The sequence below is a fragment of the Coturnix japonica genome, chromosome 8, assembly GCF_001577835.2.
Source record: "Coturnix japonica isolate 7356 chromosome 8, Coturnix japonica 2.1, whole genome shotgun sequence".
Taxonomy (NCBI): domain Eukaryota; kingdom Metazoa; phylum Chordata; class Aves; order Galliformes; family Phasianidae; genus Coturnix; species Coturnix japonica.
The window spans coordinates 6,455,513-6,507,150 of NC_029523.1; the positions used below are offsets into that span (position 1 = coordinate 6,455,513).

The 51,638-nt window shown below is 51.9% G+C and overlaps 2 protein-coding genes across 4 annotated transcripts; both read right to left on the reverse strand.

Moving 5' to 3' along the window:
* Positions 1–592: 592 nt before the first annotated feature.
* LMX1A (LIM homeobox transcription factor 1 alpha) lies at positions 593–23,777 on the reverse strand. Its single transcript, XM_015869545.2, has 9 exons — positions 23,545–23,777; positions 23,281–23,395; positions 22,593–22,779; positions 4,839–5,071; positions 2,909–3,078; positions 2,729–2,806; positions 2,581–2,650; positions 2,302–2,469; positions 593–1,816 (listed from the first exon to the last, which is right to left on the reverse strand). The coding sequence occupies exons 2-9, from the start codon at positions 23,354–23,356 to the stop codon at positions 1,656–1,658; spliced, it is 1,143 nt and encodes a 380-aa protein (XP_015725031.1). The 5' UTR covers positions 23,357–23,395; positions 23,545–23,777; the 3' UTR covers positions 593–1,655.
* A 4,239-nt stretch (positions 23,778–28,016) lies between these two features.
* Positions 28,017–50,824, reverse strand: RXRG (retinoid X receptor gamma). Of its 3 annotated transcripts, XM_015869819.2 has the most exons (11): positions 50,603–50,685; positions 44,402–44,525; positions 34,935–35,194; positions 32,933–33,077; positions 32,233–32,412; positions 30,658–30,818; positions 30,355–30,484; positions 29,959–30,091; positions 29,163–29,254; positions 28,976–29,081; positions 28,017–28,411 (listed from the first exon to the last, which is right to left on the reverse strand). In XM_015869819.2, the coding sequence occupies exons 2-11, from the start codon at positions 44,409–44,411 to the stop codon at positions 28,264–28,266; spliced, it is 1,365 nt and encodes a 454-aa protein (XP_015725305.1). In that variant the 5' UTR covers positions 44,412–44,525; positions 50,603–50,685; the 3' UTR covers positions 28,017–28,263. The 3 variants fall into 3 exon arrangements, with proteins under 3 accessions (XP_015725305.1, XP_015725302.1, XP_015725304.1); XM_015869816.2 differs by lacking the exon at positions 44,402–44,525 and having other exon boundaries at positions 50,603–50,824; XM_015869818.2 differs by lacking the exons at positions 44,402–44,525; positions 50,603–50,685 and adding an exon at positions 41,494–41,876.
* Positions 50,825–51,638: the final 814 nt, after the last annotated feature.

The following is a 51,638-nucleotide window of genomic DNA, read 5'->3' on the forward strand; positions in this document are numbered from 1 at the left end:
GCATTCCTCCAAGACCACTAAGTCAAGTGGCAGAGGAATCCCAAGCAGTAATTTCCCATCCTGTTCATACCTGAAAACTCCAGCCATTTTCCTGTGCCAGGTTGATGGAGCAGTCCCCATCCCCATGGGTTGTGGTTACTGATGAAAGATGTGTCACTTCTAGAGCCACTCACCTCCATTCCTTAGCTGCAGAGACCCTCAAGGTTCAGCACAAACCCAGGACAGACAATATTTGATCATGGAACCACGGAATATCCCAAGTTGGAAGGGACCATAGGGATCATGGAGTCTAACTCCTGGCTCCACACAGGACCACCCAAAACTCAGACCATATGATTGAGAACGTCGTCCAAACACTCCTTGAACTCTGGCAGCTCTGTGTCTTGACCACTGCCCTGGAGAGCCTGTCTCCATAGCCCTCGGGTGAAGGACCTTTACTTGATATCCAAGCTGACCCTCCCCTGATATTTAATACCCAGTGAGAAGAAGTGATACCCAACTACTTGCTGACCCAGGAGATGATCCAGATCCTTCCCTCCTGAGTCAACAGGACACCCCACACAAAAAGAGACCAGGCATGGCTGTTGGGTTGTTTTTTTTCAGGATTTTGTTGTTTTTTAATTTCACTTTGCTACGTGATTCCCGACAGAATGTCCGCATCTCCTGCCGGGTCAGCCACCTCCAGACCCTGCTACATTCAGTGTCAAATCAAGCTGTGCCAATGAACCAGTGTTCTGAGCCTCACAGCCATTCATTGCATGTCTTTACATCGTTTGGGAACAGCAGCACAAAAGGACACAACGCATGAAAACAAGACGGGGATGAGGCGATGGTCGGCTGAAAGCTCGACCCGGGGAACTTGCAGAGATGGACCATGCGTAGAGTGGGAGATGCAGGGCTCCTTTCTTCTGGCGGCATGGGCCGGTGCCTCACGAAGCCAGGACATCATTCCATACCACCCCATCACCCACTTCTGGGTATGGGATGGGTCTGTGCTGGAGGAGAAAGGTGGGGATGTCTCCAGCTCCAGCACCAAGCACCAGCCAGGCTGAGTGGTGAGGACAGGATGCCGTCACCTTGCTGTCCCCATTGCCCTTCTGGTGAGGATCCTCCTGCAGAGTTCACCTCGAAACAAGTGGGGTAACCTGAGAGCACCGAAAAGAACCGACCCCAAAACCCAGACCTACCTCCTGAAACAAACAGGTGTTCCTTCCCTGCCACTGGGCTTTTGCAACCTAAACATAATGTTTATAAAAAGTAAATTATTTCATCTTATAACTTAAGTGCATTGAGTATTTCCTTAAATATGGTTCACACTGAAAATAAAGTTACTTTCGCTGTACAGTAAATTTCTGATAGACTTAGAAATAAACTTTGTGGATACAATCTGGCAGGACATCCCCATGCATAGCTGCATGGCTCTGCACACACGTGTGCCACACACATACACCCAGCCCCACACCCTGGGGAGAAGTCTCCAGGCTTCTACATCTGCACGGCAACCTGAATCCAACCCACCAGCTGCCCAACCTGCCCCTAACCCTAGGATCCTAAGAGAAACATGAAACTATGCAACGCAAAACTCGTTGGGTCCCTGGGCGTCCCGAGCTACAAAATGTCACAGGACAACATCCCGTTGCAGGGCCCTGCCATGCTCAGGAGGTGAAGTAGGAGCTCTGCATGGAGTACAGGTGGTCGATGGGGTTCCCCGCCCGTGTCTGCAGTGGCCCCGCGTCTGCCGTGGTGAGGAAGCAGTCACCCAGGTTGCTCAGTGAGGTATCATCGCTGTCCATGTCATGGAAGAGGGGCTCAGCACCTTGGGGAGAAAGGAAGGAGCAGTGCTGGAGGGATGCTGCGTGCTGCTGCAGCTCCCAACCCCTGCAGCCAGATCCTATTGGGACACAAGAGCCTGCTGAGATGCTCTGGGGGTGCTGTCCCATGCCAGGGTGCTAAACACATATGGGTTAGCATCATCATAGGGGTGCTGGCACTGTCAGAGGTGCTGGGATGGCATCAGCAGAGAGATGGTGGAACTGTTACAAAGGAGGCAGCACCACCAGGGAGGAGATGACACTCATAACCTTACTACCAGGGCCTCCTGCTCTCATCCAGCTGCTCAGTGGGGTGCCATGATGGTGCTGGCCACCTTGGAGCCTCCTGTTTTGCACTGTGGCAGTTTATGGCAGAAGAGATTGCTGTCTTCCCATAGTTTGCTTCACCCCTGTCATGCAGCTCACCCTCTGACACTGTGAGGACAAGCAAGAGTGCAAACCCGGCCCCCCACAGCCCCACCAGCCTTACCATAGGGGTGCATGTGGTCTCCAGGCATTTGTGGGGGGGTGAGCCCTTGCCGGAAGGGATCGGAGCTGTAGACTTGATCCATGCCCAGGAGTTGCTGTGGGGGTTGCAGAGCAGTGTAGGGGTTCATAAGCCCCTCCAGCCCCCCAGGGCCACTGCTGTTCGTCTGGGCTGCAAGACAAGAGAGAGCTGTTGGTGTGGTGGGGATGTGGTTTTTTGGTGGGGAGGCTTGGAAGGCCCTGAGAGGGCATTTTGGGGTGGGAAATGGGGAGGTCTGGGTACCTGAGCTCAAGCGCTGCGTGTTCTGCTGGTCCTGCTGCTGCTGCTGCTGCCTCCTTGCCAGCTTCTTCATCTGGGTAAAAAGAAGGGGAAAGAGCAGGGGGTCATGACACGGATGCAGGGGAGGGCAGGAGGGGGCCCCTGCACCCACCTTTGCTCTCTGGTTCTGGAACCAGACCTGCACCACACGCACGCTCAGCCCTGTCTCAGCTGCCAGTGTCTCCCGCACCTGGAGGAGGAACATCACAGTGGGAATCACACAAGGTTTGGGGGATTCAGGAGGGGGCAGAACTATTGCCCAGCCCCTGGTACACCCCCAGTGTCCCCATACCTTCCTGCAGGGCTTGGAGGAGACCTCAAAGGATGCCTTGAAGGCCCTGCGCTGTTGCGTGGTCAGAATGGTGCGTGGCCGCTTGGGCCGCTTGTGGTCCTTCCCCTCCTCAGCTCCCTTTGCTGAGGCTGGGCCCATTTTGCAGACACTGTCTTCATCATCACTTTTACCTGGAGGTGGGTACAAAGAACAAAGAGGGACCAAGATTCAGGTCCCTCTGTGAGGTTGTATGGCTGTGCTGTCGTCATCTTCACCCACTTTGGCATCACTGTCCCCATGTCCTTGGCATCAAGGTGCAACACAGTTTGGCCAACACATGTCCTTCCCCCTCGTGAGTTGTAAATCACTTGCAGCCTTTTCCAGCAAACTCGCACCGGAGCAGTGGTTCCCAGGAAGAGGGATGTTGTGCTCATGGCCACACCAATCAACCAACTCCCAGTAGGTATTTCAGTGTTTTTCTGGGAGCTGGATGTGAGCTTTCACCATTGAGCTTACTTTTGGCAGAGGGGAAGAGGTTTAACAAACACTAGGATTTGAGACCTGCACTGATGGAGACAATGAGATGCCTTTGCACCCAGCAAGGAGTGCCTGCCCCAGAGTCCCTAGTATAGGAGGGGATGAGCTCAGCATGCAATGCTCAGGCCCACGGTGCTGTGCTCTGGGAAGGGGAGAAACCCACTCCGATCCCTACCTCCCTTTCCATTCCCCCAGCACCTGCTCCCCAAATCCCTCCATGTGTCAAAGGAGAAGTGGAGCCGGATTTGGCTGGGTATTACTTTTAATTAACTCTCCCTTTCAAGCCTTTCCCCAACGAGGGGAGAAATTAATGACTGTCTGGGGCTGCCCCTGACGTCACCTGGGAAGGGGCCAGAGCGGGGGACATTGTGCATGCCCCCAGCCTGACTCGCCAGCACGGGGGGGCCAGTGTGGCCACAGCAGGGCTGGGACATTCCTCGCCTGGGAGGATTTAGGAAGAGGAGAACAGTTAGGACGCTTTTAATTGGAATCCAGGGTCCTCTTTCAGAGGGGCTTGTTTGCTTAGGCTCGGCCGGGGTGGGCTTGGAGGAGGCAGTAATTGAAGTGAGGTTTGGGGAGATTATGGGCAACATATGGCTCGCTTTTTATCTGCACTTTCTCATAAAGTGGCCTTTGCTGCACGGAAAATGGGGGGGGTGGGGGGGGCTGGAGGGGCTGGCAGCCCTGCGGGGACACCTGGTTGCATCCCTTGATGAGGGATCTGGGGGTGCTGGGGGCTCAGGATGGGCTTCCACCATCTGAGGGGTGCATGGCACTGGTGAGCCCCACACTGTCCCCCTGCATCCCTCCGCTGGGACTTTTCCACTGAAAGTAGTGTGTTTCTGGGGAATTTCTGCAATGCAAAGCCCTTGTCTTGGCCAGCAGCTGGGAGCGGGGCCTGCCATGGGCTGATGAGCCACGAGGGAGAAAAGCTCCCCAACCTTTCCCAAAGTGCCCTTTTCCCCCAGTCGGAACAAACCCAAACTGTTGTGGGATCAGTGGCTGATTCTGTTCTTTTCCTGCCTGACATTTCCTCCTCAGTTCCTATTTTAACCAAAGGCGTTTGCATCCCTCATAGAGAAGAACTCACTGTGCTGCAGCCATCAGGATATCCCCAGTGCACTTTCCCAGGGTTCCAGCACAGTGGTCCACCCTTGCTACCCTCCTTCATTTTTTGTTACCATCACTGCTATCTGGGTAGAGAGTTGTGGGTGTTTTTGGTTTTTTTGGGTGGGTGGGGGCGTCTAAATATTGATCTCAATATCCCCCAACTGGTGCAATCCCAAGGGTGCCACCCCCTGCCCTATTCCTGCAGCATCCCACCTCAGCTCTGCAATGGAACTCTTCCCCCAGTGAAGTGACCACAGGGCAGGAGCAGTGGGTCGGGGCAATGCTGTGCCAGGCGGCCCCTTACCGGAATCCGAAAGAGCCGGGCTCACCAAACTCAGCAGCTCGCGCTCCTTCTCGTAGTCGCCCTTACAGAGCAGCTGCCCTTCTTTCAGCACAAACTCGTCGCCCTTCTGCAGGCGCCGCTCGCAGACGCAGCAGCAGAAGCAGTGCAGGTGGTAGACGCTCTGCTGGGCACGCATCACCAGTTCACTGGGCGCGATGCTCTCCAGGCACCCGGCGCATTTCACTGCGAACAACCTGTGGGAGCAAGGTGAGACCCCATGGGGTGCACCCCAGGGAGCTGTGGTGGGGTTGGTGGGCATCAGTACAGCAGTAACCCATGGCTCAAGCTGGCAGCAGAGCACTGCAATGGCCCCATCTTGGCTACTGGGTGCATTCGGGATGCCCCAAAATTCTCCAAAGCAGTGAGGTTAGCAGCAGCAGTGAGCTGAAGACTCAGAATCATGGAATCATTATCACTGGAAAAGACCACAAAGACATCTAATCCAACCATCAACCCATCCCCACCATGCCCACTGACCATGCCCCTCAATACCTCATCTCCACCATTCATGATGGTCCTGATGACCAAATGATGATGTTGACCAAAGGGTAAAGAAGCTCAGATTGTCCCTTGACATTGATTGTGACAGTAGTTGCAGCACCCTTAAATGTACAGTCCCTAATAATAACAATGATAGCAATAACCTATAGCTTAAAGCAGAGCTTGTTGCCCTTCACATTCAATGCCCTGATCAAGAAGCTCAGCAGCACTATCACTCATTTACAGCTGGGGAAAATGAGCATGGAGCCAAACCTGGGCTGAGGGCTCAGTGCAAAATTTGGAGGTACCAAACCAGAACCTCCCCACTACCCAAGTCATCTGTGCTTTTGGCTTGGATACCATAAAAAAAAAAGCCCTCACTGCTTACTCAGACTCATCTTAAATATCTGTGGGAACAGGACATCAGTATTCTCTGTTTGACTTTGACCCAGAAAGAGGCAGAAGTCAGCACGCATCCTGAGGTTATCTAAGAGCATCCCCGGTGCCCTGAATGCATCCCCAGGCAGGACCTGCATGGGAACACCACTGCTTCTCCTCAGCTGTTCAGACCCCCAGCTCACTGCTGAATTACTAGTTTTTAACTTTAAAAGGCCACTGAGCTCTGATTAAACATTTCCAGCAGCGCTGGGTGCTGGTTCCTCTGCCCATCTCCCTCACCCCTGTGTGGTCCCTAGGAATGGAGCTGCCTGCCCAGAGCCACTAAGCACCGTGCTTTTAGCCCTTATTTTGTGGGGGCACTTACCAAAAAAACACCTCGGGAATGCAAAGTGCCGAGTCAGCCCTGTTGCTAACAGGAGAAGATTTTGATAAAACCATCAAAAAAATGGGGGAAAAAAAAGAAAAAGAAAAAGAAAAAAAAAAAGAAAAAAGAAAAAAGAAAGAAAGGCCTTCCTCTCCCCTTCTCATTTCCTCACTCGACAGTGTCTGTCTCTTGGCTGTACAAGCCTGAGGGGACAAGCGGGCAGCAGCCCCCCTTGGTGACCAGCAATGCCCCCTGGGACAAGCCCTGGGAAGGGACTGCCCCCCACTGCTAGCTGTGTGCGCAGCTGGAGGGAGGGCTCCCTTGCTGAGTGCTGAGGGCTCAAGGGATAGAGCACAGAGTCCCTAAAGGTACCTGTTGTGTTTTTCATCTGTACCAGCCCCGAGGAAGGCAGCCCAGTGTCAGCACTGTGCTCATTCCGTCTGTCATTACATCTCTCTTATGTCAAAGGGAGGCAATTTGTACCTGCAAGGTAATGCATCCTTGTCCTGTTTAAATGGAGTGTGAGCTGTATCTGTTGGGATTGCTGCATTCTCAGTGATAAACCACTGATAAGTTGCTAAGATGGTGCTAGCAGATCTTCATGAATGAATCACAGAATGGTTTGAGCTGGAAGTGACCGTTAAAGGCCATCTGGTCCAACCCCCCTGCACTGAACAGGGTCACCTACAGCTCCATCAGGTGCTCCGAGACCCACTGAAAGCCTCAGCAAAATCCTGGAAGAGGGCATTTATCAATACTGTGTTCCTCATCCTCGCAGCATCACTGAAATCTGCCAGCTTCTGCATGTGGCCAAAGCCCAAAGCTATCAATGAGGCAGCACATCCTGTGTCCTGCATCCCACATCATACATCCCACATCATACATCCTACATCCCACATCCCTGACCTACACTTTCCCATGGGGCCATCGCAGCACCCGCTGCCCTCTGTAGTCCTTTATGCGGAGGTGATGCTTTGAAAGGGGCTGTGATTGACAGGCGCTTTCCGGCTGCTGTCTGTCTCCAGCTGCCTGCATGCGCCGCATACAAACGGGAGCCCCTCCGGGTTGAGAACAGCAATATTCAATGCTGACGGACAAATCCCAAACACCACTAAGGTTGGTTTCGGTGCGGCTCTGCTGGGTGGGTTCACACCCCCCTGGGATGCTCCTTACAGTATCCACGCTCCCTTCCCTGGTCAGCCCCAGCCACAGGGGCCACCCTTAGGGCAGGGAAAGTCATAGGGCATGGCTTCTTCCAGTGGGTATGATGGTACATTCACCCCAAGAGGACATATTCATGGGAACAGCGAGGGGCACAGGGAGGGGGGCTCAGTGCCACCGAATTGAGATGTCCTGGCACTCAGCCACCTCCTCACTCATGGGACAGGGGACAGTGGCAGTGGAGCTGTGGAGAAACACTGATTGCTGTCAACCCCACACCCAGCACTGGGATTGGGATGCGGCTCATTCCAGGTCGCCTCGTCCCCATAAGTCCCCAAAGTGGGGAACCAGGGAGCAGCAGTGGTGCTTCCCCAGCCCATGCCCCGGGCTGTCCCCTGACCCCTCTGACTCCCCACTGCCCCCTCCTCCCCCCGAGGCAGACAAGTGTTCCCTTTACTGCCTGGCAACGGTGCCTGGGCTAAGCTTGCTAAAATATGAGTGATTTTTGGCCGCAGTACCAGAAGGCTGCAGTCCTACAGAGAGAAAAAAATTGAGCACTCCATGCCATGGCTCCAGAAAGGGGGAGAATTAGATTTCACACCGAGCAGGCTGGACCATGGCATTCTTTAGTTAATGCTTAACAAACGCCCAAACAAAAGCAGCCAACTTAGCTGCATGTTTGTAAAATGTATTCTCAGCAGATTCAGGTTTATTGGGGAATTCACTCTCTTTGCAGCAAGTGCTGTTTCCCTTTTTTTTGTTGTTGTTGTTGTTTAATTTCCCTTCTCCTCCCCCCGACCCGGCTCCGTCCCGCTGGCTGGATACATCCCAGAACCATGAAGGGATGAAGCAACCGCTCTTCTCAATAATCCCCCATTGCTGCTGGGCATGGGGGACCCCAAGAAGCACTTTGCCAAACCCACACCCAGTTCCTGCCCTGTAGCACAAACCCCATCTTGGCTCCACACCCAGCCAAAAGCATGGGCAGAAAGCAAGCTCTTGGGCAAAGACATAGAGCACCGGATTTTGGGGACCCCCATCCATAATATCCTGCACCACTGGGAAACGCAACGGCTCCACGCAGCACCAATGAGCACCTCCATTCAGGAAGGACACGGGGAGCAGAGTGCATCTCAGCCACCCCCCCTCCACCGCTGTGCCCCCAAGAAAAGAGGGATAATTGAAACCCCACAATATCACCGCTCCGATTTAATATCGAGAGGAGCGCACGGGAGCCAGAGGTCAGAATTAATTACACCCCACCATATTTCAGCGCTCGGCCGCCACTCAGCGTCCTTTCCTAGGGGAGCGGCGCTTCCACGGAGAGGTCGACAGCCATTATTAGAAAGGGCTGATTTCAACGGACCCCCAGGAGCTTTTCAGAGCCTTTGTTTGAGCCGAGATTAATGGGGAGGCAAACGATGGAACAGCAAAGCCACCACCAGCGGGAGGATGCGCCGCGGCCACCAGCAACCCAACGCGGCTCCAGGCAGTGCACTGGTAGAAAGAGAATGTTGTTGGTGCCATTCATTTTTCGGCAGATTAAAAAGTGATTCTTTTAAAATCTTTTTTTTCTTTTCTTTTCTTTCTTTCTTTCTTTTTTTTTTTTTTTCTTCTTTTTTCCCCCTTGCTTTCCAGAAAGCAGGAATGCTGGATGACCCCTCAGCAGGCTCATTTTCCTGCCCAATAGGGTGCTGGTGGCGCACTGGGTTGCTGGTGGGGGGGAAGAAGAGTGATTTCCATACCCTTCCTCGGGTTGAAGAATGAAAACAAACTAACAAATAAATAAATGAAAAGTGAATTTCCCTACAGAATTTCAAAAGGAAGATTAATAAAATAGAGAAGGAAAAGGGGGAAAAAATAAAAGGACTCAAAACCCTCAGGGACTGTAGGCACAGGCACAGTGTAGCCAATATCCTGCGGTGCTGCAGGGTGCTTCCTGGTGCTCCAGCGGCTGTAAAAACCACTGGGCTGGATGAAACCTAAACAGAGACAGAGCAGCCTGAAATAGAAGCCAGCTGCTCTGGACCGGCATGGCAAACTGCATCTCTTTGGGCTGCGTCCTGCATCTCCATGGGCTCAGCCTCGGGGCAGCTGCTGTTGGAACAGGGTTTTGCATGAGCTCTGAATGAATGGAAATATTCATCCGAAACAACATTGCATTTAAGCCGTCTTTCCCCCAGCTCGGGCTCATCTCACATTGCAGCCCTCTCCCATGTGTGCTCCCAAGGGTAACGAACCCTTGGCATCCCGCAGCACTGAGCATCCTCAGGAGCGCAGCCCCGCAGCTTCCAGTAACCAGAAAAATGTGGTGCTGAGCCTTCAATACTCACACTCTGGTTGATGCCTGCAAGTGCAAAGCAGCCTCAGGCTCTGACACAAGAGTCAGCACCCATAGCAAGGACAACACTCAGGGATCCTAAAAGTGCTCAGCACTGAGGCTCATTCAGCACTTCCCCATGAACTCAGCTCCCTTCTTTTACTTGCACATGATACACCATACAATATTTAATCACACATACAGATAATTATTATCTCTATAACGTATACTTGTATATATTTATATAATAGAATAAAATAATTACATTGGACTGGAAAAGCAAACACGCGTTCTCCAGGAGACAGGTTCCTACCTCCTGCTCGCATGGGTTTATCACAGCCCTTCCCCGCAGCCCCCGGCGAGGCAGGATATTACTTTGTTGCTTATTCATTTTATTGCTTCTCCTTTCTAAATATTTGCTTGGCAGGGGAAGGATTCCCTTTACACCGTATCTGTTTTTTACAGGTCAATTGGATTTCTGGCTCTTGCAATCCCTCTTCCCCTCCAATCGCGTTTGCAAAACAAATATTAGTTGTACCAATTAGCAGAGGCAGCTCAGCGCCACCGGCCCCACACCAGGAGGCTCTCCTGCCCCCAAAACAGTGTTGTGGAAGCTCATGAGGGGCTTTGAGGGCCCCCGGGGAGACATCAGCCAGAAGGACATCACACAGCACTGCAGAGAGGCAAAACCTTTGCAGGGCATCGAGTCTGCTGGGGTGCCTGCTGTTCATTCAGAAACCTAATGACTGCAACCAACAGATACCACCGACAACGCGAACTGACATGGCCAGGTAGATTGGATCCATCAACCCCCACAGGCACCTAACCATATCAGAGCATCAGAATCCACATTTCTTTCACTGAAAGACTGAACACAGAGCTTGGCTGAAGCGGGCATAGGGTAGGCCACTACAGATCCCATTACTCAGCGCGGGCAGAGGTGACAGGGTGGCTGCGTGCATTGGGAGCACACTGCTAAATATGTCCATCCCATGCCAAAAGTCACAGCCCCAGGCAAAGATTGTGGGGAGGGGCGGGGGGGGGAGAGAGGGCACATGCCTGGTACCCAGCACTGCATCCATGTAGGGCAGCAAGACCCACATCACCCCCCCTCACATCGAGCGCACCCCTTTCTCCCGGTGACATCCCTGCCATGTCACCCCTGTCCCTCAGCCTACTAAAGGTCAGCCCTAGCAGCATGCCCACCACATATGGTGATTGGTTCACCGTGGGTCCAGCCATCCCTTCGCTGCAGCTGGGCGAACAATTCACAGGGCATAAATTTATCCAGCAGATTTCAGCCCACGTGCTGTTTGCTAAGAGTCAGCACAGAGGCTGTATTTTATCCCTTTGGGTTTCTTTGGCATGTAGTCAAGCTCCCGACCCTGATCTACTCGCAATCGGTCAAGAGCCACGTTTACCCCCCTGCCTGCATCATATGGTCCCACATCATACCGCAGCCCCTGTGCCTCAGTTGTACCCCCCAGGCATGGGCTCCCCAAGTTTCACTGTCTCTTTGCCCCCCTATTTATAGCTGTGTGTGTGGGGAGGTGACTGAGCTGCTGAGCGCGTGATGGCAAATGCTACTCCTGGACGTCACCAAGTCCTCCTGCCCATGTTCTGCCCTTTGGGGTCAACCAGAAAACCCTCTCTAGGTGACACCAGCATTGCAGACCTGCCCCTGAAGGCTTTGTGAGCCACATCTGGGAGAGCCTTTACTGGAGGAGGAAAGAGGAGAGGATCCCTTTGTAAAGCAAGCACATAAAATGATGTCAGCAATGGGGAAAGAAGGCAGAGAAGAGCAATAGAGAAGGCAGAGAAAGAGCAAGGAGCAATATGAAGGATCAGGTCTAGCATCAGGCCTTTATCTGACATCTTCATTGGTGATCGCAACAAGGGACTTAATTAGCATGTTAATAACATTAGCAGGAGATAATAAGCTGGAGAAGATGGGAAGGAGGCCCTGGAGAGAGATCACGGAATAACAAAGGACAAGAAATGCCAAGAACGCTCCCATAAGCTGAGCACACAAGCTGGCTAAATACTACCTTGTCCCTAAAAATACACCTGTGCCAGCCTTGTCAATGTGTCCCCACCATGACACCAATGTCACAGCATCCCAGGCCTTCCCCTGGTCCTCTGGAGGGTCTAACAGTGCAACCAAGCCAAGGAGAAGTCAATTCCTCCCACCGGAGCTAGGACCAGTGCTAGAGCAGACATAAATTTGGGAGGCTCTTGGCCGTGCGGCAGCCCTGCATCAGGAAAGGGCAGGAGTTTTATCACCCAAATGGGGATTAGAAGTGGTTCCTGATGCACGAGTAGCTGGAAGCAGAAAGGGAGGAGGGAGATGCTCTGCAGTGATTTGTGGGTTGTTCCTGGGCTGTCCTCGCTGCCAGGTCTTGGGCAATGGGATGACTTTTGTTGCAAACTGGAAGAACGGGAGACATATGTGAAGGAGGAGACTCGCATTCCTCTCTCATAAGAAATCCCTTCTCACTTTCCCCCAAATCGCTCGTACACCCAGAGCTCAGCCTCTGCAGGCTGCCTTGGACACCGTCCCCCTCCCACGCCCAGATGACCTATTCATCCAGAAATGGCCGGGGCGGGATGCTCTCCTCCTCCCTGCCCGCAGCTAGCAAGCCGAGAGGACTGTGCATCCTCCTCTATGGAGTGGAGATATAGAAAACATTGGATACATCCAGCTTACGAGGTCCTGAGACACTGAAACTTGCCATTGGCTTCACTGGGGCTGTGGGTATTGAGGACTCCTCCTGCAGGGAGGTTGAGATGCTCCCCCCATTTCCCAGCCCAGCATCGTGCGGGGGAGATGCGGGTGCTCTCAATGCAAAGTAAAAGCCTTCCCAAGAGCTTGGCAAATAAATATCTGAGAGCAAACAGTCTGAATCAAAGCACTATGGAGCCCCTCAGGCTACGGAGCCAGCCACTGTCACCTCCTGGGCTAACCTGCTGCCTCCCACAGAGCATTAATTCTGAAACATACTGACTACTGAACAACCTGATGAACACCTTCCAAGATAACACCACCTGGGCTGGGTAAGGGAAAGGGACCCCCATGTCACTGCGTGAACTGATGCTGCACCCTCCCAGGGCACCCGGCCACCAGCTGGACTTGCTTTTTCAAGCCTCAGTTCCTCAGGCAAGCAGAAAGGCTGTTAATAGGGCTCGAGGCAGATCAGTGGCTTCCTTTTCCACCCATCAGCACCGCCCCATCAAACAACATGCAATTCCCAGTGCAGCACCTCTCACTGCATAGATATTGGATTTGGGAAATACTCTCTGCCACAGGTGGAGCACTTTTCCCCCTCCCCATGACGCCCCTTTCAAATGAGAGAGACTGGAGGCAGCATCCCAGTGTGCTTCAGATATAATAGGACCCCTCATCTCTCCCCTCCAGCCTTCCTTACAGTGTTGTGTGAATCCAGCCCAGCAGCCACACCACTAATCTCGTTTTCCAGGTTGTAAAACCCCTCCTTGGTTGCTGGGACAGAGCCTAACCTCGCCATGCTCCTAATAGCCTCGAGGTCCTCAACGGGGAATCGCGCCCAGTTTCTGCAAACTATTATCTCACCTAATTCCCTCCATCCCATCACTTAAGGATTTACAACACAACCTCCTCTGAAATGGTTTCTGGTAAATTCTTTGAAAGCCCTTCTGGTGCTTGCATCATCGTCAGGGTCAGCAGTGCATTAATGGCAGAGCATTTACGCGCCGGGTAACTCATCCCCTGGCAAGTGCGTTTGTTTGTGCTTTTTAAATTCAGGAAGCAATTAATAGTTGCCACAAAAGCAACATGCTTCTCTTGGGCGAGGGCCATAAAGCCCTGCCTCACTCTGGGGAGTTTGGATGCTGCTGTGATCCTCCAGCAGGAGGTCGTGGATGGGGCTTCTTCTTGGGCTTCTTACACACCTGTAACTCTGAGAGCTGGGACTCCTGAGCCAACTTGAGGGGAGCGTTTTGGGAAACAGCACAGATGACACTGACATGAGATCTGAGCATCTTCCAGACCAGCCTGGAGCCAGAAATGCTCCCATTGAGAGGCAGGGGAGGACTTTATTAAAGCTCCTTATTGTGGCACCTGGAGCTTTTAAAAACAATAGGACAACAAGGATAAGGCTGTTTTGAAGCCAAGCTCCCAGCAGCACCTGTAGATTCACTAGGCATCCTGCAGGAAGCTGAAATACCCCTCCCCTGGAGCTCAGCTTGGTTGGCTCACCATAAAATCCCCATCACTGGAGCCCAGCATCCTTTACTCACCCCCCAAGCCTAGCATCATCAGCTCTCCTCAAAAGTCCCCATCTCTGGAGCCCAGCATCCCCAATGTAGCCCCCAGATCCCTACCAATGGAGCCCAGTTTGATTGGCTCAGCCCCAAATCCCCACCCCTGGAGTCCAACAACCTGCCCACAACAAAAAAAAAATGTCAGGACAAGGAAAGCAGAGGCAGAAGAACATTTCTGATAGAGCTTTCTCCTTTCTGACCAACACAGCCTCCCTACCAAAACCACCCTCTGGGTGCTGAGCTCCCCAGCTTCCAGGAGATGCACTCCCTTCCCATGTCGGCCCCTCTCAGCCATCAGCAAGCAATGATTTCCAGCTATACCCTTTGCACAAGACTTCCAGCAGCTGCAGCCCGACCCGTGCACATCCTCTCCCTAATCCTTCCTGCTCCAGTCCCTGGCTTCTATTATTTTCTGGCAGGAGCGAGCATCGCATTAACCCTCCTGCACAGCTCAAGCATCTCTCAGCACATCCTAACCTGGATCCAAATTATAAATGAAACGTTCTTGTAAAAAGAGAACTTGTGAGGGCCAATTGTCCATTAATATTATAAACACCCGCTAATTCTTATTTAACAAGCCACCCAAAGAGCACCTCATAATGGCTTTATACAAGCTAAACCAGTTGTTACCAAGAGGGTCTACCTCTTCCCAGAGAAGGACCAGCAAATGCTGTCCAGCATGATTTCCCCAGCTTTTGGGGAAGTTCTGAAGTCAGGGAACATTTTCTGTGTGCCACATGTGATATACATATATGGGATCAGCACAGTGCAGGTACCCAACAGCATGAAACAGCCCTGGTCTTCAGGCTCCCAAAAAGGGGCCAGGAAGAGCCTCAGTAACCAAGCTCCCTGCTGACCTTGAAGCACAGGGCTGAGATGGTTGGCATCATATGACACGTCCCAATGCACAGCAGGCTCTGCTCAGAGAGGACATGCTGTCGGACGAATTTAACACCCGAGAGCATTCCCAATCCCACTGGAGGAATTCCTGGCAGGGGCTCAGGAATCACCCACCAGTGTAAGCAGCCGAATGTGATTGCACCGGTTGGACTCCAGATGACCAACTTGGCTCCTGCTGGATGGTGGGCTGGTAGCACATGTGACAAGAGGTTCTGTCACAATGCTGCTCTCATATGCCATTATTTGTTTGAGAAAGGTCTTTTAAATAAGCCTACAGCTAATGGGTTGCATGGGAGGAGGTCCATGTGGACACCCCATCTCTAGAGGTACCTAAGGCCAGGCTGGTGGGGCCCTGGGCAGCCTGATCTGGCAGGGGACATCCTTGACCATGGCGGGGGATGAAACTGGGGAGGTTTGAGGCCCCTTCCAACCCAACCATTCTGTGATTCTTGAGGAGCACAGCATGCCAGCAGATACTGTAAGAACAACAATCTCGAATGGAGACATCCCCCTAGGAACAACATGGAAAGAGCTGATCCTCGGAGGTCAACTCCGAGTTTTCCAAGCCATATGAGATGCTTGATGCTGGGAACATCCCTTCCCACTACACCCAAGGGCCTCCAGAGCCAGGCTGGCATTTTTGGAGAGGCCTGAAGAGCAGCTCTATCCCAGGGCTGGTCCCAGGACAGAGCAAGCCAGACCCTGCCCTTCCTCTTCTTCCTTTCATCCCTTCTGGCTGGCCCCAAGTTCTTGAGCACAAAGAATTAGATCTGCCCACACTACTGGAGGGCCATGAGCCAGCTCTGGCCATAACCTCGAGATGAAAACATCGCCTGAAACAGCAACAGGGAAAACAGACAAACCACATGTGCACAGCCAAGGACTCCCGTGATGGGCAGTGCTCCTACATCAGAATTGGGACAATGGGTGATCTGGGGCACCTGCTCTGAGCTATGGGTTTCAGGGGATGCAGCACTAATTTGGGCAAGCTCCTAGCAAGTGGAGTGAGCAGGGGATTACCTTCTAGCCCCACAAACCCAAGAGGAGCTGTTGGTGGGATTTGGCAGCACTGGTTCAACCACATCCCCCTGTGATGCTGGTGGAAGTCAGGTGGGGACACCTGGAGGGGACACAGCTGGGTCATGCCATGGGTGTCCCAGCACCTGAAGCAAAGAAAAGAGCAGGTGAGGAGTGCAGAGGTAATGGGGCCAGACCAGAGCAGACACGAGAAGCCAGAAAGTGTGGTCAGCTATTTTTATCTGCAGGGCCCAACACTTAATACTTTCCTATCTCCCACAAAATGTCACTCGAGAGCCAGACGAAAGTTTACACCACTCACAGACAAGGGCTGAAACCTGAGCATCTAATCCCTGCTCCAGTCAGGAGTTTTAGTGGGATTCACAGTGTCTAAGATGGGAAAAGATGAGGGAAAAAAAAGACAAAAAGCTTTTTCCAACCTGAGGAATTGTAGCTGGGGCAAGGAAAGCTGGGACAGGCAGCACAACGGGTCACCTGTCCCATCTGCAGGACACGAGCATTTCTGCCCCTCAAACTGAGAACACCTAATGACTCCAAATGCCACCCCCTCCCCCCCTCCACAGGCTCCCTTGCCTCCATAAAGGCACAGCAGAGCCTGGCCATTGTTATGGTCACATCCTGCACTCTCTGCACCACTTGTCTGCTGCTCAACGTGAGCAAACAATGGGGAAAAGCCACTCTGTTGGATCCAGAAATCATCTCCTGCAGAAAGGAGCGGGGTGAGAGCCCCCGGGAACCCACGGCCGAGGCAGAAACCCGCATTCCTAGGATGGCCGAGAAATGACCACATCTATCTCTCTCCATCTCCGGTTTCTGAAGCATCGCCGTCCAAGAAACTCTGGTGGATTGGCTGCAGTTAAACAGAGGCACGCAAAAACCATAGTGCTGCGACTCCAGTAACTCCACAAACATCTCACATTCTTTTAAGGACGTTTCCCCCCCTACCTCCCCCTTCCCCTTTTTGTGAATTTATTAAAAATAAAATAAAATAAATGCCTCGAGGGATAAAGTCATTTAGAACTACTTAAGGAACACAAAGCATTAAAAAAAAAAAAAAAAAAAAGTCTGTAATTATTTCTCTGCCAAGGGCTTGTCAGTTTGAAAATCCCCGCTCTTGAACCACTAATCCTCATGGAAAAGAAAAAGCCACGCAGCTCCGGCAGGATGTGCTGGCGGTTGCCTTTCGCTGCCTTTTTCCAGGAGGCTGCAGGGGAAGGCGTGGGCTCGGCTCTCGTTTCGTTAGCACCTTTCACCCACAGCACTTTCCCCGATGGATGGAGCTGGACGTGACGCGCGAGGCTCTGCCGGCGCCGGGATGGGGAGGGAAGGACCAGGGCTGGTGTTTTGGAGGCAGGAGTGCCTGAAACAGGCGAAATAAATCAGCTCGGGGTGGGGGCAGGTTGAGTCGAAAAGCCAAGGGTTGAGGGAGTTGCTGGGATTGCTATTGTGCCGTTGGAAATAGTAAAAAGAGACGTTATTGGCAGCAAAACTGTGCTTTCTCTGAAGGAAGGGGTGGGCCATCCCGGCAGAGCCGGGTGGATCTGGGCTCTCCATGTTCATACTAGGCTCACCGTGTGACTTCCTATGGGATGGGTGGCACCAATTCATCGTGCACCAGTGTGCCATGGGGTCCTTTGGTGGCCATGGAGAAGTAGCCTCATGAAAATAGCCAAATCCCCAGCTGCATCATACTCACAGTGCACATGTTTCCTTCCCCCTTGCTTAAAGGACCTAAAAATCACCTCAAAACTTATCCCTTACTCACACAGACCTACAGTGACACCACTAAGGGCCCTTCACCCATCTTGGATATCCTGTCCCATCACTTTCTCCCAACCCATCTCCTATCCACATAGGTTTGCGTATCCTCAAGGCATTGCATGCAGGAAACCTCTCTTCCCTTCAGTTTCACCTCACACCAAAACTGAAGCAAGCTCAGGCTCCAACCTGGAAGACTTTAAGCATCATTAAATTTTTAAGCCAGCCCACTGGGGCTTGCTCTTTTGTAATTATGGATGCAAAAGGAAGGAGCAACGTTCACCTGAGCAGGCATCAAGAAGATTCAAACACTTAATGGCTTTCCTAACCAAGCTCCTGTGCCCACAGTGCTGTTTAAGAGGATGATGCTCGATAGCACTCCAGTGCTCTGCCCGGCAGATATACATAATTAAGCACTGCACTTCTCCATTGCCAACCTGGTTGGCCATGAGTGAGTCAGAGTCATTCCATCACACCAGAGACCACCAGTGCCCAGCCATGAGGGCCTTCACCTATGTCTTTGGCCAAGAGACTATCAGTACTTCACACACTCTTTTGCAGAATTAAATACTTTTAACAGAGCTGACAGGCTGAGCAGAAACATCAACAATCAGAACACACCTATGTATTCAGGATAGGGGCATCTAGAGGGAAAAAAATGACAACCCTGCCTCTCTGTAATAAAAAACTGCTGTGGCTGAGTGCTGTTGTCAAGCTATTCATCTCCTCTTACAAAAATTTTCATCCCAAACACTTCCCTGAGCTTTCGATAGCAAAGACAACACTCCAGCATCCCTATTCCTGCTCATTCCTGCTCAGCTGCTCTGGGGTCAGGAGCTCTCAGTGTACACAGGGTCTGGCAGTCATGCCCAGGGGGGTTTGGGGCCAGGAGGCAGTGGTTCCCCACAGGGATTTTCCATGGTGGCGGCGGAGGCGGAGGCTGGGAAGAGGACAATGGGCAGAGGAGAGATGGCCGCGTGAAAAAGCATTTGTTCCGCTGTCAAGGACAGAAAGCTCTCCCCAGGAGTGGTGCTCGGAAATGGAGCCCACAAGAGAAGGAGAGGGGAAGGGAGTGGCAAGAGATGGTGCAGCAGAGGATGGATGCAGTGGGGCAGGAGCAGTGTTGGCTCTGTATGGCACAGAATACCTGCATGGATGGCAGTGCCCTTATAGGGGGTTTTCCCAGTCCCTGCCCATCCCCACGGTTCACTTACCTCAGAAGTTACAGTCTATACAACACCACCCTGGGTCAACTTTGTGTAAAGGTAGAAAACCCATCTGCATGCACAACACAAAAGCCAGGACAGCTCCAGAGAATGGCTGAAAAGCCATGCCCGAGGAAGGTACTCAAAGCACTTCAGCACTCATTGGACCTTTCTTAGTTAAATTCGCCTAAAAGTGCCTGTGAGACCTCTTTTATTTCCACATCCTTCCAGCCTCCTTTTCCTCAAGCACCCTCAGCACTAAGAGTGTCCAGAATGCATTCCCTTGGCACCCACCACAAGTGGAGAACACTCATTCCAGACACCTAATTCACAAAGATTGGAATTGATCCTGTCATCTATGGACACCCTATAGAGTTGCCACCGCTGCGTGCTGATGGTTTCTAGCACAATAGGAAGGCTGATGAGGAGCTTTGGCATGTGAGGTTGTTGCTCCTTTCGGGGATCATTAGACATGATGTTAATTATAAGCCACAAACCTAAGTATGGGCAAGGACAAGGTACCAAAGACATCCTTTTGGGGCCAAGGCTGAATTCAAAGTGGGGTTTGCTGCAAAAGAAAGGGTAAGTGGGAACGGAAAGTAGCAAGGAAGGGTCAGGAGAGAGAATGGAGAGCAGTGGGAGTGCAGGCAGGACTCCAGCTTAGGATCTCACCCCTTCAGGCACCTCCCGCAATTGAGGAAAAGTCCTCCCACAGGCTGTGCGCCCCAGCGCACCCTTCACAAACAAACCCATTGGGCATGATTTTTCCAACACAGATTTACAGGTTTAATTTGCAGGCATTTTCTTTTGCACACATGGCCAGGAGGGGATTTTCTTTACCAACACATTTCCATGCATGGAGGCACCCACAAGACCCCAGGAGCAGAGGACCTGGGACTCACACCTCTCCGCAGATGCTGGCAGCAGCACAGAGCCATCACGCGGTGCGCAGACGGCCCCGGCGTCACACAACTGCTTGCCCCGGCCGGGGAGTGCAGTGCTGCAGCGGCGGGGACCCGCATGCCAGCCTGCTCCGAGCCGTGCTGGCCATCTGCTCCCGCCCGCCGTGGCTGGGGATGTGCCAAGCCGGCACTCCGTCGCCGCGCTCCCCAGCTGCACCCCTCGGCATGGCCGCTGCTGCTCACAGGGGCTTCCAGAGCCCAACCTCACCTCCTGCATCACCCTGCAGTGGGGCTGTCCCCATGGCGTCACCCCCAGGGTGAAGTCTGAACCTTTTCATCCTCAGATAGATCAGATTTGGCCAAGCGCCGGCATTCGAGATGTTCTGTAACAAATGTCCTCTGTCCCAAATTTGCATTGTCCTAAGCACATAGGTCAAGAAAACTTCCCCATAACCACATTGCACAGATTGTATAGCATGGGGGGCACTGGCCCCCAGCTCCCCCCAAAGCCACTCCAGCTCTTTGAGGAATGCCCCAAGGAGACACTGAGACCCGGCCCAGCGTCCCCAGTCTTTAATCCATCTCTCTGCAGGTCCTCGACCCCTTCACGAAAGATAAAGAAATGCAAAACATCTGGTTTAATAAATGATTCATCAATTTTGAGCGTCCAGCAAATCAGCCTCTTGCTTAAAACTACTCTGCAACACTTTCCACGGGTGTATTTATAACTGAACGCATAGCTCGGCAGCCTCATGCTTGGCCATTAACCCTCCACAGCCTTAGAACGGATGGAATGAGGACACTTAGGAAAATATCACACCTATTATTTTGGTACAGTGCCCCAGTGTTGTGCAATACTGCATCTACTGCTACTCAGTAGAACATCCCAATGACAAAAAACACCGCATATGTGGCTCTTTGATAAAACATCCCAATGTCAAAACTACCGCACCTATTGCTCTTCAGCAAGGCATCCCAACAGCCAGCAACCCTGCTTTCAATTAAAAAAATAACAAACCACAGCACATCCCAAGGAGGATCCTTGCACCCATGGCTGAGGCTGCACTAATTCCCAGCTTGCATGGAGCATTGGGTGCTGCTGCTGTTCCCAATTCATCAGCCCCAGCAGCTCTTCCAACACCGTTGCCATCAATGCTCTGGCAATAGGGAGAGCCCAGCCAGAAGAGAACAGGCAGTTCAGGCAAAAAACATATTATATAGACATTATATATACACAAGGCCAGAGCACTCCATGGGGTTCTGCCCCATGTCCTTGATGTCCCCATCCTGCCCAGCAGGAGCAGCCGCAACACAGCCGTGAAACACCCCAAGAAAGCACAGCACTACCCGAGCACATAGTTTTGATTGTTCCCTTTTTCCACTCATTCTCATATAACCCTATGGTACCAGGTGCTCTGCTGGGTGAGGGGCACAGCAAAAGGGAATTTCTTGCATGGCCGAAGAGATACAGGAGGAGGTTTTTGGGTTGCAGCCCCCAGCACAGGGACACGCGGCAGCAAAACATGCGCGTGCTGTAAGCTGTAAGGGTTTTTTTTGCAGCAACATTTCACCCCTTTTCCCTCTACATGCTCCAAGCAGAGGTACAGTTAGAGAAGAAAAAATAGTAAATTGCATTGGAAACCCAGGAGAACCGATAGCTGAATTTCTACAGCCAAGCAAGCAGCACACCCAAGCTCTGCAAAATTTTTGCCTAAAACACAGCGCTCTCCTTTTCACCCCACGGCAGCTCCTTCTTCCGCTTCTCCATAAACACTTGAAAACAAGGCCGTGTGCACAAATTCTGCTTTCAATTTTCCTTGTATCCATAGCAATTAAATCTGCCCCACAATACAGGACTGAGGGAACGGGAGGCAGGCACCGAGCAGGGCCGGTCCCAGCGCTGAGCTGGAGAAGTTTTTCTCCTCCTGGAGTGAAATCACAGCACTCCAGTGTGTGCTGCCATAGTGAGGAGCCCAGCCTGTGTATGGCTGCCTCGGGAAACAACCAGTAACCAGCCTAGAGGCACATCCAACAGCCCCAGAGCTGGCCAGGAGAACCAAGAGGGTACAGATGGATGTGTGGCTCAGTGCTGAGTTCTGCTAGGCAAGCAGCCCCTAACCCCATGTCATGGATGTGGGCTCCGGTGGGGCTCCCAGCAGAATATTGTGGAGCAGCGGTGACAGCAGGAGCAGGATGTGGAATAGAAAGCAGCTACAGGAGAGGGAATCTCAGCAGCCTTCTCCCTGTCCCCACTGGCTTTTCTTAATAAATATAAATATATATATTTAATTAAAAAAATTAAGTACGTATATTAAACAAACTTCCCATCCTCATTCCTCACGCACACAAAGCCCCCTCCAGCCCCACACTTTCCAGAGGAGAAGCCTTACACTCCTACATCCAATTTCCTGCTCTAGTGCAGGGGATGGCTGCAGCGCACGGCAGCAAACACTGAGCCCAGCCCTGCGCCTCGGCGTCCCCATCCGAGCGGAGGGAGCCAGTGTGTCACCTCGCCTGGAGGGCGCTGGGGAAACAGCCTCACGAGAGTCGGGGGTTGGAAAGATTGAACATTCCTCCTCCGGACCCTCAGAGGAAAATAGCATGAAGAAAGAGGGGAATTTATTCAGAGCTTTTTGATCCACGGTTCGGGCTCACCAAAACCCGACAAAAGGTTCCTAAATTACCAAAGGCAACGAAACTAGGGGCAAACCCCCCCAAGCTGGTGGGTGCTGCTGTGCTTTGAGGGAGAACCAAAACCAACCGCATGTCACAGCAATGCCAACACCTTTGGGGCGCAGTGAGCAGGGATGGGAGCACGGGACAACTTTGCGCTTTCCAGGTGGGAACAGAATGGGGGCAAAGGGAAGGGGACAAGGGGACGACACTCACTTCTCGTAGTCCAGCTTGCAGTAGAGCTTCTTGTCTCGGTAGAAGCAGGTGGTGTGCAGGGGCTCCTTGCACGACGTGCACTGCACGCAGCGCTCGTGCCACAGGCTGTCGTTGAGCCGCAGGAGGAAGCGGTCGGCGATGACCCGCTGGCACCCCTCGCACACGGAGCGGGGCGTCGCGGCTCTGCCTGCGGGATGGGGTCGGTGGCAGCGCCGGGCGGACGGGAACGGACCGAAGGAGCCGCCGCCTCCGCGTCCCCGAGGGTCGGAGAGGGACTGGGGGTCCCAGGTGGGCCGCGGGGGGGAGAGGACGGTGCGAGGAGCTGCTCCCGGCTGCGGGGGTGGGCCCGTGCTTTAGGGGAGCTACGAGGGAGGGAATCGGCCCCGATTTCGTTCTGTTTGGAAAGGCGGCTGCGGAGCCGCGGATAGGAGAGATAGCGGTTGTTTGGCAGCGGGATGAAAACGAAGAAAAAAAATAAAGCAAAGGGATAAAGGGAAAGCTTTCGTTTCGATAGGAGAGGGGAGCACACGGTTTCGTGGAACCGCGAAACGAAGCGATCGCCGGGGGCTCTCCGCGGCCGAGGGCAGCGGCGCCGGGCCGGGGCGAACCAGGAGCGGAGCAGCTCCACGGACTCCCCTCTACCGGGGTCCTCCCACCGTGCTCCAGCTCCCAGGGCTCCCCGACTTACCCAGCAGCGAGGAGAAGGGGGCGGCGGGGTCCAGGGCGCTCTGCAAAGTCTCCTCCATCTTCAAGCCGTCCAGCATGGTGAGGAGCCGGGCCGGGCGAGGGGCCGCACCGCCCGCCTGCCGACACAGCCCGGACACGCGGCGCTCAGCTCCGGCAGCCCCAGGGCACCTCGTTTCCCCGAACCCTCCTCCCGCGTCCTCCCCGCCATCGCCGGGTTTTGGGGTTCGGAGGACGCGGAACCGCCGTCGGGGATTCAGCCGCTTACCTTGGGCGGCCCCGGTGGGGAGGCCTCGGGAACGGAGGAGAGGCAGCCTGTCGACTTCAACCACCGCCCCGGGGGGGCTCAGTCGCGGCCCCCGGCGACCCCGCGCTCACCGCGGGTTGGGGCTGCGGACGGGGGGGAGACGCCGAGCCCCGGGCGGCTGCCGAGAGAAATGCGGCGACCTGCGGGGAAGCTCCCGTCCGACTGCTGCCAAGACACATTTCCCGGAGCTGATACCTCCCTGCCCGACCCCCACCCCCTGCCCTCCCCTCTCCACCCCACTCGAAAGAAGTTTCCTCCCCGCTCTCCTGCCCGCCCGCCCGCAGCAGCGGCCCCGCCACGCCTCGAGGGGCCGGAGTGCTGCCCGGCTGCGGGGGGCACGAACGGGCTGCCCCGGCCCCTCCCCGGCTATGTGTGAGCTTTCGAAGAAAGCAGCCCACAAGGAAGAAAAGACACACACACACAAGGAAAAAAAAAAAAAAAAGAAAGAAAAGAAAAGCGATAATAATAATAGAGTGGAGGGCGGCGCGCCTCTGCCGGTAGTGAAAAAAGGCTGAAATCCTCTCCTCGTTGGCGGAGAATCTCGAGATGAGGGCTTGGGAAAGCGGCCGGGGCAGTGCTTAAGGCGAAAGAACGACAGAAGAGAGGGAGAAAGGAATCCCACGGGCGGAGGGATGCCCCGGCACCGCACCGACAGCGCTCTGAGTTCGGGGAGGGGAACCCCCCCTGGGGGTGGAGGTCCCACCAGGGACGGGAAACCGAAATTCGGAGCTTTCCCGCTGCTACGGCGCTGTCCCATCGCTGAGCCCGTCCCGGCCGCCTTCCCCCGGGGAAGCTACGGAGATGCCATGAGTTCGTGAAGGTTTTAGGGGACCCGCACCTCCCGTGGCCACCTATTAGCTTGGCAGTGGGACATCCTCGTCACTTCATGTGATGTGGGTAACAAAGTCACATCCTTGGGGAGCTGAAGACAAGGAGAGGCCACAGGTGAGCACGGGTGGCTCAGTGCCCTGGCAGAATCTTGGACAAACCCAGTGTGTCCCAGCATTACCACAGCACAAAGGCATTGGTCCCCACACACAAGTCAGCAGGAAGCAGCTGCTCAGAGCAGCAACAGAGCAGTGCTGGGCTCTGACACATCCATCTTTGTCTCTCCAGAAGGTCTCAGAGCATCTCCCACCAACTCTACAAGTAGCCATATGCCATCAGGCTCCGGGTGCCACTCTTCAGCCTGTGTAGCCACCCCACAGGGCTCAGCCCCCTGTCCTTCCACGCCAGAAAGTAAGGAAAGAAGCTGCCCTCCAAATACTGTCACGGTACAGATTTATCCTTCCTATCTCCAAGTGAAGAGAGCACTGGGTGCTGATGTGCTGTGCAGATCCTGTATACAGTTGCTGGCTCAGTCCATGCAAGAACAGGAATATACCCAGCAAGTATCACCAAGGGTCTACAGCAGGGTCTTACTATGGTTTGCACCATCAGCAGCCTGCTGACCCCCCCACCCCCTTTTCCAGGGCAAAAACCCAGCACAGAGGCAGAGACATGCATGGACACAGCAAAACCAACTTAGTTCCCCTACCCTCCCCCTTCAGAGAGCAGAACGCTGAAGTGTAAGCACCCCATGTTGCAGATGGGCACGAAGGACCCAAGCTGCCCTTATTCCAAGTGATGTGAAGGGAGTTGCTCTGGGGTCAGTGAAAGCAGCTCCCCCTACCATGCAAAGAGTGGTGAAGCAGTAAAAACATAAGATAAATATTCCACCTCCCTCCCACCCCCCCACTGTTAGCATTCAAAGCGTCACCTGGCAATTCTCCTCCCCCACACACCCTCACCTCCTGTGATGTCCCTATAGCAGATGGAGTTCTTCAGCCTTCTCTCTACATCCCATAAGGGTCAGGGGGGTGGTGGCTGAAGTCACCTGGGATCTACAGGATGAGACCTTGGCCCTCCGCATTCAGCACAAAACCCAGAGCTGAACTGAATGCACATCAGTTCAGCTCTTTATGGCTCGGGCTCTGTTTACCTTTATTCTCAAGGCAGAACTGCTGTTTCCCAGTTTTGCTGACTTTTGGCAGTAAGTGAAGAAGCTGCACCAGAACCCAAGCAGACAGGGCAGGGAAACCCCCTGGCTTCATTACTGGGTGAGAAACAAACCCAGCTTAGACAAAGCAATGGAGTTGAGGCATGGTTTGTTTTCCTTTCCGTGTGTCATCACTCTGAGCAGCTCAACCCACTATTTTTTTTTAACTCCTCCTCCATGGAGCTCTACAGAGTGAACAGATGAGAGTCAATCAGTGCTTAGAAATGTTTGGCACGTGCGCCAAAACAAAGCTCACCCATGGTGCGGGGGGATGCTGCTAACTCTGAAAGCTCACGAGATGTGTTGTGCGGTGGGAAGAGAATGCAATACTTGGCTTTGCACCTGCCATTACCAAAGCATGGCTCATTTTGGAAGAGAAAAAAACACCAGAGCTTAATCAGAGGCTGCAGGGAAACAGTGATTGGAGGTTCAAAGTGGTGGCTGGGATTTGGGAAGAGTAAGATTTGCAGGAGATAGGAGTCAGGTGAGCAGGTAGGGAAGGTAGCTGGGCCTCATTATGCTGGTTCCTTGTGCCTGGGCTTTGAGGGCACCACACATGTGCAAGGACAAACACATTTAAGGGGCTCAAGTGTTGGCTTTCCTCCATTTCTTGAGTTCTTTGACATGCTACTTTAAAGCTACTATAAGGTGGAATGGTACAAAAATAGTAACAGATACTCAAAAGGTTGTTTATAAGGAAAGACTCACCAATATGGATGCCTTCACTGGGAAATGCTGAGGCAATCTCCACCAGGGAGCAATCCCCAAGAGATGCTGCCTTAGTGGTGGTCAGCCCTTAAATGAGGTCTAGAGGAGGTGGAGTCAAGTTCCACCCCTTCCAGGAGCACAGCGAAATTACTCTCACCTGTGCTCCCATAGTTGACCGACACTTGCCTCAGCTGATTAATCAGAGATTCAGGCTGTGATTACCAATTTCCCATACAGCTACACAAGCTGGGGGTCAGCGTTTGTGCAAGGGAGGAAGTTTTATTTGACTTACCTGTGATGGTGTTTGTTACTACATTACACAGACTAATTTTTTGCAGGGCTTCAGATTCAATAGGCTCTAGCCATGTCACTCTGATGTCCTCCTGCAGGAACTTGAGGTCCACCAGCCTCAGTGCAGATAGCCAAGAGCGCGGGTGCCCAGGAGCCACAGTCACCCTGAGACTTTCTGCCCCAGCCTTAGCCATCATCCTCCATAACCTCCAGCTTCAAAAGGCACTGTTCACACCGCACACAGCAATCTGGATTTCCTCACAGACAGTGGACCCAGCTCAGCATGAGGCCAGCCAAGGTAAATAGCCCATAGGACTTGGCAAGCTATGAAGCCCTCTGTGGTACCACGTGCTGAGCCTCGCTGCAGCCTGAATTGCTTATTATAGAGGGGCTTATGTTGCAGGGGACCTTAAAGATCATCCAGCTTCAACCCCCTACTGTGAGAAGGGTTGCCTTGCAGCATCTCAGGCTGCCCAGGGCCCATCCATGGCCTGTGGCACCTGAAAGGATGGGACACCCACAGCTCTGGGCAGCCTCACTGCTCTGAGCAAAGAATTTCTTCCTAACATCTTGTACTTTTCTCCTGTTCTTTTGCTTCTCTCTCCTCTTCACAGCAAAACACCAGAGAACAAATCACACCCCTGTGTGGGAGCTTTATCAAACTGTTTGCTTTGCATCCCTCTTTCTTCCCCTCCATCCCTCCCTCCTTCCCCCGGTGCTGCAGCGTGGCAATCTGTCAGGCGGACAGACGCAGCCCGGCTGCAGCTCAGCGCACAGCGATGCAGGGGTCAGAGGGAGCAGATCACTTAACACTACACCTGTTTTATGAATAATAGTGCAAGGCAGCTTTGCTGGGTTCCTGGGAGGGCGTTTTCCCACCAGGATAAACCCCACGTATCAAACAAATTCACATCTTTAACTTGTTTGGCTCTGGTTAGCTCTGGTGATGGGCAGCTCTGGCGGTGCCATGCAGGCTGGGGGAAGCATAGGTGGAGTTTGAGAGTGGCTTGTGCACTGTAAGCTTTTCTTAAGGATGAGCGTGATTATAGATTTGGGTTTGAATAGCAGGAAAACAAAAGAAACCAGGAAACAAAACCCTTGAGAACAGGATCCATCAAATCTCAGATAATTAAAACCCAAGCTAATGTTGTAACAACCCCTAAAACACTGTGGTTTGTAAACCAGCCTGGTGCTCTCTAAAGTTGAATTTATGAGTCTGTTTGAAATGTTGTCCACCTCTCCATCCCAACCACGGCATCCCTGGGTTACTTCTCCCTTCAGCTGCACTACCACATCCCTGTGGGCCCTGCATCCCACTCAGCACTGCCTCCCCAGAACCATGACCACAACAACGCAGGACACCGCTCTGTGGGCTCCAACCAGCATCTCTCACATATTATGTTTTTGTCGGCTTTTATTGAGAGTGAAAAAATAATTTAAAGCAATTATCTGTACAGGGAGGTGTGTGGTTAGCTGGGCAGAGGGTCTGCAACCCCACCGGGGAGGGTTAGAGGGGATGATTTACAGCTGTACAAAGACACAACAATCCCACCAAGGAGGAGCAGAGGGTGGAGGGCAGCTCTTGCAGCCTGGAGAGGAGGGGTGGGAGCTGTGTGGGGATATGGTGGGGGGGGACTGGACCCTCAAGTGACCTGCAGGGGTGTCTCCAGCATCTCCATGAGGAAGGTGTCAATGGGGGTGTCTCCAATCAACTTGAAGAAGAAGAGGTGCTCCAGGCACTTCAGCCCGATGGACCGTAGTGCTGGCAGGCGCAGGAGGAGTTTGGCAAACCTGGAAGGGGGAGAGCAGGCAGAGGAGTGAGGGAAGCACTGGCTGAGCACTGCCACCTGTGTCTGAGCCTGAGCTGAGGAGGGCAGAGCTCAGATCTTCCCGCTGCCTTGAGGAGTCACCCATCTTAAAGCTCAGGGCGTGTTAAAGTGGGCGGGGAGGGGAAAAGAGGAAAGGGGTGGAGGAATTTTGTATCTGTAAGTTTCAAAGATTAAAAAAAAAAAAATAAAGCCCGGCTTCTCCCTAAAGCAAAGGCTCGAAGCGATGACTTGCATCTCCTCTCTGCCATTGCAGCCATTCATGGAACACCCCTCCTGGTTCCGGGGTGCAGGGAGGGCTGCCCTCTCGTCTCGCCCCGCACCTCCGAGGATGCTGCGGCTGCACCCGGCGGCCCCGGGGCCGGAGCGCGGCATTTCGGCACGGCAGCCAGCAGAGGGTGAGCTTGCACCGGGATGGGAGGGATCCTCCGCCATCCCAAAGGCAGCGGTCCGGCAGCGGGGTTTGCTTTTGTATTGCGGACCTTTATAGCTGGGATAAACCCAGCCCCAGGACGGAGGGGACACTCACCGCCCCGGCTGCTCGGGGTACTTCTGCTTCGTGTAGGCTTCCAGTGTGGCGTAGACCTTCTCCCGCAGAGACTCCACTTCGGAGGGGCTGGACAGGCCCTTGGCGTCTGGACAAGAGAGTCAGTGGCAGGTATCCAGCGGCACGCAGGGGAGAGGTGGTGATGCTGCGTGACAGCTTCGCAACTTACCTGGGTTGAAGAGGACGATGGCTCGCAGGCACCCCAGCTCCGACTTATCCATCTGCATGTCCTTCATTTTGGACACCAGCTCTGTCAAAACTCTGCTTGTGGGGGACATGAGTGGGCAGACAGTCAGAAATGGGGGCTGAAATAATCCGGGATGGGCACTGAGAATCCCCCCCAGCCCCTCTGCTTTTTTTCTATGAGCACCAGCAGGACCCAGGGGCAGGAGCATTAAGTTTACTTCTGTTCTTGCTCTGGTTTGCACAAGGGCTCTGTGCTCTGCTGGAATTATGACGAACAGTTTGTGTTTGAGGAAAACCACATGGATGTTCCAATACACTGCACTCTGCATGCCACTTATGTATGGGTGGCAACTCCACATCCTGCTGGGCTGGCAGTAGACGTGGCACAGACAGTACAAATGTGGCTGTTACATGAGCAGAAACTGCAAGCTGGGGCTTAAGACTCTGCCAGCTAAAGCTCTGCTGATCAGTATTAGCTCTAGATCCAGTTATGGCAAAAGCTTCAAAGGGAGGACAGAGAAGCAGCCTCCCCCTGTACAAACACACCCACCTACAGAGATGCTTCTGCAGCTACAAATCCCTTTCAAGGTGTTTTCATCACATGCTGTTGTGTTTTTCTTAAGCCAGTCAAATGTCACCTAATTTTGCCCCAAATTATCATGGGTTTGCTTTAGTTCCCAATAGAACAATAGAATATCCCAAGGTGGAAGGGTTAATTGATTCCCTTTCAGTGAGGACAGAGCAGCCCTGCTGCTGGGGATGACAAACTGGCCACATACCTGTCAAAGATGGAGCCCACGCCCGCACTGTGAGCACTGCTGCGGTGCACGTGCAAGCCTGTGGCCAGCAGGATGCCATCCTGCACTGACACAGAGCGATGGGAGAAGGATGCAATGAGCAGCTCGTTCCAACCTGTGAGTGGGAGGTGTGTGGGATAAGGAGGGCAGCTGGCAGCCAAGCATCATTCCCATACAGAGCAGGGATTTCTGCTCTCTGTTTTGACATCAGATTCCCAGCATCCCATCTACACCCTCTGCCAAGCACTTATCTTGGCCTGGGACAAACCAGCCCCAACAACAGGGACAGATCAGCTCGGGGTGTCCCATTCCCCACAAACACACAACCCAGAGAAGGGATGGGGATAGCAGGAAAAGGCCGCAGGTTGGGGACATTACCTGCCCGCAGGAGAATGACTTGGTCCTCCAGGGTCAGGTCAGAGAAGTGGGGGATGCGCTTGGCCCACTCGACGAGGGTGAAGAGCTGCTTGTCAGCAGCATGGCAGATGTTGGTGACAGGGTCATTTGTCTATGGGAACAGCGACATTGGGTGGAAGAGGGGAGAATTCATCAATGTAAAATCAATGATAGTCACCACCCGCACTGCACACAGCTCGCATAGGGTTTGTCCCTTCAAACCACATCCCGAATGCTCTCATCCCAAGCTGTGTGACATTACTGACACCACACGGTGCCCCTTACTGAGCTCTCTGTGTTCACATCACTGTATGCCTCAGTCTTGGGTTCGACTGCCAGCTCAGCTTCCAGGATCCTCTCCACAGGCATGTCCTCACTGCCGCCACTCATGGACTCAGCTTCATTCTCACTGCGCTCCCTGCTCCGCTGCCTCTCCTCCTGCACAGCTAAGGGACAAAAAAGCAGCTCTTTACACCCAGGCAACACTCAGCTGCTTACTGAGCATCTGTTGACGAACTCTCTTGGTAGGGAGAAAATAAATAGACACTTCTGATGTAGGTCCAACCAAAGCGCTATCACCACCCTGCCCTCATCACTCTCCAACAACTTTGGGGTTGCTGCAGACTGGTCGTCTCCAAGCTTGAGTGCTGACCTCCAAACTCCAGCAGAGAGGAAAGAGGAGGTAATACCTCCAGGTGGCAGCCTGGGCTCGGTGGTCACCAGCTGCTAGAGAGACCTCATCTCCCACCCACTAAGGTTTGCTGCATGCCCAATTCCTGAGCCAAGCTGGGGCCCCCACATCTGTAAGGGCATGGATTGATGTAAGGAGCTCCTCCTGCTGCAAGCTTGGAGCTCTCCCACTCTTCTACCATTTCCCAAGATATTTGCTGATGGGTGAAATATCAGTTATTCACCCCCAGGGCTGCTGGGCGTGTGAAGGACAGGTCAGTGTAGGATGTATACGCACAGCATGCCAAGTCTTATGCCCATAACAGGTCCTGGGTGTACAATTTTGTATTGGCAATCCCATAAGGAAATCCTGCTTTAGGAGAAAGGTAAGGCAAGTGACCAGCAGGTGTCACATCAGTTTAGCTCGTTGTTGGGGAGAAGAGACCCAAAAGAGCAGAGCAGCCCTACCAGCCTGCATCACTGCCCCAGTATGACCACATAGCATCATCCAGGGTACCAGAATGCAGCATAAGCATAAGGAAAGGTGGGGGGTTGGGCTAGTCATGGGTAGTGACCTGTAGGCATTTATACACACTAAGTGATAAAGGTTCTGGGGAGAAGTTGGATGCAAAGCTGGCCCCTGTTATGCAAACGTTGGGGTTTTTTGTTGAACAACTTAATGACTACCCCCCCCCCCCCCCCACCTTGAGCAGTCAGCAGTTGGAGGAGTGGGGAAGGCATTTCCATGAAAACAAGGGGATTAAAGTCCAATCGGAGGAGGACAGAGGATGCTGAAGAAGGGACCAGCTCTGCAAACCTCCAACAAGCCCTAAGGCTGCCTGACAGCTCAATCCTCATTTTCTCAGTTAGATAACTGCTGCTGGGAGGAGGATGTTATACCCCCCAGCACAGGTTTGTCCTCTCACTGCCCACCAGCAGCCTGGGGTTTGCATTTTCATGCTCTGTGAAGGGAAGTCTCATCGACTCTGTGGTCCTCCAAACCACTTTGCACCTGGCAGGAAGGGAGAGCTGTGCTTGAGATTGGGTTTTTTGATCAAAGGTCTTACACAACTCCCCCACTTCCCTCAGCGCTTGGGGCAGCACAGCACTGACCATGCTACAGGGAATGGGACGAAGCATCACAGCTGCATGGCCAGAGCACACACATAAAGTCTCCAAGGCCGTGTGTACCTTCCCTCTTCATCCCCATGGCGAGGCACTTCTGATAGCGGCAGTACTGGCAGCGGTTGCGTTGGCGCTTATCGATGAGGCAGTCCTTGTTGTCACGGCAGGTGTAGATCAGGTCCTTCCGGATGGTCCTCTTAAAGAAGCCCTTGCAGCCCTCACAGCTGTACACCCCGTAGTGCTTCCCTAGGGAGGTGAGGGCAGGCTGTCAGTGTGGGCGAGCTCAGACCAACCCCAGAGGTGAAGGGAGAGCCTGCAGGGAGTTGCCTTAATAGGGCTGGCTTGTCAAGGAGAATAGGGTGCTGTTGTGCTACCACTTTCTCATTATAAGGAGCACATCTGTCTGCCTCCCAGCAGAGGTATGTGGAGCCATGATTGGGGTGTACTGACATGGTGGGGTTTGCCAGGCTCAGCCAGGCTGCAGGACTCTGGGTAGGAGGAATAACCTAGGCACGGCTACAGAGCAGCTAACACAGAGCACAGGTAAACAGGAACATGGTGATTTGCATGGTTCACCTTTGTTAAAGGGGGACAAGGTATAAAATGATAACTAGAGAAGAGTCTGCACTTAGGTAAACCAGTCCCAGCCATGAACCCTGTGATACTGGCACAACCTCAGCCATAACATTCACTGCTGTGCAAGCCTTCAGGGCATCAGGGCAGCTGTCATTGCACAAAGCCCTCTCTGAGGAAGGAAGCCTCCTACCTGAGGACCTGTCCCCACAGATGGCACAGATGTGTTTGGCTAAAGAACCTGGGCTTGTGGATGGATAATTCATGTTGCCGATCCCTGGCAGACCTGGCAAGGGCTTGATGTCCTCTGAGCTGCTGACATTGCTGAGAACATTGAGCTGCAGGAGGAGAAGACAAAGAGATGGCTTAGCTCTGTACCCCAGGGAAACCATCCCCAAACTGAGTTGAGTGTTTCCTCATTGCCCAGACTGGACTCATCCCAAAGCTCACCCTTAGCCCATGGGCAGACCAACATCCTCTAGTGAATCCAGCTGGAGGGATTAAAGCAGAAGCTGGGTAGCAGAAATCAACCCCTATCCCACCCTGATGTTGTAAGCAAAAGGCAGGGCTAAGCAGAGCTGGAAAAGGGTGGGCAGCAACCCTCAGCTGCTCAGTTACAGCCCCTGAACAACAGCACTTGTGGGATCCTGCCTCCTTCACTGGGGGATGCTGATCACCAGCTGCCTGTGGCTTACGAGGTACAAATCTGCATGAAAACATGGCAATCCCAGTCCTTCCCTGGGACTCAAGTTTCCAAACTCATTCACAAGCTGGAGAATAGAGAAGATTTGGGGTTACCAGATTTGTGAAGGGAGCAAGCAGGACATCTAAAACAAGCTGCAATGAGATGCAGTCCAACAGCCCAGAGCTCCCAGCTGAGATCCCCAGGAGCTGCTCACGGCTGCTGCAAGTTACAAGTTGCAAACTGACATCGATCAGAGACCAAAGGCTGACGTTGCCTGGTGCTTCCTTTGATAACTGTTTGCTTTAGAGCTGCTGTCAGCAGGGTAGTGAGGATGAAGGGCCATTGAGCAGCTCTTGTCACAAGCTGCCTGAGCAGAACAACATCTCTCCAAAACCACCATCAGCTCATCCTTCCCATCACCAACTCAACTCCTTCCTTCCCTTCAAGCATGCAGCCTCCTTTGGTACTTTGCAAACTTCTTGCCAAGATGCTGAGCCAGGAGGAACTTTTTGTGGTTTAAAATGTTACCCAGAGCTCAGTTATCACCTTTCTTTTCTCTCTGCTGCACTTGCAGACAATAACAGCATACACGCAGGCAGAGAAGTGGGACAGTTTTAGCCGTCAGTGTCTAGGAGCTTTGGCTCCTGCAGGTTAAGTGCAATCATGTATGATATTTGGGACAACTGCTTGAACCCAAGTCCATTAGCAGCCTCCCTGCCAAATCCCCAAAGCCCAGCTGTCTCCTTGCATTAGAGACAAAGTGAGTAAAACACTCCTCAGAGCTGGTAACATGGGGAAACTCCTGGACTGGGGAAAACTGCTTCCTGGAGCATCCCCAGACCCAAAGGAAAAGGTTTTCATGCAGCCAGCATTACCACCATCAAGAACCTGCCTGGCATGCCATGGGCAACGGGAATTGTCTAGTCAATGGGAAATAGCTGGGTGGCGTGAGGGTCCTTGCCCTGCAGAAGCACCCTAAGAGCCCCCAATCTGTCCCTGGGGGGACACAGACTCCAGCCCCAGGCATCCCCCTTTGCCTCGACAGGATCCTCAGCCCTTGAGCGAGCTCAGGCAGTAAGGACGGGAGCATTTCATTTTTCTTCAGGCAAAATCTACATGCAGCACAGAGTATGTGGCTGGCATTTAGCATTAACATTTGTCTCCCTAGAAGGTCTGCATCCTTTCCATATAATGAAACATAGCAGATACCCTTTTACTGGAGGAATGGGAATGACTATTTCCTATTGTACTGTACATGTATTTCAATAATTACCCATATGGCCATAGATGCAGCAGAGGGGATTGCCTCTATAGTAAGGTAAGATGTGGGAATCATCTCCTCCTGCCCCCACTGAGATATACAGGCATGTATCTTCTGTGTCAAGGTGATTTAATCAGGAAGATTCACATGCTGCTCCCCACCAGCCAGCTCACACCCTTCAGTTTCAGTCTTCACCTGGCTTCTGAGCACCAGGAACTGTGGATGAAGCCAGCATGCCCATCTACCTACCTGTGGGCTGTGGGTCACAAAGTTCATGCCTGGGGCTGAGGAGGACAGAGAGACAGGATGCGAGCCAATGGAGGATGCAATGACCCTGTAGGGTGAGCCCAATGCATTCACTGGAGACCCAATGGTGTTCATGGGGGATGGCAGCGCCCGGGAGGCGTTTGTGGGGGCCTCGAGGTAGTTGTGGTGTCCGTCCACTGTGCTCCCCACAGACAGGCTGGATGATGGGCTCACAGACGTGGAGCTGGCATGAACAGGGGAATCTACAGGGAGAGATGAGATGTAGTTGAACGTGCTTGCCTGTATAACAGGTCTGTTGCCCTGCCTTGTTTGTGTCAGCTTAGATGCTGGCCAAGCAAACATGCCTTATTGTATAAATGGAAAGAGCAAAACATTGTTTATGGTACAGGAAATAAGGTTACCTACAGCAACAAAACATATTATGAAGATAATGTTTAATAATCAAATCTTCTCGCGTTGTGTTGGTGCCTTAGCTGACTTGGAAGAAGACACTGCTGCTTGCCTGCCTCAGGCTGACTTTCTATTCCCTAAGGTCTCACATTTGCTGTTCAAACCAGCTGTGGAGACAGAGCATTTTTGAAGCCAAGAAATCCCCAACAGCCAGGCACCCCCTGCAAGTCTCTGTGCTTTGCAATGAGCCTTCACTTCCCATGATGGCTCATCTTCCTCTCCCCAAGGCTCAGCTCTTCCCTTCCCACCCACATACCTCTCCACCATGCTATTTCATGCATTCCTCCAATTCCAGTTCAAGAAGTGTGAGTGAAAAAACTCAGCTCCATGGGATCCATCTTCCATCTTCAGAGACTGTTTTGACACCAAATACCAATCTCAAAGGGTCCAGCTGCATTTCAAGGATATACGCACAACCTTTTCCCCCCTTTCCCTAGATTATCAACCCTAGTAAGCAATAGCTTTCATTAACATTTAAACGAGCCATTGTTTCTCTACTGGCTTTTCAACACAGGAGACCATTCCCTAGAGCAGCAAAGGAAAGGTGTTGTGTGGCAGTGTCACATAGTTGGTTGTCCACAGCTGGCAAAGAGGATGCTTGTTCCCATTGCGGCTGCAGTAAGGTAGAGGTTTGGTGTTGAGTTGCTGTTGGTTTGTTTTTTTTCTTTCCTCCCCATCCTTTTAACATTATTGCAAAGTTATTTACGTGACAGTGTTTGTTATTTTACCTGAAGTAACAATCAAATCTGATTCAAAGGGAAGATGCACAATAAAGACGGGAAAAGGTCAGCTTGCTGAATAACATTAAAGACATTTGTCAGAGTCAAGGAGGACTCGATCTGCTGTTATCAACCCACTTCAGACTTAATTCTGCAGAGGGTGGGGGAGAAAAGGTCTTTGTCAATTCTTGCTTTGGCTTTTTGGATCAATTCTCCCAGTGGAAAGCAATGTGCAGCAAGAAGAAGCCAGCACGACAACAGCAGCAGAAGCCCTTGAAGCAGTGCCTGGGCACAGGGCTCCCTCTTACTGCTGGAGGGCCCTTCCCAGCATCGATACACAAGCTTATAAGTAAACTGCTTTTCACATTGCTTTAAACAGCAAGATACTTTTCAGAACTCTTCAGCTTGGGAAATCAGACACTAAAAGAGAGATGGGGCCAAGGTCTTCCACACCAGAATAGTTAAGGAGAAGAGGGACGATTCACCATCCTTTGTCATAACACAGAAAAGGGAATTTTCAAAGTATCACGTATAAAATTTAAGCCACTAAGAAAAGATTGACAGGAAAGGTATTTCACCTGTTCATGTTTACACCAGACCTAAGAGAAACACTGATCTTTATTAGAAAGGCTCCAAGCTGTAGGAAGATGCAAAGGAAGGCTTTCAGTCAAAGAAGAAGACTGCTTTCTAGAGCCAGCCCCATGGCGTGCTTGTGTCCATGGCAAGAGTGCCATGGCCAGCGACACCCCCAGATGCAATACATTTATTCCCACACTGACCATGCTGTCCTGCTGAAGCTGGGGCAAATACATTGGCCAGAACCATCAGTTTCCAGATACAAATATTTGCATCTGACCATAATAAATTGCAATACAAATCCTACTCAAAAATCAAAGCAGTGGTCTGGGATTTTCTTTGACTTTCAACCCAGGTGACATTTACACAGGCCACGGTGGGCCTGCAGCCTGCCCATCAGGTAATGCAAGGTGACATGCAGTGCCAGGGACTCAGCTGGCTGTAGTGGGGCCCTGAGGAGCAGAGAGCAGCCCTGCATCAGGGGGAGAGGAGATATGCAAGGACACTGCTCAGCTTTGATTCCTTACTTCTTCCACCACTGCAAAACCCTGGCTGAGGGAGGGAGCTTAGCATGAACAGACTCATAGAACTGGGAATATAGAAATGCTGTCTCCATCACCACAGAGGTGCAGATGCAGAGCCCCAACATCAGTGCTCAGCAACCTGGGCTGGGAGAACGCTGCTCCGCAACCAACACCAGCTCAGTGAAGCCAGCCTGGACCATCTGGGCTGTGAGCACTTCCAAGGGGAAAGCTGGACCACGTCTGGAAGGAAAGATAAGAGCATACAAGTGACCACAAGTGTCTTGGCAAGAGCAGCAGGAATAGAAGCGCCCAGCCTGCTACACGTCAAGATGTCTTGATTTTCACCCAAGAAACAGCAGGAGACACCAATCTCACCAGCTGTGTTTGAGCAAAACGTGGATAGAAAACACAGACTAGAAACACCCAAGCCTTACACACTAGCTCATAGTCACTGCAGCAGTTGTAAGTTTGCAGTGATTAAAGCCTCTTTAGCTCTAACATCTAGCAAGCCTAGTAGAAAGGTGCCCATGTTAATTAGAGAAAGATCACTGTGTTTATGGTCTAGAATCATAGAATCCTTAAGACTGGAAAAGACCTCCAAGATTATCAAGTCCAATCACAAACCTACCACTGCCATGCCCACTAAGCCATAAAATGACCAAGGCCAGAAAAAGCCACAAAGATCATCTAGTCCAACTATCAATCTATCACCTATGGCACTTGTGGCAATCCTGCCTCCTGAGACCTGCAAATTAATAGCAGGTCCAGGGATGATAATTCTTTCAGTCTTTCCACTTGTTCTTTAGGCATCAGGAGAATCGAGAGGTAGAACAAACTACCTGAATAACAAAGAATATGCCTATGCCTCTGAGGCCCCAGATATGCTCAGAGAGGGACTGTCTCATTGGCATGAAGGATCAGAGGTGTGAGCTGTGCTGCCTCCCCCTCCTCCACAGACCCAAGAACACCAAATAGGGATGTGTAGGGAAGGGCTTCAGCACTGGAACATGGGGTGTAAGGGAGGCAGCCTGGCAGGAGGATCGTCCTTGGTTACAACATTCACATACCTGCGAGAAATACCCCTGAAATGAAATGCAGATATGTACCAAGGACTCTCTGTTAGTTGGAATCAAAGCTTTGCTGCTGCAATTGCCTATTTATTTAAAGTATGAAAGTTAATACAAAAAAATACTCAATTTCTGGTGATATTTATAAATGTCCAAGCATGTTTCCCCATGCTAATATCCTGCATAAAGGTTACTGGCTTTATCTGGCTTTTAAGGTTCAGTAACCTTTGTGCTCCCATCTTTTCCTTCCGCTCTGTGAGTCAATAAATAATGCAGCCTTCCCCTGACAGCCAACATCACAGAGGTACACAAAGTTTTGGAGGTAGGTAGAGAGACCTGCAGCAGGGATGTGCAGAAGGCTGGAGAAGAACATGCAAGATTTTCCCTCTGCTTGTTGGGTGGTGGAAAGAGCTGCCACCATCAGCCCTGGTTGTAAGCTATATTGCTCCAAGCCAAGGCCACATAAAACCTGGCCTCCAGGGAGCAGTTGACTGGGAGCACACGAGGCTTTCACCCAGTTTGTTGGGTTGATAGTTGGACTAGATGATCTTACAACTTTTATGATTCTATAGCTGGGCAGACTCCGCATCAGGTGCCACTTTAAGATCTTGGTCTGATTTGATTGAAATCGAACGGTGTGTTCACAGTTCAAGATGCCCAAGGACATTTAGACAACACACACCTGTGGTGTAATCACATGTTCTTCTCCTCCTCGAGAAACCAAGCCAGGGGAAGGAGGGAGCACAACCCACAGATGCCAACACAAGTTTTGCCATGACTTTGATGGGAACCACTCATTGCAGGCTATCTCTCTGCTATGGAAATCTTCCCAGCCAAAAAGAGCCCCTTAGCAACTGCTTGTCAGGTATTTAAAATAAAGATTGCAAGCCTCACTCACCCTAACAAGATATCACATCCCCCAGGTGACCATGGTAGTGCATGAGTGATATAAAAGTCTTCCATTCCCAAAGAAAGAGAAGCCATTGAATTTGAGGCTTTTTTTTATGTGATGGTCTGATCAGATTTCCCACCTGACCAAAGGGATCTCCAACACAGATTTCACCAAGGAAAAAGTATGCACATGAATTCCTACAGTGGTCCTTGAGCTCCTGGAGAAGATACAAGTCCCCATCAGAAAGCATCTCCAGGACTGCAGGGTCTGTGGCTCTGTGAAGGCAACTGAGGATGGGTTTTTCCCACTTGCACAACTAAAACCTCTGCATTGGGCTGCAGGAGTTTGCCCAATCACTGGATTTTCTCACATGTTTTCCCATTGGGTCAGAGACCCCTTTGCCACATTCACATAAGGTCTTGAAGGTTCAGACGTGGCAAGCTGTGGCACCTAAAGGAAAAGCAGCCCAGAGGTCCCAAAACCTGGGTCCATCAATGGTGCCAACCAAACAGGCAGCCCACAGCATGGGTTTTCCTCTACAGCTCTCCCAAGCCACCAAGCAACCCGGCCTAACCCTGCTTTGCCTGGGAGAGCTGACAAGATTGAAGCCAGAGGTGGTGTGGCTGCAGGCCAAGTTACATGAGTACACATAAAAGAGACTTTGTGGAGGAGCCAAGTTAGTTCTTGTCCCTAACCAACTGTGCCAGAGTGCTCTGAGAGGGGACAAATCAGCACAGCATCTTTCCATGCCCTGGGAATGAGGCACCGGATGAAATGCATCTTTCTGGGGAAAAAAAACACATTTTGAAGCACTTTCTATGTTCCTAAAACCCAGATTGAGAATGCAAACCCAACTGCTTAGTGCCCTTCTCCCACTTTGGATGTGAGTGTGACTAACCCAAACTAGCACTGCTACTCTGCTCTCCTATGCAGTACTACAGTCAGAGTGTGCTCTTCCTCATTGCAAATTACATGCTTATGAGCAATGTGTGCACATCCATTCTCTGACTCAAATTTGGTCTTTCTAAACCAAGCTAAAATATCAGTTAAATGCACTTTTAAATGAAAGGTAATGTCCTGGCATATCAAACTGTGGCTGCGATGTTGGCTTGGTGCCTTTTTCTCCATTGGTGGAGCAGAAACGCCTCTTACTCCCACGTTCCTCACCCAGCAGCCTCCCAAATGCTCTGCAGAGCACTGTGACCCCTATCCCTACAGGGATCTGTGCCTGATTCCTACAAAGAGCAGTTTGAATGTCTCCTCGTAAATTCGTAATACTCAAGGAATTAAGCACAAATAACACTCCCATTGTTTCACTCCTATTGCAGCAATAGGAGTTTGGCTTTGCTCTTCTTGTTCTTTAAGAACACCAGTGAGATCTCTCCAACAAGAAGTCTGTTTACTGCAGCAACATGCTAAAAACACACTTTAGGAGTCATCATCCCAACAGTAGATGTGGTGCTTAGAGACAAGGCTTAGTGGTAGATTTGGCTATGCTACTATACCAGCAGCTAGGCATTAGAGACCTTTTCCAACCTGAATGATTCTATACCTGTGACTTCTCTGCACATGGAAGATGACTGGAGGTGAGCACGGCAATACTGAGAATTATACATAGTGGGAACAACCCACCTGCAAACCAGCCCCTGCCCAAACCTCATCTTCAGCAGAGAAACATCACCCAGCAACACCCAACAGCCCTTCAAACTAACCCCTCTCCACTCCCCCCAAGCTAGATAAGAGAAATCACTTCAGATAAAGATAATAAGTGAGCTCTAGAACTGCAGAGCCTTTTCCCTAAGAGTAGTTCTGGTTTCGGCAGTAGGGTCTTGCTGGAGTGGAGGGGACCAATGCTGCTTCCAGCCCTGCAAGTGGGCAGAGCCCTGTTGTGTTTGCAGCCTCATTTGGTTGACTTAACACAGCTCCATGAGGGTAGGGCAGCGAGCCGGCACTGGGCACAGAAAGAACCCTCTGTAGGTTGCCTTGAGCCAGGATGGGAGTTATTTTATGTCTAAAAGAGCGTTGGGTGTTTCTTTTCCTCCAATAACCCAATGAATAAAAATGCAATTGGAAAGATGCTTCCTCAGTTAGGTCCTCTCGATCAATAGGTTCAGCTCATCACACAAACGTATCCACTCCATTGAATCACAGCACAACTTGAACCAGACGCACGCAGGCTCTGGAGGTTACAGCCCCACACACGAGAGGTTAAACACATTTCTAAACTCGCTTTATCCCCGTGCTCGCACCGCGGGATCAGTTTCTCCATCTCACCCCGCAGGCACCGGTTGCAAACGCAAGGAAAATACTCACTGCCAAAGCCCGGAGGAAACTTAATGAAGTGAGGATAATTCCCATACATGTTTAATCTTCAGTTCATCTCTCGTCTTTCAGAACACGACCGTCTCCTCTCACTTCAAAGCTGCCCGGAGCGCGGTGCTGCCCGGCCGGGTCGGGGCACGGCTCTGCGGGGGCTCTCGGAGGGCTGCGGGGCAGCTGCCTCCTCCCTCGGCCCCATCCTTGCTTTGCACAGCTGTCGGTCGGGATGAGACGAGCTCCCGTTCCCAGCAGCTCAGGGACGGCTCCTGCCTTCAGTTAGCAGAGCTCCCTGCGAATGCACGGCGGAGCGTCCCGGTAGCATAACCGCTCGGCTAAGACGCAATCGGATGCATGCTGGCTCTGGTACAGATCACAAATTGGGAGGTGGAGGGGAGTTTAAGTTGTTTAGGGGAGGAGCATCGTGAAGAAGGAGGGGGCTGTTCTGCTTTCCCACCAGTGAAGGCTCGATGTAGACTATTAGTTATGCCGGCCCCAGCCATGTGGAGGTGTTTTCCTGCCACGCAAAGAGGATGCTGTCCGAGTGCTTTGGGAACAGGGTTGTGCAGGCACGAGCATCGTGCTCCTGCCCCGTGTGAAGCTTCACTCCATCTGCACTCTCAGCATCCGGCTGCAGGGTGCTGGACTGCAGCCACCCCAGGAAACACAGGATGGAGCTGGAAGGAACGAAATAACTTAAAATAAAAAGCTCATGTGCACTGCATAAAGCATCACATGCAATCAGCAGCTCCCCTGCCACGCCAGAGCACTAACACGGGCAGTGCTATGTCCTGCCCTGCAGGGATGCTCCCAGCCCTGCATGTGAGACCCAGAAGGCAGAGGAGCAGTGGGCTACAAGGTGGCTTCTTTCCATCTCCAGATGGAAAATTGGATTTCTCAGCAGGGAAAGCTTTCCTCCATCACTCTGCAACAAGTCTGAGAAACATTTTTTCAATCAAAATAAAACCCACCAACCAACAGTCTGCTTCATCAATGCATTCTTTTTTGTTTGCCCAGGGAAACCGAGGGCTGTGCCCTCACTGCACAGGATGGATCTGGTTGCCCTGGGACTGGGAGGTGTGAGCAACAAAGCTGCTTTGCACTTTAAGCACAACAGCGTGCTGAGTTTAGCAGCAGCGTTAGTTCTTACCCACGGCACGGGATCTCAGCAGCTTTAATTCCGTGCTAATGACATTTTAGTAGGGAATTATTTTTATTGATCTGCCCAGAGTAAAGAGCCTGAGCGCAACACAGCTCAGCCAGCACCCCATCCCTTTTTCCTCCCTTTTTCCTTCCTTCCAGTCTATAAGAAATGAGAAAGAAGACAAAACAGCCCCGAGCTCCTTAAAAAGGCCGCAGTCCCAGGCTGTAAGTGGATTACCTTATTGATTTTTAGCAGATCTGGGTTAGTGAGTGCTTAGTGCTGCAGAACACATGCACACAGATCACCTCCAAAACAAAACCCTCCTCAAGATAAGCAAGCATCAAGCAATTCACTCTGGGGAAGCACATGGGTTTGGGGTAGGGTGAGGCTCCAGCTCTTGTACACAGCTCAGTCTATGACAGGCTCCAAGAACCAGCTCATCCTCTCCCAACAAATAGGATCTCAGCTGAGATGTTACATGGCACCAGGACCTGCTTTGCTCAGATGCCCATCAGTTTTCCATAGTCACTGTACTGCAGCGTGTTGGGACAGCATCTAGAAGATTTAGCACAGCTCTACCCAGCCTTTGAGTCTCTGGAGCCAGGCCCTAAACAGTGGAGGTCCAAAGTGCAATAATCTTATCCCGCTCTGTCTCAGAACCAGGAAAGAAGAGATTAAATATGATTACCATTCTCCAAACACTGGACTGGGACAGGAAACCCCCAGACGTGACCAAGAATCCCATCACTCCCCCATCCCATTTCTGTTTAAAGGAGAAGGCAAACCATGGTCATACTTACAGCAACAGCAGATGTAAATAAAAAGGCTGCAGCCCTTCTAATTCTACAACTGCACATGCAGCTCTCTCCCATCACAATGCTTTGGAGCTGTAGGCATTCAAAGAAAAGCCATTGCTCACAGATGTGGGTGGCAGAGGTGAGGGCTCCTCAGACAGCAGCCAAGGTGCAGCAGGGCTACAAGGCTGGGTATCCCATGAGCTCTCCCCACACAACTCTTGGGGAGGACACACAGATACATCCCCCAGGACAGAACAGGGACTTGAAGTAGAGTTTCTATAGGCTTATCAATGGAGTGGCCCAGTCTTATCTCTCTGCACTGTACTGGTTGGCACTGGCACAGAGATATGATGATAAAGGTTGGAAAAGATAGTGCTAAGACCATCTAGTCCAACCATCAGCCCATCACAGAGACATAGATAAGTCAATTCAACCAGTACTATTCTCTGAGAGGCAGGGAGCTTCTGCATCAGCTCTTCCTCTCCCAGCCCTGCCCTCTCACCACTCCCTCTTGCAAAGCAATAACCGCAGACACCAAGCTAATGAAATTAGCCCTGGAGCCCCACCAGGCTAATGCAATTACCAGCAGCAGCACAGTCCAGCCACAGCACCACCTCACCTGCGGCCACACAGCCCGCCCTCTCCTCCTCCCCAGCTGCCTCCTGCCATGCATCCCCTGCCCACAGGCCAGCACCTGCTGCAGCACAGGGTCAGGAGCACAGCAGGCATCATCCTCAGCACCATGCAGGGCACAGCCTACCTTGCAGGAAGCCCTGTCCCATACAGCATCCAAGGGCAGATAATTCCCAGTCTGTTTTAACCTCGAGAGTCGTTCAATTACCAGCACCATAATGAGGCCCTCAATGCTAATCAGTGGTGTCACCGAATCCTCTTAGGGCTGCCTAAGCACCTCCAGCAGCTTTGTTGGTGTGGGTCCCAGCTGCCCACTCCTCCCAGGAATTACCTCCCCACATGGGTGCTGTTGGACACGGTTGCAGGTGAGATGATCTCGGACTTTGGTGCAGGATGACATAGGCACCTGAAGAAGGCTTTGCCCAGCCCAAAGGGCACCCAGAGCCAAACCTGCACTGGAATGAGGAAATATACAGAAATCAGTTTTAAAAAGTGCAATAAACACACAGGTTTCCATCTAACCATCAAGCCAAAAGATGCTCCAAGCAACTTTTTGGCTCCTAAAATCAGCTGGAGAGGACCCCACCATGCTCAGCTCCTCTGCCCTGGCTCTCCTTTGCAGGGTGACACGCAGCTCTCCTCACACATCCGCTCTGACTCAGGCTTTCTGCTCCAACAATGCACTTTTTAATATCATGCAAGGAGCAAAAACAACAGGTCCACTATAATGCCAAGATATCCTGAGGCAGAAAATCCATTCGGAGCCCAGCAAGAGAGAGTCGAGTCAATTAGACACTTTCTAGGGCGTCAAGCTGCCAACAATCCCAGCCTTTGTATGGGGAAGAATCACTGCCTATGTGCTTCCCAACAACCCCCATTGCTGGAGCAGAAAGGTCAGTGGTGGAGCGTCATGGAAAAGCATGCAGCAAAATATTCCTAGGAAGGTGGATGCAAAGAAATTGCCACGTGGATTTTTGCTGTCAAAAGCATCCATTGCTCCAGGGTTGGGGATTGTGGGGGAAGCGGTGAGTTACCACAGGTGATGGGGAACTTCATACCTTCCTGACACTGCCCTGCAAGAAAACTTTGTTATCAGATTGCTACAGTACTTAGAAATCATTGTCTACGTGCAAGCCCCGCTTCAGTCCTTCTCAACACTTGATGTGAAGCTGGGGAAGTTCTGGGGCACTGCTGGCCTGCATGAGGCCACGAAGGGTTCCCACCCGCGTCCCCTGGGGCACACATCACAGCCCCAGTGCAGCCAGGGGCTTTGTTTGCTGTTCTCACTCCGTGCATCCCCACATCCGTGCTTTTACATTTCCTCCTGCCTCAGCAAGTGCAAAACTCCAGAGACAACCTGTCAATCTCCATCACATCTGGCTGCCTCACATGGTCTATTTATACCAGCCAGGCAAACATGGATCTTCGAGTTCAAGGTAACAGGGGTTATTTCTGCTCTGAGCAGCTACTTTCTCAGGGAAGGAAGGGTTGGAGGCATCCAAGAGGAATAGCATCATGTTAGGGGCTGGCAGCCATACTTCTCTGGCTGAGGGCAAAGTAGCCATCACCCCCCACAGCCTCATTCCCAAGGACCCAGCCACAGCAGGCAGGATCTGAAGGTTGACATCTACCATAGGACTCCCCATCCCATGCCTTTATGCATCATGCCACAGAGAGGGGAGGCCAACACATCCCACTCTAACCCACACTCTCTCCAAGGCTACAGCACCAGGCTTGCTCACACAGGGTCTGTATATTGAGTACTTCTCCTTAACTCTTCTCCAGCAGACCCAGCCTGTTCTTTGAGGAGAAAATCAAATACCACCAGCTTATACATGAGCCTGCATGAAAGAAGGAAGAGGTTTCTCAGTACTTTACTGTCTTCCCTAGTGCATAAAGATCTCACTATTTCTATTATCTCATGTTATTTCTATAATGACAGGGTCTTCCTGGAGACAATTTTTCTGAGCTCTGCTATATTTTAGGCAAACCTTGGAGTGACTTTCCTTTGCTGCAAGCACTCTGATCCAGCACTGCTGACCCAGCACTATCAGTATGGCCATCTTGAACACTGGAAGCCCCTCAGCTCACCCTACAATGTGTTCGGGCCACCAAGAAAACAGAAGACAACTGCACTTTTGCCCCACAGCACACCAGACAACATCAGTCTGATCCCACCAGCCTGCTGTTTGATATTCAGAACACTGAGCTTTGCTTCGCTCTGGCAGATGCACACATCTCTTCTCTGCAGGCCCTTCCCTTGGGACCCCACATTCTGCGCAGCCAGAGGGAGACAAGCACAGCACAGAGCTCAGCCAGAACAGCCCCATGAGATCTGCTCCCCTCAGCAATTCCCCGCTTGCACAGCCAAGGGGCAGGTAAGGAGCCAGCAGCTCTGTGCATCCTTTTCCTTATCAACAGCCTCCATCACCTTTCAAACATATTTTTCCTCCTGAAAGCCACACGTTCCCCCTCAAATAGAAAACCCACTGCTGTTTAAAGACTATAACTCCCCATGCCTCAAAGAAAGGAGCAGCCCTGGATCAAGGTGAGCACAGACCTTGCCAAGCAGAGATCCCAGACAGCACAGCAGCAAAGAGCAAACATGTGAAGAGTTGGCAGGGACGTGTGCTGATATTTGCTGGCACTGTCCAATAGCTTCTCTCTGTCCCAGAAGAAAGGGAGAGAAGGAAGCAGTGAGTGCCTGCCCACAGCCGCATGCTTTGGCCCAGTCCATTTGAGCAGAAGGAGCAGCAGGAGGAGAGAAGGGGAATGAGCTCACACGGGCACAACCATGCACTCTTGGAAACTTGCACTGCATCCATGTGCACTGACTTTATGAAACTTTCAGCTTGAGTATTAAAGAAAGCTCTGAGGATGACAGAGCAGCTTCTCCAACACAGAGCCATCTCTGGTAGCCCAGTGCACCCCAGCTGCAAAATCCAGAGATTTTCAACTTTGCAGAGAGTTTTGTTAGTGTCCTGGGTTCTTTGCCACAACTGTTTCCAGCAGATCTAAAGTCTGCATCCCTACCAGTGAACTCACTATCTACACAGCATGGAGTCTGTCCTGTTGGCAGAAACCACAGACGTTCCGTCATGCCATTCCCAAGTGCAGGCTGCGAGTCAGCACTGGGCAAGAGCTGTTTTCACAAAGGAATTTTGACAGCTTTTAAGAGCCAAGCTGTGCCCACACAGAGCAGGCTGCCCTCACAGCCTACCCTGGCTTATTTCACCAGCAGAGCCCTTAAATCACAGCCATCTACACACGTAACCTCTAACCCAGGATGACACAGCAGCAAGGGAGGATGAGTGTTGACAAACCCTTAGCCAGGTGAAATGGAAGAGCTGACACCAGTGGACACAGCTCTCCTACAAACATATCTCCCATCAGCAGTAGCCCAGAGCAGCACTCATACCTCTTTTTTGGGTTAAAAAGCCTCAAAGGACGTTCTGGCTCCCAGGAACACAAGCAGAGCCAAAACTAGCTCCTTTGCCAGGGCTCCACAGCCCTACTTCTCCTCTAGGAAGCTGCACCTCCCTGTGCAGCCCCATCACCTCCAGGCAAGTGATTCCCAAAGCCTTCTCCACCACCTGCAGCCCACCTTGGGAGGCGGCTTTGCTCGCCTCTCTGCTGAGCACCTCATGCAGCATTTTGGCCTGATGAGGACAGCAGTGGGGATGAGAGACCTTTGCTTGACATAGAGATGCAATATGACTGCTCCCTGCCCTCCCAGGCTCCAAAGGGCACCTGGCTCCCCATCCCTGGCTGAGCACGCACAGCTGCCCCAAGGCACCCACAGCCCTGTGCGTGCCAAGACGGCCGGCACATCAGCCTCCATGAGATCACCCTGCCCAGCTCCTGCTCAAGCTGTCAGAGCAGGGATTGTGGCTTGGTACAGACACAGGGACAAGCTTTTCCCAGCTGCCCAGCACCACTGAACAGCACATGCATGTTGCCAAGATAAGGCTGCAGAGCTGAGTGGCCAAAGGGTGGTACAGCTGTGGAAGAGCCCAGAACAGTTCCTCCAGCTGCATCTGCTTCTCCCTCAGCGTTAATTAGTGCTCTTTTGCACCCCCAAGAGCACAAAGAGGGGGACAAAGCCCCCTGCTCCAGGGTCACCCATTGCTTCTGTGGCCTAAAGGGAGCTCATCACAAAGGACAAAGTGGCCCAGCTTGCTTGCAGAACAATTGTCTCCCAACACAATGCCAGCAAACTTCATTTGCAAACCCACCCCAAACACAGCACTAAATGCCCTGCTTTCCTGGCTGCCGTCCCTCTTCACCTTGCATGTGCCTGTAGCAACTTGTTGAGTTACCCACTGCAGCTAAAGCAACAAAGATGCAAAAAAGAAAAAACAAATACAACAAAAAAAGGGCCAAACAAACATGATATTCTGCAGCAATTAGGGCTAAATAGGGAAAAGGGGTGTGGGGAATGAATGGACAATGAGGAGAGCAGGCACGCAGCAGGCTGTGCACAAACTGTCCTTGGGCAGCCAGGTCCGAGCCAGGCAGCCAGGCTGCACGTAAGGAAGTGCAGGCAGATGAAAAGGGGTATTTCAAGAGGCGTAGGGCAGCTCCCACAGGGCCTCCTTGTCTGCTGGGCTCATCACAGAGCACCCAGCATGGAGCAGCTCCTGTTCCCCTCCTCACTGAGTCCTTTTGGGTGGCAGGAGGATGCTGGCAAGCAGCAGTGGGGTCCACTCAGAAAGGAAGGAATCCATTAATCTCCCTGGTAATTACTGCCACATATGGATTTGCACAATTACACTCTGTTAATTGGTTATTACAGGCAAGGCAGGCTGATTGGGCAGAACGACTGTGCTTTAACCCCTTTGCTACCGTCAGCACTGCTCTATCCTCCTGTAACCTTGCTGGCTCCCATGAAAAGTACATACAGCCATAGTGAGATGACCTATACCAGACAATAAAGGTAAAGTCTTCATAAAACCCCAAGATTTCTGTTGCCATATCTCCCTCTCTATCAGGGCTACCTCGCCACCCCTTCATAGGCACCAGAAGCTGTGTGAAAGCCAGGTATTGCTTAGCACAATCAAGAAATGTAGGGGAAAAGTAGAGCCAGGCATCAAACAATGCACACAGTGATAACTTGCATCTCAGACTTTGAACAGCCCCAACTAGCAGCTGCAGCAGGAGCAAAGGCAGAAGCCAAGCAGGACCACAGCAAAATCCAACTCCAAGCTTCACCAGCGGGTGGACCACCCCATCCACCAAAAAGGCAGCATCCCTCACAAGTGGTCACAAGCTCAGCTCTGAGGAAGGGAAAGGCAGGTGAGCCCACAGCCATGGAATGCTGCTGATCCCTGCCATAAGCCGGTCTGTGCTGCAAAGTTCAGAGTGAGTCTTCAGAGCTGTCAAAGGGAAGATGGGGCAGAACCCAGAGCCATGCTTAGAAAGGTCATCTGGGAAAAGTCAGCAAGGGAAAGCTGCTTGTGTTATTGACAGATGCGGAGAGGAAGGGGCTGACCCAGGAGTACCTGCCTGGTGGCTTTGGCAGCGCACGCTAGGCTTCAACTCCAGGCAGCTGCAGCCAGCAATGAGCCCTTTGTGGGTCACCTCCTGACAAGAGGCTGGGGACAAAGCCTGGAACTGGCACCAGGCTGCATTTCTTTGTCCCAGGGGATGAGAGCGGGCCAGTGGGACGGAAGCCCTTCTGGATCTTGCAGCTCACATCAGCTCACATCAGCTCTTCAGGACTCCGAGCCTCAGATACCTTTCTCTGTCCTCCATGACCATGCACACCTATTTATGCAAGTTTCTTTAAGAAATGGAATTATCCCCATAATACTGGGCTGAAATGAAGCATCCACTGACTGCTGCAGCCATAATTAACTGCCAGGAAAATCGATTCCAGCACTGGTTTACCTGATATACAGGAATCAGCCCAACAATGTATAATCAGATGCTAATCAAATTTAATATTGATATAGGATGATTGAGGTTGGAAAAAGGCCATTAAGATCATTGAGTCCAACCACCAACCTATCACCAGTGTGCCCAACATGTGACATATATTAACTGAGGAGGCAACAAGAGCAGTTGCCATTTTTAATCATGTGTGACTTATAAATATGGGTATGGGTCAGTTCAAAACACAAACCAGGTTCAAGCAGAACTGAGATGAATTGGATCAGTTCAACAGTTTTCAGTGTAGTTCTGTCCCACCCCACACATGTACATGTAAGCACGTGCATCTATGCACATACACAGTGAATACTTTTGACAAGAAATCAATATTTATTCAGTAAGAACTTCTGATATGCCGCTCCATTAAAAGAATAAATAGAAATATCTTGACTATGTGTAACCCAGTCATGAGCCAATCCCCAGAATTCCTTTAGTATGAGCCATTGCATCCCTCACCCCTAAGCACAGTCTCCTTTCCAATACCTGGGCTGGTGCATGCCCATGGGGCTGAGCAAGCACTACATCTCTTGGTGTCCCACCACCCCTCTGTATATGTACCCAGTGCACAGTAGTCTCATGTAAGAACAAAACTAGGACTTACAGAAGTGTGGGAAGGAGCCCATCTCCAGGGAATAAGGAGCCTGCATGCCTGGCTGCATTTCCAACCCACGTCCTGTCTCTTCGGAAGACTCAACCATGAAGGGAGCTTTAGGATCAGCTCTCCCATCCACACCAGGCTTCTGAAGAAGGAGAGGATCAGAGAGAAAGGAGTGCTTGTTCATTGCACAGCAGCATCCTCACGATCTGTCCCAAGTTACAAATTTACTTCCCAGACCTTGACCAGAGCTGGGGTTTCCTGTGTTTGCTCTTTGGGCTCCTGTCCTTTCGAGGTGTTGCAATGCTGGGGGGAGGGCTGGCCACAAGGACTAGATGATTGTAGAGGTCTTTTACAATCTTTATGATTCTAACCTTGGCTCCTGATGGAACCAAACAACACAAAACATCAGTCCTCCCATCACAAGCACCCTCAGCTCAGCTTTCCTGCTCCTCTCTTGCTTTCTCTCTGCCAGTTGGCCTTTTTCCTCTTGTCTGTGAACATACCTGCTCTACAACAACATCTGCCATTAGGAAGGACACGGTGTTAGCCATATCCTTGCTGGACTCCAGTGGAGACCAAGCAGAGCTGGCTTTGGCCTCAGTGAAGCTGTCTCGGTGCCGCAGGGGTAGGTGATGAGGAGAAACATCCTTGTCTGCATATGGGTGACCTGGACAGACCCTTGTCTGCAGTAGGCTTTCAGAAGGCAGTCAGCCTGTGCTGCAACCCATTTGTCTTGTGTTGCAGTCAGACCCCCTGGCTTTGTCCCTGTGCCTGCTTATCTCCATTACACTCAGACCATGCGTGGGCGTCCACCGGCATCTCCCTTCTGTGTTTGGATTTTGCCAGTCCTGATGGAGAGGAGCTACGAGCAAACAACATTCCTCTCCCTGTCTACACTGATAATCTCAGGAACTCATCTCCTTGCACTCCACTTCAGCCTGTGTCAACATCACTGGGGTTGGGGAGGGCAAGGCTGCACTGCCTGCTGTCCCATCCTGTACTCCATGTGCTACCCAGCCCTGAACAAGCAGGGCTCCTC

Bases quoted from the DNA above. Each gene is read 5' to 3' on its own strand.
- RXRG (XM_015869816.2), bottom strand. From the start codon at position 50,783: ATGAACAAGCACTCCTTTCTCTCTGATCCTCTCCTTCTTCAGAAGCCT. The intron at 33,078-34,934 runs GTAGGTAGATGG...CTCCTCCTGCAG, and splicing joins TTGTGACCCACAGCCCACAG to CTCAATGTTCTCAGCAATGT. The intron at 30,485-30,657 runs GTAAGGGGCACC...CTGTTCCCATAG, and splicing joins ATGTGAACACAGAGAGCTCA to ACAAATGACCCTGTCACCAA.
- LMX1A (XM_015869545.2), bottom strand. From the start codon at position 23,356: ATGCTGGACGGCTTGAAGATGGAGGAGACTTTGCAGAGCGCCCTGGAC. The intron at 3,079-4,838 runs GTAAGGGGCCGC...ACCCACCTCCAG, and splicing joins CCCGGCTCTTTCGGATTCCG to GTAAAAGTGATGATGAAGAC. The intron at 1,817-2,301 runs GTAAGGCTGGTG...TTTCTCCCCAAG, and splicing joins AGACCACATGCACCCCTATG to GTGCTGAGCCCCTCTTCCAT.